The sequence below is a fragment of the Apis cerana genome, linkage group LG1 (assembly GCF_029169275.1).
Source record: "Apis cerana isolate GH-2021 linkage group LG1, AcerK_1.0, whole genome shotgun sequence".
Lineage (NCBI taxonomy): Eukaryota > Metazoa > Arthropoda > Insecta > Hymenoptera > Apidae > Apis > Apis cerana.
In genome coordinates this window covers 7,369,515-7,441,603 of record NC_083852.1, presented here as the reverse complement: position 1 = coordinate 7,441,603, position 72,089 = coordinate 7,369,515, and the positions used below count along the sequence as shown (strand labels likewise).

The 72,089-nt window shown below is 27.2% G+C and overlaps 7 protein-coding genes and 4 long non-coding RNA genes across 33 annotated transcripts in view; 5 read left to right on the top strand and 6 right to left on the bottom strand.

The window, feature by feature from the left end:
- Positions 1–1,530, bottom strand: part of LOC107995009 (polycomb protein Sfmbt) — a 7,420-nt gene extending 5,890 nt beyond the window's left edge. For 2 of the 5 annotated variants that reach the window (XR_009831842.1, XM_017052228.3), the window contains exons 1-4: positions 1,378–1,500; positions 579–871; positions 177–411; positions 1–91 (exon numbers count right to left, since the gene is read on the bottom strand). The exon at positions 1–91 is cut by the window's left edge and continues 109 nt beyond it. Coding sequence is in view for 4 of the 5 variants with exons in the window: in XM_017052228.3 (XP_016907717.1) it covers positions 1–91; positions 177–411; positions 579–871; positions 1,378–1,399 (641 nt within the window). In the remaining variant the exon portion in view is untranslated. Of the gene's footprint in view, positions 92–176; positions 412–578; positions 872–1,228 lie in introns of all 5 variants that reach the window. The other 3 variants (XM_017052230.3, XM_017052231.3, XM_017052229.3) reach the window with 3 other exon arrangements.
- A 1,353-nt stretch (positions 1,531–2,883) lies between these two features.
- Positions 2,884–4,803, top strand: LOC107994717 (serine hydrolase-like protein 2). 6 transcript variants are annotated; one of them, XM_062081503.1, is made up of 2 exons: positions 2,884–3,030; positions 3,675–4,803. In XM_062081503.1, the coding sequence occupies exon 2, from the start codon at positions 3,715–3,717 to the stop codon at positions 4,603–4,605; it is 891 nt and encodes a 296-aa protein (XP_061937487.1). In that variant the 5' UTR covers positions 2,884–3,030; positions 3,675–3,714; the 3' UTR covers positions 4,606–4,803. The 6 variants fall into 6 exon arrangements, with proteins under 6 accessions (XP_061937487.1, XP_061937491.1, XP_061937504.1 ...); XM_062081507.1 differs by lacking the exon at positions 2,884–3,030 and adding an exon at positions 3,219–3,366; XM_062081520.1 differs by lacking the exon at positions 2,884–3,030 and adding an exon at positions 3,417–3,537.
- LOC107994702 (protein arginine N-methyltransferase 9) lies at positions 4,680–8,526 on the bottom strand. Of its 4 annotated transcripts, XM_017051716.3 has the most exons (8): positions 8,378–8,526; positions 7,818–8,043; positions 7,628–7,754; positions 7,106–7,507; positions 6,001–7,002; positions 5,723–5,879; positions 5,236–5,301; positions 4,680–5,162 (listed from the first exon to the last, which is right to left on the bottom strand). In XM_017051716.3, exons 2-8 carry the CDS (start codon positions 7,978–7,980, stop codon positions 4,821–4,823), a joined length of 2,259 nt encoding a protein of 752 aa, XP_016907205.1. In that variant the 5' UTR covers positions 7,981–8,043; positions 8,378–8,526; the 3' UTR covers positions 4,680–4,820. The 4 variants fall into 4 exon arrangements, with proteins under 4 accessions (XP_016907205.1, XP_061937450.1, XP_061937446.1 ...); XM_062081466.1 differs by lacking the exon at positions 7,818–8,043 and having other exon boundaries at positions 8,378–8,524; XM_062081462.1 differs by lacking the exon at positions 8,378–8,526 and having other exon boundaries at positions 7,818–8,315.
- Positions 8,527–20,365: 11,839 nt separating this feature from the next.
- On the bottom strand, positions 20,366–24,398 carry LOC114577121 (uncharacterized). The gene is made up of 3 exons (XR_003696923.2): positions 23,867–24,398; positions 21,840–22,333; positions 20,366–21,565 (listed from the first exon to the last, which is right to left on the bottom strand). It is a non-coding gene; the product is annotated as an uncharacterized LOC114577121 (long non-coding RNA).
- On the top strand, positions 21,565–31,861 carry LOC107995016 (homeotic protein caudal-like). 2 transcript variants are annotated; one of them, XM_017052239.3, is made up of 4 exons: positions 21,565–22,489; positions 24,994–25,062; positions 30,776–30,921; positions 31,482–31,861. In XM_017052239.3, exons 1-4 carry the CDS (start codon positions 21,844–21,846, stop codon positions 31,752–31,754), a joined length of 1,134 nt encoding a protein of 377 aa, XP_016907728.1. In that variant the 5' UTR covers positions 21,565–21,843; the 3' UTR covers positions 31,755–31,861. The 2 variants fall into 2 exon arrangements, with proteins under 2 accessions (XP_016907728.1, XP_016907729.1); XM_017052240.2 differs by lacking the exon at positions 24,994–25,062.
- A 5,205-nt stretch (positions 31,862–37,066) lies between these two features.
- Positions 37,067–48,810, bottom strand: LOC107994957 (phosphatidylinositol 4-phosphate 3-kinase C2 domain-containing subunit beta). 9 transcript variants are annotated; one of them, XM_062081365.1, is made up of 27 exons: positions 48,456–48,471; positions 48,162–48,371; positions 47,373–47,626; positions 47,043–47,252; positions 46,719–46,953; positions 46,573–46,617; positions 46,011–46,272; positions 45,691–45,911; positions 45,500–45,605; positions 45,259–45,417; positions 44,925–45,154; positions 44,751–44,850; positions 44,228–44,647; positions 43,951–44,152; positions 43,691–43,864; positions 43,370–43,630; positions 43,103–43,291; positions 42,805–43,030; positions 42,565–42,711; positions 42,249–42,497; positions 41,708–42,144; positions 41,469–41,625; positions 40,635–40,870; positions 40,353–40,553; positions 39,358–39,554; positions 39,023–39,270; positions 37,067–38,919 (listed from the first exon to the last, which is right to left on the bottom strand). In XM_062081365.1, the coding sequence occupies exons 3-27, from the start codon at positions 47,624–47,626 to the stop codon at positions 38,746–38,748; spliced, it is 5,340 nt and encodes a 1,779-aa protein (XP_061937349.1). In that variant the 5' UTR covers positions 48,162–48,371; positions 48,456–48,471; the 3' UTR covers positions 37,067–38,745. The 9 variants fall into 9 exon arrangements, with proteins under 9 accessions (XP_061937349.1, XP_061937351.1, XP_061937348.1 ...); XM_062081367.1 differs by lacking the exon at positions 48,162–48,371 and having other exon boundaries at positions 48,456–48,810; XM_062081364.1 differs by lacking the exon at positions 48,456–48,471 and having other exon boundaries at positions 48,162–48,416.
- On the top strand, positions 39,718–41,023 carry LOC107994958 (uncharacterized). Its single transcript, XR_001765435.3, has 3 exons — positions 39,718–39,870; positions 39,960–40,172; positions 40,492–41,023. It is a non-coding gene; the product is annotated as an uncharacterized LOC107994958 (long non-coding RNA).
- Positions 48,811–49,344: 534 nt separating the features above from the next.
- LOC107994953 (probable cytochrome P450 6a13) lies at positions 49,345–54,459 on the bottom strand. The gene is made up of 5 exons (XM_017052139.3): positions 54,117–54,459; positions 53,285–53,855; positions 51,839–52,060; positions 50,694–50,945; positions 49,345–50,105 (listed from the first exon to the last, which is right to left on the bottom strand). Exons 1-5 carry the CDS (start codon positions 54,456–54,458, stop codon positions 49,948–49,950), a joined length of 1,545 nt encoding a protein of 514 aa, XP_016907628.1. The 5' UTR covers position 54,459; the 3' UTR covers positions 49,345–49,947.
- A 1,581-nt stretch (positions 54,460–56,040) lies between these two features.
- On the top strand, positions 56,041–56,994 carry LOC133666926 (uncharacterized). Its single transcript, XR_009831825.1, has 2 exons — positions 56,041–56,181; positions 56,398–56,994. It is a non-coding gene; the product is annotated as an uncharacterized LOC133666926 (long non-coding RNA).
- A 1,953-nt stretch (positions 56,995–58,947) lies between these two features.
- LOC133666928 (uncharacterized) lies at positions 58,948–60,348 on the bottom strand. Its single transcript, XR_009831831.1, has 2 exons — positions 60,068–60,348; positions 58,948–59,680 (listed from the first exon to the last, which is right to left on the bottom strand). It is a non-coding gene; the product is annotated as an uncharacterized LOC133666928 (long non-coding RNA).
- A 180-nt stretch (positions 60,349–60,528) lies between these two features.
- On the top strand, positions 60,529–68,619 carry LOC107994943 (uncharacterized). Of its 2 annotated transcripts, none has more exons than XM_017052125.3 (13): positions 60,529–62,344; positions 62,531–62,719; positions 62,845–63,080; positions 63,174–63,385; positions 63,553–63,629; positions 63,772–63,968; positions 64,046–64,163; positions 64,584–64,729; positions 64,854–65,047; positions 65,123–65,252; positions 65,400–65,589; positions 65,736–65,878; positions 65,947–68,619. In XM_017052125.3, the coding sequence occupies exons 1-13, from the start codon at positions 61,078–61,080 to the stop codon at positions 68,071–68,073; spliced, it is 5,226 nt and encodes a 1,741-aa protein (XP_016907614.2). In that variant the 5' UTR covers positions 60,529–61,077; the 3' UTR covers positions 68,074–68,619. The 2 variants fall into 2 exon arrangements, with proteins under 2 accessions (XP_016907614.2, XP_016907613.2); XM_017052124.3 differs by having other exon boundaries at positions 64,046–64,206; positions 64,561–64,729.
- Positions 68,620–72,089: the final 3,470 nt, after the last annotated feature.

Below are 72,089 nucleotides of genomic sequence, written 5' to 3'. Positions count from 1 at the left end.
GAAGATCTTGCACATGCTCTACTGCAAAATCGACGTTCTTTGGTGTAAAATGCATGTTTTACACCAATAGCACCACATTTTTCACAAACAGCTACAAAAAAATAATTTATGATATATAATTTCTATTTATATTTAAAATGTATATTAAAATATACTATATTGAATCTATATTTTACCTATACCATCCTTACGAATGGGAATAAAATTTAAATCTGTATGTGGTTGATATGCAATTGGTGTTTTTAAAACCAATCCAGGATGTTTTATAGGTTTTATTTTTCTATTACGATTGTCCTGAGTAGTTTGTGTTGCTGCATTGTTTACAACTTGTTCCCGTTCTTCATCACCCATATAATCTTCTAATGTCAAATATTCTGTCATTTCTTGCCTTTCAGATTGTGAATCATATTCCTAGAAAATAATAATAAATGTGGCATAAAATATTATATACATATTATACGTTCAATATATATATATATATATATATGTATATATATATATGTATATAATATAATATAATCTAATATATCTATATATATATATATATATATCATTTTTAAAAAATTTTTTAAATTTACCTGTTGTATTTCTTGGGCATCAACAGCTTCCATAGCTTCATCAGGTTCTGAACATTCATTAGGAAACTGAGGTGGTAGGTACCGTACCATAGTTGTAGGTGCAATTTGATGATTCCTAATGTCTTCATATGGATTTGAACCATGAGAAAAGAATGGACTTTCAGCTTGACGTGGATCCAACATAAGTTCATGTGTTGGTTCTCCATGTACCATCATATCTCCCATCCATACCATCCCTAATTCCGGTAATCCAGGGATGGAAGCATACACTGAATTCATACAAATATCCATTCCTATATTCACATAATGATTAAAATATTACTTTTAGACAGATTATGTACATTAATATTTTTTAGTGTCAAATAACGAATTATTATAATTGAAATAATAACATTTCAACATGAAACAAATTATTTTATACAAATATAATAAATTTAATGAAATTAAAATACTTAATAGGTAAGATGATTCTTAGTATATACAAAATTTAACGACAATGCATTATACAATATATAATACAAAAACAGTTTTCTAAATTGATAATATTGTAATTAAAATCTATTCTATATAATATAAAATGTAAAAAAAAACTCAATATGATTTATTTCTCAAAGCGACGCCGAAGCTTTGAAAATCAACATTTATTCAACCTTTTCCACTGGGAAACATGTCTCAAAAGAAGAAGATTCTCTTTGAAGATACACCATATCCTGTGTAAAGTATTCAATCCCAAGATCATAAATTACGATGTAATTTAACGCGCGAACATATCACATAGCGTAGGAAAACAAGTACGAACCATTAGAAGCTTGCATGTCCATGACAAAGCAGAGCCAGAAAACTCCTGTATATTCAAGTGATGTACAAATTACAACGCCATCTGATATGAATCATTGTTATTACATAAACTGGGCGGTATAAACGAAATTTTAGTTCTTCATTTCTTATTATTTTATATCAAAAATCTAATATGAAGAATCTAAGGAAAAGATATGATCAAAATATATCACACAAATATATAACAATTATTTAATTTAAAATTTATAGATTTAAAAAAAATTATAAATTTAAGTATAATTATTAATTATTTACATCAATATTAAATCACATAATCTAAATTAAAATCTAATAATTTAATAATAGTATATTAAAGTGTAAATTAGAAAAAAATATTAAAATAATTTTATTACTATAATTAATAATATTAATATTAATATTAAATTGTAATTTCATTATTATTTATATGATCATATAACATTTAATAGAAGATAAATTTTGTTTTAAAATTGTCTGAAATTAAATATTTAATAATTTAATATTTAATTATTTATCATTTTATAATATCATTTATAAAAATAACAAATTTAAATAAATATGATTTAAAGATATAATAATAAAATTAGTTTATAATAAATCTAATGAACTTTATTCATAATTATCTTAAATGTATATAATTTATAATTTATAAATAGTTTTAAGAAATAATATTATTATAATAATTTTTATCATACCAAAGCAGATTAAAAATTTTTGTTTTCATTTTCTCTTCCATCTATCTAGTTTATGCAATCAAATGATATTATCTTTCTTTAAAAATAATTGTTATTATAATAAAAATTAATAAACTATTCATTATTATAATAGATTTATTTTTGAAAAAGTTAGTCACATTAAATACTACATATATAAATATTATTTCTTTCTGAAAATATATTATTATATCTAAGTTTTTTTTGATGTAAAAATTTTATCTATATTTGTAAAAAATTTTTACAATTTATACAATCTCATATTGGAATTTTTCTAATGTATGATTAAACAATAGAAGTCAGCACATATAAAATTCAAATTCATTTAAATAAAGAATTCAAAATATATTATCACCAATTTAAATTAAATTATGTTCTAATATTACCATTTTACAATGATTGAGAATTAAATTTTAATTTAATTTATATTAAATTAACAATAAATTTGCATATTATTTGTGATTTATGATAATATATTTTTTATTAATTAAATAATTATATATTATAATACTAATTGCATCATATGGAATTTTTTCATTGTGTACTGAGATTTTTATTGAATCATGGATTAAATTGAATAAAAAGATTTAATATATCATGTAATTCACAAAAATGCGAAATTTTATACGTAAATAATTAATAATCATTAAATTCAGACAATAAATGCTCTAATTTTCGGATTCTATATGTAAAAATCTATAAAAATATTAAAAAAAAAAGTTATATGAGTTTATAATGTTGAAAAGAAACATTACAATGTTTGATTTCTAAATTTTAAAATCAAATTAATATATTAAAAATATATAATGATTGTTTTTTTTTATAGAAATTGATTGATATATGTATATTGCTACATAAATTTATATAAAAATATAATTATATTTTTTTATTATATACATTATTTAAACAATAAATTATCGAATGTAAGTAAAATTATATAATCAAAATTTTAAAAAATTACGATAACTTTTAAAATTCTGAGAATGAAAATGGAAAATTACATTTTCACAAATTTCGTAGAATTATTTGTTTTTTAATATAAATATAAATTGACACAAACACAAGTCATTTTCATAAAAGTTAAATATATAGTAAAATTTATATCGATAAAAATTGATACATTTTATAAATATTTTGTATTTTAATATTGATATTATGTTATTCAATAATTAAAATGGCAATATCTATTTGGTTAAGCTCTGAAGATTCGATTTGATTATTAATTGATATATAGATAATATATATATAAAATTAGATTAGTAATAATAATTTATGTATTAATATATACACATACACACACACACACACATACACATACATATAGTTTATTATCATTTTATTTTCATTTTAAAGAATGACTTGCAAAATTTTTATTTTTTTTCTTCAATTCTTTGATTCTTAATATATGTATTTATATTTTAAATGTATATGTATGTGTATTTATTTCAAATATAATTATAACGTTTGTAATAATAATTATTAATTTTTGTAATTAAAAAACAAATTATTATTTTATTAATATTAATATATTTTCATTTTTTTCAATAAAGAATTTTTATTTTTACAGAAAAATAAAATAACAAACGAAGATTATTTCAAATTACAACATGAATCAAATACAAAAAACATCAATAGAAATAAAGCTTCCAGTACCATGGGGTCATATTGCAGCCAAAGTTTATGGTCCCTCGAAAGAAAAGAAAATTTTGATGGTACATGGTATTTTAGATAATGCAGGATCATTTGATAGGTTAGTTGAACTTCTTCCACAAGAATATCAATATGTAAACATAGATTTACCAGGACACGGATTGTCATCTCCATTATCATATGGAACACCATTACATTTTTTTGATTATGTATATTCAATATTACTTGTTTTAAATGCATTGAAATGGAAAACCTGCATATATATAGGACATAGTTTTGGAGCTCATATTGGGACATATTTCAGTATTTTATATCCTGGAAGATTTGAAAAAATAATAGCAATTGATGGTTTTATATCTATTCCTATTGAGAATGTTGTTTCTCATATTCAAGATAAATATAATCTAGATGCTTATGCTAAAGACTCTGAAACACTTTACACTAAAGATGAAATAATATATGCTTTAAAATTTAAAAGACAAGAAACATTAAAATTAGATGCTGCAGAAGCTATATTTAAACGTGCTGTTACTAAAGTTAACAATTTGTACAAATATAATCGTGATACAAGATTAAGATTTATGGTAAAACCATCTTTTACAAAAGAACAACAAGAGAAATTTTTTATTAAATATGCAACTAAAACATTAGTAATTGTAGCAGATAATTCCAGTCAAGTAAATTCTTTATTAGAATTATTAAATACAATTCTTAATATTTGTGAGAAAAATAAAATTTCTGTAATTACTGTAAATGGAAATCATGATATACATAATAATTATCCTGAAAGAATAGCATTTCATATATGTAAATTTCTAAATACTAATGATTTGCAAAGTAAATTATAGTTTTATTTTTAGAAAAGAAGAATTGATGGTATTATATCATTATGGAAATATATAGGATAAATTGATATAAATAATTTTATTTTTATATATATATATAAATTTTATTGTATGTACATTGTATTCTTATTTTATATTGTACTTCAATTTTTGAAGTATGTAAGCAAATGTACATTTTAAATATATTATAATTATATAAAATTGTATTGTATTTTAAATTATTTAACTTTTATTCGAATTATTCCTTCAGCTTGCTGAACTTTTATACATACCTCATTACCTTGTAAAATAGAATTTTTTAATTCATCTTCTAATAATATTGCTGTATGATTCATAAATGATCCATTTCTTTTTGTATCATAATTGTGATTTAATGTTAATCTAACTTTATACCAACATACTAAGGCATTTGGCAATAATTTATTATTAGTGGCACTGATTTTTCCAAAATTTATCACACGTTCAGCAACTTCATTTTCTCTCATTTCTATCAATACATTTACATCAGATAAAGGTTCATATAAATATAAACTTGAATTCAAATCGAAAATTTGATTTATCTGTAATATCATAGATACAGTAGATATTATTTATAAGTTAATTATTTTTTTTTTATAACATTTTGTACTTTACCTTAAATTCATTAATATATTGTGCAATACCATAAGAAGTTGTACTATTAAAAGTATTATGAATTTCCTGTAAAAAAAAAAAATAATTGTAAAATAATTATATACTATTTTTTATAATATTTTTATAATTTATGAATATATTTTAATTTAGCAAATATTTTCATAACAATTTTTTATATTATAATAATATATATAATTTTATAATCAATATATTAAATAATATAACTTTTTATCTCTATAATTTTTTAATCAAATAAATTTTAAAATTCTTGCGTTATTAAAAAAAAATATTTTTGATATATTAAAATATAAAATAAATAATTCATAAAATAATAAAAAATAATTTTAAAAACAACTTATAATAGTATAAAAATAATATATCATATATAATGAAATTATATAGTATACTAATATAGAAAAATATTATAATATGCTAAATTAGATATCATATGATATATTTAATAGAAGTAAATATATTATAAATATACTTTTTCAAAATTTGATGTATTAAATGTAATCGTCGACATATTTTGTAAATTTTTGTCTTCTACATAAACCATATTTGGCAAATCATCCGAAAATACAAGTTGGCCTACAAAAAATATTTGTTCAGGTAATAAAATGCCATTTGGTTTAAGTAAACATCTGTAAAAATATCATATGTTTTTAATTAAATTATGATCTTTTTTTTAAATTAAATTAAAATGTAATCATATGTTTAATTATATTATATTTTTTATTTAATTAATATATTTTTTAAATTCACCTGAAAAATTCATGATTGTGTTCTTCATTATAATCTTTTAATTCTCCCTTAATATCAAAATCATGAATAAATATTGTATCTAAAGAATGTTTAATATGATTATATTTTGATACAATACATAGTTTATTCTTGAAACCATTTTGTTCTGCTATTTGTTTAATAAATTGTTGAAACATTATATTTTCATTTTTATAATATAAAACGTCACTGTATTTATTTTCTTTTAATAATATTAATCCATAAATAGGAAATGGAGAAGTATCTAAAATACTGTGTATTTCTTTGCTAACAAATGATTTACTAACTTCAGTAAGTAATTTTATATATTCAGTATCATTTAAAAATGTTACAACTTCTTTTGGTAAACGATATAAAAATTTATAATCATAGTTATCATATTGACAATTATTCAATGTATATGAACATTTAAGTTTTCCTTTTAACATTTCTCCTTTAATTATAATTATATCATCCTTTTTCAATAATTTTGGTATTGTAGGAAAAATAGCAACTTGCCAACATGATTTCTTTTCTGAGGTATCTATTGTTATTTCTTCATCAAGATGTAATTTAAACCATGTTATTAAACCATCTATAGTACCATTGCATTTACATGTTACATTTATTATATTTTTTATGCCATCAATATTAAATTGTTGTAAATCTGATAAATCATTAAAATTAATAGTAAAAAAAGCAGTAGGTTCTACTATATAAGTAACATCCACATTTTTTAAATTTTCTGTATCATAATATTCTTCATCTAATAATACAGATATATTATCAAAGTTTAAAGGACAAAAATGTTTTATTTTATCAAAAATCACAGCTGATTTGTTTCTTATATATTCACATTCAACAGCAGCTACATAAAGTGTAGCTCCCATTGGTATCACTATACCACTTTTATCCAAAACATTCAAATGTACACTTATCATAGATGGTATCACGTGTTCTCCAAATAAACCAGCATCAAAAGTTTCTGTAACTACTAACTTTACTCTAAAAAAAAAGGAAAATATTTTAAATAAAAATAAAATTTTTTATACATAAAATAAATTTGATTTTGTTTATTATATTATTTATTTATTATTATAAAACTAACCTTTCTCTAATATCTGTAGGAATTACAAGATCTGAAGAAAGTTTAGGTAATAATATTATGTTCTTAGCATCATTAGTTTCAAATACTTTCTTTGCAATTTTTAACATTACTGGTGAACATTCACAAGCATAAATTTCTTTGGCACCTGCATTTTGTGCATATAGACTTAATAACCCTGTACCAGTTCCCACATCTAATACAGTATCATATCCTTGAGCAATTCTTTTACGAATTACACATTCAAATGCAGCATTTCTATGTTTATCATTCAACATTGGAAAATGCCATCTATCTACAGCCATGCTAAATGCATTTTGCAAGTTCCTTTCAGCAGGTAAAAAATTAGGATTGGCTTGCAGAGCTCTCTTTAAGAATTTTATTGCCTCTATTGGATCATTATTCCTTTAACAATATATTTTTTCCTCATTATAAGGAATTTTAGCGGTCATGATATCTGTCATATCAAAAAATCAATTTTAAATTGACTGATAATAAATTTACATAAGCAATGAGTTTAATTACCTTAAAAGATGAGCTGCAAAATTATTTAACATACGAGAATTATTTGGATAAATATCTAATGAACGCTTGTAACATAAAAAAACATCTGCAAATCTATTCTCTCCTGCTAATTGAATACCCCACTGACCTAAAAAATAATATTTTTAAATTTTTCTTAAAAAAAACAATTATAGATATAATAACAACATACAAAGAACATCAACAAATGCTTCTTCAATTTCTGATCTTTTCCTAGGACATAATTCTGCTACAACAGTATAATATGCATATGCCTTTCCTACATTTCCAGTTCTATCATGATCATAAGCTTTTTGTAATGATTTTTCAACTATATTATTTAACTCTTTCTGCATTTTTGATGATATTTAATATTTTTCTTGATTTATATTTATCATGAAGAAACATACCCTTTTTTACTATTCGAAATAAAATAAAAATATTTATTAATTACAATTATACATAATCTAATTAATTTAATTATTTTATAAATAGTTTAGAAAATTGTATAATTTCGATATCGATGTACTACTAATTTCGATATCTACTAGTAATAGATAGAATTAATTTTCAATGGATAAATTTTAATTTTTCAATTTTAATAATAAATTTAATAATTTTAATAATAATAAAATATTTTTTAACTTTTGTAAATTAATATGAAAATATAGATTCGATAGAATAACGTGACACAAATTTCATGCAATATCTTATATTACTAAAAATTAAATTTGTATTATGTTTTAGAATTACTTGTAGCATAGACGAAATGTAGAATAGACCTATCATTCCATATTTTTATTTTGCATTCTAATGGCACAGACAAGACACAAGATAGACCTAGGACTTAATGAAATTTTCCTAAATATTCTGACCGCACAAAAAATCAAAATATATTATCATAATCATAAATGAGAAATATATAGAATATATATGATATATATTGCTTGTCATAGAAATATAAAAATCATCTGACTGCTTTATTTTCGTAATTCTCATATATATATATATATATATATATATTTGTAGAATACTTTCGAAGGATTCTAGAGAAGATTTTAAAAAAGAGCCGAATAAATACAAAAATTAATATACAAAAATATTGATTTATTTATTAACTGATAAACAATTTAAGTTCATATTAAATGAAGTACGAACCGGGAGTAGAATGTGACGACCATAGATAAGCAAAATAATTAAAATTAAGATTAAAGTTACTTCAATATATTATACATTATTTAAAACATCAAATTTTATCATTTTACAAATCATTTTCATGATCAAAACATCGAATAACTACAAATAACTGCAAATAATTGTAGTGCCAAATCATTGAGGTTATATATCAACTAGAATCAATTATAATAGTTACGAATAAGTAATATTCAAATATTTTAATAAGTAATTTTATTTGAAATTTTTAGAATAGATACAATAGAATATGATACAAAGTTTCATAAAATATCATATCTATATTATTCTTCATGTTATTTTATAATTAGATAGAAAATTTTGCAAAACAAGCATAGATTAAAAAAGTAAATAATAAAAGGAAAACAGAGATAGAGTACAAATTAAGAAATCAGTGCCATTTTTAAAATGCCATAAATGAATTCCAATAAATAAAAAGAGCAAATAAAAATTGGATAAGAATTAATTGTTAGTAATATTTCTTTATCAAAGATATCTCTTTAAAAACAGGAATAGAATAAGAATTGAGAATTTTTCTATTTTTTTTTTATTTGCTTTTCTTGTCTATAAGTTAAGTTTTATTTAAATCAAAAAATAAATATTTATAATATTTATAAATAAATATATAATATGTATAATATGTATAGTAATAAATAAATATAAATTAAAAAATAAAATTAATAAATAATATACAATATAATTATAACATTATTAAATACATTATTAAATATTAATTTAGAATAAATATTATAAAAATAGATAATAGATAAATTATTCTTTGTATTATAAAAATTTAAAGAAAGTATTATAATTCTGATCTATTCGCGAAGCGAGCTCATTAGCAAATGACGACTTTCTCGTAACTTGCCTCGTATTTATATAAAATCATAATAATCGTTATGAAAAGCGAATGTATTCGTTTATATTAAAATCAATTCTTCGAACGTATAGATATTATATAAATATAATAATTCATCAATTTTTATATTTTTATTAATAATAATAATTTTAAAGACTTATTGCAATTAAAAATTGATATATTAAAGTATAAAAATATATTTACATTTATGTAATATTATTTTTCTATTTTTTGTATTTTTTTATAAATTTATTTATTATTTATTTTAATTTATTAAAATTTATTTTTTATTTATTATTATTTACTATTGTTTCATATTTCATTTATTTATTATTTTATTTATTTATTTATTGATTTATATATTCATTTATTTGTTTATTTATCTAATAATTAATTAATTTATTTTAATTAATTAATTAATTAATTTATTTATTTATTTATAAAATTGTTTATTAATTCGTTTATTAAATATCTCATTATTAAAAGATAGAGATGAAGAAGAAGATAAGAATTGACTATTTGCACCATCTTTTAATGCTACAGATAAAAAAAATATAAACAAGGAAAAAGAACAATTAAAGAAAGACAGAGTTATATTAAAAATATTGAAATCAGCGCCATCTTCAGAGTGCCGCAAATGAAACTCGTAAAGAAAGGACAGAAGATAGTGGAAGAAGGATAGATATAATAAGAATTAACAGCCAGCGCCATCTCTTATATTTTAAGTGTACTTCCTTGAAATTATTTTTCCAGAAATTCTTAAAAGATGGCGTTTACTGCCAATTCTTACTTATTTTCTACTTTATCTTACTTTTGACGAGATGTTTTTAGGAATTATCTAAAGATGGCGCTAATAGTCAATTCTTATACTAACTCTATCCTTCTCTTATTATCGCTCTTTGTCTATCCTTGAGTTTCATTTGCGGCACTCTGAAGATGGCGCTGATTTCAATATTTTTATTCTATCTCTGTCCTTTTCTTATTATTTCTTCTCTTTGTTCATACTTGCTCTGGGCGCGATTATGGACAAGATATAAAATATTAATTAAATATTCATTATTTCTCTTTTAGAATTATAATATGTCCCAACTTTTATTATAAAAAGTATAAATTTTTGATTTTATATTTTACTTTTACATATTTTTGTACAAAAATAAATATATTTTTATACAAATAATTTTTATAATTGAAAATTAAGAGTATGTCTACAAGACACATTATCCTGTGATGACATATAACTAAATACTTATATCTTATCATATTTTATATTTTATTATTTAATTTTTTAATTTGTATATAAATGATTTTTAAATATTCGAAAAATTATATATTGTAAATATTATTTTGCAATATAAAAACATTAAATTCAAAAATTTAAAAAAATTTTATTTTTAGAAATATAATCTAAAATGTTAATTTTAATTTTAATTTTTATTACGGGACGAATTATTCTACGAATTAATATTTAATTGATAATATTTATATCTATTGACATTGCATTAAAATTAATGAAATTCGCATCAGTTCTAAAATAAATTATAAGTAAAAATATTATTGGATTCGAAATCGGACGAAAATTGTTCTTGTCATAAATGAAAATTTAATTTCTGTTTAACAATATTTAATTTGTAGATAAATTTTTTAAAAGATTATCTATCAAAATTCCTATCAATGAGTCAAGATCGGACTACCATTTTTGGATCTGTCGTTTCTAATTTTTCATATACATACTACTCGAAAGACGAGTCCCGGTTTCATTTCAGAGTGGTCGAACCGGTTGCTCCAGGGTATGTCTTCAGCTTAGGACTGCCCATCATGGAAATTCCTATGATGTTGCATTCAGACGAATGTTCAAAAGGATCAAAAGCTTTAATATATGTGTCTTTATAGGCGGAGCCAAATGGTGAAATCGTAACTCGCGTATGTGGATTCAAAATATATAATCAAATTTAAAATATATCGATATAAATCAATAAGAACAATCTTGTTCCGGGCTTTAGATCGATTCATAGACGTACTAGAAAGATATTAATTCACATATATATTATTATCTACATTAGATCTTTCTTTTTCTTTTGATTGATTTGATTTGAATATATTTTTTTTAAACATCTTTAAAAAATACTAGTTTAATAAAATAAGCATAGAATCAATTCTTAAAGGGTGGAATTTTCATTCGAGCAGCCATCATGGCTACATTTCTAAAATCATTACAACATCTTAAAAAAATTCTCTTATCTTTAAAATGGATTTAGTATTTTTAAATTTAGAATTTATTATACACATAGAATATTTTAACACATTCAATGCGGGTAAACGTACGCATCATATAAATTTCTTATGCTATAGCGGTTGATACGTGTAATCGCAGCATTTACTAAGAAATGTAAAAAATGGAAAAAAATATTAAAACGCATATCCGATTTTCTTTCTGTATATGCGATTTAATATCATTTTAATATATTTAACATCAGAAATTATCATCAATTTGCACTCATCAAAAATTCATATTCGCTATTGAACTTCGATTTTTTCGCATTGAATATGTTTAATATTATTAAATATTCTTCAAACATTTAATAGACAATTTAACAGGAAACGTTACTTTGTAAATATCTATTTGTGTATTTTTTTTTTTTCATCTTCCTTTTTTCCCCCTCGATACTTATTCATCGGTAGCGGTACAAATTCCGTTTGGAATGTACAATTGTAGTTAGAAGGCTAAAAAACAAGGGAAATCAAAGGGATGTTGGATGTATTCACGCAAAGGATTATCGGCAACTCGTTCGTCGCTTTGTCTCGGAAATAAAGTGCATTTAGCTGCTTCGTTTTCAGCTTAATACCTTTCAAGGTACACGAGTAAGGTAAGGTAAGATGGTTGAATGATGTCGGTCCCGGGTTATGGAATATGGCGCAGGTTTTCCCCGACATAAAACATTTTTTCTTTGAACAGAGTTTAGACAAACCCGGTCGTAAAATTTTCGAATTTACCTGCACAAGGCAGAATGAGAAAATGTCGAGGGACTGAAAGTACGGATACAGGCAACGGTTGCAAATCACCATGCAATAAAATTAATATTATTTAAATGCAGCTGAAACTATCCCTGTTCTTACATCCATGGACATTCTTCGACAAATGCACGAAACATGGCTTGCTAAGCCTGAAATAAGCTATTTTAATCTTTTACCTTAGCTACGTAGCTTTTACTAATTTTCATTGTCAAATATTTTTTTTTTTTCTCTTTGTTTTTTTTTCCTTTTTTATTTTTTCCTACCTTGCTTTGTGGTGTTCCGCTTAGAAGAAATATTCATCGTTGAAATTTCTCTAAATATGAAAACAGATTTGTAAAATGATTTATTACAAAATTTTTTCTACTTTCTTTTTATATATATATATATATATATATATATTATATATTTTATCCGTCTCGATTTCTTGTTTTGATCATAAATGACAATATGATTCACATTCTTTTATATCATATTATTCAATCAGGTTCATAAATTTTCTTAATATCTTAACTTTTATTTGCATACGACAAATTATAAAATTTTATGATTTATATTACAGACAATCTAGCAGAAATTTAAACTTTTATGGTTAAATTATTTCATTTTCTAAGTGATTATTTTATTTCTAAGTAATATAATCTAATTTTATTTTATTTTCTAATTCATGTTTATAGTATATCATAATTATTGTTTATAATCTAAAATAGATTGAACGTCAAAAATTAATATTGATTCAGACATTAACTTGAACAGTATTATTTTTAAATAAAAATTTAACTTCTAAACTTTTGTAACTGTATTAAATGTATCCTGTCAATTCATTGACGCAATTGAATTCTATAAAACATATTTCTATAATTTAGTATTATATCAATTTATGAAAATATTAACACTTAAAGATACGTTAAGAGATTCATGTTCAAATAATTTCTAAAAACAAAAGTTTCTACTTTTAAATTTCGTTTCTATTGTAAAAAGTGAGAATTAAAGATTTTTTTATATAGAATATATGATTGTTTAAAAATTCAATACCGAGTTTAATTCATTTTTATAAAAACATGATACTTTTTGTACAAAATCACAAATTTATATATAACGTTTCTTAAATTGTTCATATCGTGATAATATTTTCTCAATAAATGATGAATCAGTTCAGAATAAATTCAAAATCCACGAAAAAAATAGATCTAACGAGTAAATAAGTAAATAAAAATTTAAGATTTATTTCGATTACTAAAATTATTAAAACATACATTAAAACAAATTTATATTTTTCGCGACTGTTTAATATAAATTTGAACATTTTCATTGAATCGTTGTTTACGTTGTTTATACGTTATTAGCTTAGCTTCGATTAGAAATAAAAATAATTTTTCGTAAAGATACATGTATAATAACTAGCCTCGACACATTTGTTTCATGGGCTCCATAAAGACGAAGGGCTTTTAGATACTAATTTTATGTAAAGTTACGAGACGTTGCAGTGCCCTGATGTGCTATCATGCTTCCCGCAGGTGCCATAATCAAGGGTTTGCGACCCATAGCTACTGTGCTCTGCAGTATAACTAAATGTTCTGCAAGGAATTTCGGGTAACTAACACATTCGAACATGCCAACAAATTTTTTTATCTCGATATCGAAGAAAGACTCTGTCAACTTTATCTATCATCCAACTTTAGTTTTTTTTTTTTTTATTCTATTATTTCATTGCGATATAAAACTTAAGATTATTCATCATTTTAGATAATATAAATGTTTTTATACTAATGAAAATGTAAATTAAAATCTTTATTTATTTTATTTTATTGTCAATGTTAAGACACCTATTATTAAATATCGTTTATCAAGTTAAACGGAGTCTTTCATTCAGATATATTATATTAATTTATAATCTCTATAAATATATGTAAACTTCTCTAATTTATTTGATTTGTTATTCGATCGCGATATCATTTGATTTATCGCATTATTCGATCGCGACAATCTCCTCTTTTGATCTCTCCTCTTCTGACGAAAGACAATGAACAGTACCATTAAGCAATAATGTAATCGTTACAAACTCGTTATAAATCTTTTGTGATTTTTTTTTTTAAACAGATTTATCGTTTATTGAATGAAGTATTTTACAATGCCGCTTGATTTTCAACTATATCGAGGGATAATACAACGAGCTTCGTATATAAACAAAGTGCATCGCGCAGGGAGTATTCGTGAGGATTCGCGAGCGCGTACGCGTGCATACCTCTTCATCAGTTACGTGTTTATGGCGTCGTAAAAAAATAAAAATAGAAAACACTTTTACGGTGCCGATCATTAAAGTCGACTGGGCGAAGAAACGAAGATGTTCGTCAATTAATGTTCGCGAGTTCATGTAACTCTATGATCGTCGTATGCGCCGGCGGAGTGATGCACGCAAGGAATGAAAGATGAATAAAACAAAGAAAAATAAAACGTAAAGGCTGATTTCTTCATCGTTCGACGTGAATGAATTATTTCTATAAAAGAATATTAAAAGAACGTCAATAAAACAAGTGGGGAAAAGCATTCTCTATCATACTTTGATAAAATTATAAAAGTATGAAATTAATATAATAGTTACAATACAATTGCATAGAAGTATTTACGTTATTTAGAAATTCTTGCATTATTGTTGCGAAGTAAGAGATATTACATAAAGTTACGATCTCTCTTATATAAAACAACTTTTTTTCTACTTTTAACATTATAATTTTAGCCTTTAATGAAATTGTCGAGTCATTGCAGTGCACACTTTTCGACATGCAAATATTCGCTGTATTCTCAATGATTACATTTAATCTGCGTAAAGAAATGGTTGACGCAAATGTCACCGTTTTGAAAACTCTCCTAAGCATGCGTAATACCGTGTAGAGATACGACTATGTGACGTATCAGTTTATCTTTTATCTCCTTCACCTCGTACGCGTGTTTACGTGTGTGCTTCAAGTGTTCTCTTTCTCCTCGATTTTTCCATTAAATGGATATCTTTGGATTTTCAAAAAAAGAATTTCAAAGTTCCTAAAAACGAGAACTTCATTGTACAACTTATATACATATAAATCAATTTTTATTGTTTGCGAACCTCGGGACGCCATTTTTATAGACGATGATAAATTTTTAATTTCTGGCAGTTTTAATCCTTTTCAGTTAGTTTCCGAAACATGCTGTTTAACCTCATAAAAGATATGGACAGTTAGGTAAAAATATTTCTCTTGCACGTTACCGGTCATTTATGAGGGTGTTTATTGCTTGTTTGCAGTGCAAACATTTTGACTTTGAAATTACTCCTCATTAAATTCACCAAGAGTGGGTCAGTAAGTTTCTTTATTTCTAGGCATAGATAATAGTTAAAATTTGTTACGACGTTTAGTTAGATATATCTACTAACTGTATATTTACATACCTATTGTTGTATAGTATATTATTGTTTTAAATTTTTATAAAAATAACACGTATCTTTTTGTAAATTATAACGAATTGTTAATATTTATGTAATTTTCAGTGTGTATTAAAGAAAAGTATAAAAAAATATTTTATAAATATTTTCTAGAATATAGATTTAATGATAATTGCATAAATTATACTGTGATAAAATTATAAAATATTAATATTAATATTACATATTAATGATTAATATTATATATAATATATAACATTATACAGTAATATTTATTATGATAAAATTATAATAATAAATATGAAATTCTTAGTTTAAAATATATCTTCAAAAATTTTATTCTTTAAATTTTTATTTTTAAAAAAATCAAGATTATGAATAAATATATACAGACAAAAAATTGTATAATCAACGATTTTTAAAATTTTTATTTTTTAAATAAAATAAAATTTTATATTTTGTTAATTTTTCAGTTGTAAAATAATCTTTTATCGATAATTCATTCGTATTCAATTGAAAATTAGTTAATTATATTTAATCGAAAAATTTTCAAATTGGATTTTCTCGAAAATGAAGTATTTCGAAAAAATTTTATTTTATTTTTTTGTAAAGAATTATTCTATGTCTGTTTGAATTATTCTATTCGTTCGTCGAAATTAATACAAATTTATAGAAATTGATATAAATAATAAAAATTTATAAAAGAAATACGTAAATAATAATTTTATGAATATTTACCTGCACCTAATAAAATATATAACACTAATAGAAATTTTACTTATTGTTAGAAACGAACCAAGCCCATGGTATTGTTTAAAGAAGGTCAGTTTCTTGCAGATCTTTGTGACAGTTTATGTTAAGGACAATTTCATTTAAGTTAGGTTTAAAAATTTTAAATATGAAAAGTTAAAATATGAATTTATCATTGAACTTTAAGATGGATGATGAATAATGGAGACAAAAGATAAAGACAAATTGCCTCCGAAATACCATTTTGTATTTTGACTTTGTATTGTATTGTATTTTGTATTTTGTATTGTTAATTGAAATGCTAACGTTTCAAAAATATTCAGACCCTTGTCTGTACCAATATTTTCTTGAAATATTGACATATTTTTGAAAAATTTTCTACTTTCTAAAATATACTTATTCAAATAGCTACAAAAGGTGCATACAATTTATTAACAATAATACTTTTAAAGACAAAAGAAAATGTGCATCTTTTGAATTTTCTAGAAACTTTTCTGAAAGCTGAAACTTTCTCAAACTTTCTTTTTTAAACATCAATGAAGGATTTAAACATCAATGAAGGAATTTTCAATGAAGGAAAATCAAAAGAAAAAGGTAATAAAATTAGTAAAAGTTTTTATTCTATTTTTTGAAATTAAATTTGAAAATATAATTCGTATTCGTTTCATTATTTCTTTTTTTTTTTATTTGGTAACATCTTTTCATTTGTCACAAATTTTTAGATACTAGATAAAAAGTGATAAAAATCACTGGAAAGATAAGATTTTTTAGTGTATTTACTTGTCGGTAAACGTTTTCGCATCTTCAAAATAATAAACTAACCGAATAATTACGGAATTTATTACAGTTACTATGAACTTGTGTACCGAACAGCAGGATTTAAGAAAAGGATCCTTATAAGAAGTATTGCGATGACATTTTAACAAAGTATTCTAGTCACACGAATCATTGACAACGATGATAAACATCTTTTGTCACGTTACGATCATTGTAGGAAAAAAAATTGTTACGTAAATAGAAAAAAACCGCAAAAGCAAAAAATTAATCACTTACAGCACACAGTTCATCATTTCATATTCTTCGAATTATTGAAGTAATAAAATAAAATAAATCTAAATTTAAAAAATAATTAAAATAAAATAATCTAAAATCTTATTAAATAAATAAATAAATATCTATTTAAATAATTATACTTTATTATCCATAAAAATCAAAAGAAACATATGAAAAATAAAAAATAAAATTTCAATAATTATACATAAACAAATATTTATCTAAGTAATTGTATTTCATCATAAAATTTCATCATTCATAAAAAATAAATATAAAAAATAAAAAATTTTCAATAATCATATCTGAAATTATAAAAAAAAAAAACTATAAAAATTGATCAGAAAATTGTTTCTTTGTCTCGATTTTAATTTATTTCAAAAGAAATAATATTACATCTAACTTTTTAGCAATTAGTTAAAATTCAATTTTTCATAATTTTTTTATTAAATTATAGTTTATAAAAATTATAGTTTAAAAAAAAATTTATAAAACAAAATTATAAGGTATTGATAATCATTGCAATATTTATTTTCGCGTACTTGTACAACGAAGAAACGAGGACAAGAACGAAGTGGAGGTCGAAAATGCCGTTCGGTAAACGGGAAAGATCACAAAGGCCAAAAAGAGGGAGAGAGACAAAAAGGAAAAGTACAGGAAAAAGGATAAGAGAGAATGAAAGAGAGGGAACGGGTATCCGTAGGCGGAGCATTTCCAACTGGTGGACGAAAGGAGCTTAGGGACCGTAAGCGCTAGCAGCAATGCGAGTCAATATTGTGACACACGTCGCAGTCGGTGGGCCTATGCTAGCTGCCATTATACAAAAAGATTATCTTTGCCTTCTAAACAGCTAATATAATCCACCTTACGTCTCATCGTCAACGAAGATGTGATTTCATACGATATTCATATAAATTTTTATTGATATTCGCGAAACACATCATTTTTCATATATATATCTCGAATATAGTCGCGAAAATCTATGAATAATTTATTATTTTGATTCTGATCTTGATTGTAAAATAGATTATAGGATTGATCTTGAATTGATCTTGGATAGAATTTTTTTTAAAACTTTTTATAACTAAATTTTAGGAAATAAACAAAAGGATGAACAATGTGACGTAAATAAATAAGTATACGTATTATTTTAAATCAGAAACTGAAAGTCAAGTCGAAAAATATACGATAAGAATAAAAACATATTTATTATAAATTAATAATTGTTTTATTTGAAAATTAAAATTTGTCATAAAAAATGAAAATTCTTATTTAAGAAAACTATGACCGTGATACAAAGATTATGACCATGAATATCAAGACAAGGTCAATATCAAATACGCTTCTAAAACATGAAATATTTCTTTAAAATATTTTTTTCCATAAAATTTAATCGAATAAATTAAAGAATGATATTTAAATAATTCCATAATTTTACAAATAATTAGATTTTATAAAGATAAATTATTTATACTATTAGAAACGTAAAAAAAAAAATTTTCTTAAATTATAGTCAGTTTATAAGATACTTACTTACTTATCTTTCTAAATTTTAAAAAAGTTTAAAATCGATATTTTAATCATAAATGTATGTAAATAAGTAAGTACTTAGATATTTTTATTGAAACTGACTTATCTTATTTCTGGAAATATACTCGATATATATAAAAAAAAATCACTTTTTAATCTATTATCAAATCAAATTTAAGTGAATTTAGATTGAAAAAAAATATTTACATATATTTATATATTTTGACAGAAAGTAGATAATTTGAATTTAATTATAAATCATAAAATGATATAAAGTCATGTAATACATATTTTTATTCTATTATTATTATTATTGTTGTTGTTATTATTATTATTATTATTATTATTAATTTAGAAGTAAAAGATAATTTTTAAATATTTGCAAAAGCTTGCAAGAAAATTTTACTTTTCAAATTTTTATCAATCATTTTTTATAATTCCTAAAACTTTTAATAAAAGTAATATAATATGATAAGTTTAAATTAATTTCCAAAATATATTTAAATTATATGTATCTACGCTTATAAATTTTAATAAGTTAATTGTATAGGTTAAATTAATTTAATGAAAAATATGTATTTATGTACATGTATTCACGAATGAAACGTAAAGAACACGAGTTTCAAGTCACTGGAAACAAATATAGAATATACTGATAAGCAAGGGATATCTATATTATTGTTGAAAATAGTTTGAATATAGATTGTCCGTGCAATCGTTATGCGCAAATGTTTAATTCTCATTTAACGGTTATGTAAACGTAATAAACGATGATGATCGATCTTAATCATACTCATGGCAAATTCAAGTTTTTAGCTTTAAATCATTTTCACAGCGAGATGATTTATGAACCGAGCTGTTGCAATTTATAATTGTTATACATTCTTAATTATGTATGATTTTGTTACGACCACGCAATAAAATATCATACTAATTTGTTGGCTTGGTGCAACGAACGCGATTCCCATCCATACATCAATATATATAACTCTATAAAAATATACATCAATTGTCTAAATATACTTATTTACATGTAATATTAAATAAAATAGTATAACAATACAATATTATCGTTCATAATTATAATATTTACTGTAATAAAATAATTATTTATCATTTAAATTTTAAAATATTTAAATTCATAAAAGTCAAATAAAATTAAAATTTAGAATGCTATAAATTTAGTTTTTTCTATTATTTTTTGCATGGAATTGATTTTGTATTTGATTGTATTTTTCATTTTCAATAAAAATGAATAAAAATATTGTTAATTATGATTATGATTATGATAATTATGATTCTTTAAAAATAGTTATAACCATGATATTATTTAATTTATATGATGTTTAAGTAAAACTAATTGTAATATAACTACATAATAACAAACTTTCATGGTAATAATTTTGTTGTATATATTTATATGTACAATTAAAAAAACTAACTCAAAAATTAAAAACATTAAATTATTTATGTTAAAAATTAAAAATATTAAAAAATTTCTAAGAAAACATTATTGGGGAAAGCAAAGTGTAAAAAAATGATTAAAAATATTAAATTATACTATATTAATTATACTATCAAAATAATATCATGAAAGTCAAATCTAACAATTTTAACTTTTTTGCATGCATCCAATTAAAAGAATTCTCCCACTAGAAGTAGAGGTCATGTAAACACACAAAGACGAAAGATATATTTTCATAACGTGGACAAGTGCTGGTAAAGTGCGATAAGCGGGAAAAATATTGTCTATTTCGCATCTTTTACATGGGAATCGCGTTTTCGGAGGCGTAAGGACCGCCTTCCGCGCGTATTTTATCGAATAGCGGCATGTTTGGGCGTTGGGACGATGGTCGAACGGCCATTACGGTTGGAGAGTGGAGAACTGAATGACGATTGGCGGAAAAGTGACCGCGCGGTGGGGATAAAAGCACGCTGTAGGCGGACTTTGTTACTTAAGTAAAGACGTTGGATCCTTCGATGGACACAAATCAGAAAGCAGTCGTAACCAACATCTCAATAAGATCGCGGGTGCTCAACGGTCATCTAGTTGATGGCCGTTTCCTTTCGTTCTGTGCAGTGTACCCCGAAGATCCGTGAGTGCATCAGTCCACTTCGGAGAACAGTCCTTTCGCTAAATAGATACTCAAGTGTTAATATTTCTCAATCCTTCTCAGTGCTTCATGGAAACAAAGTTAAAAAATTTTAACATTTTTAAAACACAAAATTAAATTATGAAAGACTTGACTAATTAATAATATTTTTATATTGACGACAGCTTCAGTAATAAGCTGGAATATTTATTAATACAGCTTGATAAGCTGGTTATTTATTAATACAGCCTAGTGATAGGCGTAAATATATATATATATATATTTATATAGTACAAGTGCATAATATCATCTTACCTCAATGGCGGACATCAGCGGGCTCGGTATGATGTCTTACTACACTCCATTCGCGATGTACCGGCAGCAACAACAGATTGTTGGCCAACAACCATTAGCACAACAGATGCAACAAACTCAAGTGCAACAGACGCAACAGCACGCGAGTAGTTCATCTGTTGCCGACGGTGGCCAACAATACTGGTACGGGTACCATGGACATCCGCACGGAGTACACCACCAGGCTGCTGGACAGCAGTACTTAGATCCTGCGGAAGTTCTACCGAGCTGGTCACATCATGCTCACGCGTACACACACCTCCAATACCAACATCATCAGCCGGTATACCAACAGTCGCAAATAAGCGGAGTGACAGATTGGACCGGCGATGAACCAAACACAGGAGTTGGAGCTGGAGAAACAAGCCCGCCAAACACCATTAGCGGAAGCGAAATGAGCAATTCCAGCAATCCAACTTCTCCACCGACTAATAATAGCAACAATAGTATTTCACCTAACAACAGAAACAATAGTAATAATTTAGGCCATAATAGTAATGTAAACACTAACACCAATGTACACAACAACAGCACAACACCGAGACCAGCTCAGGTTAGAAGTCCATACGAATGGATGAAGAAGACATCATATCAAAGTCAACCGAACCCAGGTAAATGAAAAAAAAATTTATTATATATTATATTAAGTAAGAAAAATTATCGTAATAATTGTTATGATATTATTATCGTGTAATTGTTATGATAGTTTTTTGAATTAACTTTTTTGATTAAATTTTCGTTAAAAATTCAAAACCATGAATTGCAATAAATAAATTGATATTGATATGATGTAGTATCTAATAAATAGCGCGATAAGAAAATAAAATTTAAAAAGCAAATATCTTCATATTTACAAGATATACTAATTAATATTCTATAAGATCATTTTATTTGTTCAAGATTTGGAAATTGAAGTTAGTTTAGTTTTCCTTTCTTTTCTTTTCTTTTACGTTTAAATAATTAATAACTAATAATAATAATAATTAATAACTAATAATTGATAATATTGATAATATTGATCTGTAAGATATATTATATTAAAATATTCACCAAATTGCATCAAATAACGCTATTACACAAATTCGAATAGTAAATTAAATAGAGAAACGAAAAATATATATGGTTACTCTCACAATTTTTAATTTACTTATAGAATATAGTTAAATCATTCGATTCATTCATATTCTATTCTATTTAAATTTTAAGTTATTTTAAATTCTAAGTACAATTAAAAAATCCGAAATAATATTCTATGAAATCATTACCGGTTAAATTTTAATCCATATATAATGAAATAATGAAAATGGAAATGAATACAGATACGAAATTATTTTTTTTCTTTTTTCTATTTTTTTTTTTTTTCGAGTAAAATTCCTGTAAAGATCCGAATTGCTGCATTCATCAGACTGTTTGATATAAGTACGTAATGAAAAGAAAACGATAGAAGAAAATAAAATTTTAATTATTCGTTAAAATTTTAATGCCCTTTCCAATGTATCAAATTCGATATCAATTGTATTTATACAACATTTATACAACTCATTAACGGTACAAGAAAATAATTATTTGATTTGAAAAATATATAAATAAATAAATTGATAATCACATAATTTTAGCGTAATTTATTTTGTTCACGATTTGTTTATGTAAAATAAAATTTGTTCTTTAAACGAAATTGTAATTGTCACATTAAAACAATCTAAAATTTCTTAATACCGATAAAATGTCCGCGTTAATGGAGTCGCGATCGTACCACAAAATCTTTTCATTTACGTATATAATTCTATTTTTTTAATCATATTATCATTGTAAAATTGAGGAATAGATCTACGAAGAAACTTGAAATATTATTGATAAATTCTATTATGTTGTATTTTATTAAAATATTTGCTTGGTTTAAAATATATTTGAACGTTAATTTTCTATGTCAATAAATATGATGTTTTTTGTTTACAACAAAAAATTCAAAATAATATGTATCTACTTACTGTTTGTTGTACATCCTGTAGAATTTTTCGTTAATGTTTTGAAGATGTTTTGAATTTCTTCTTGAGCCGAATTTTTCTTGTTAAGAAATTTTATAATATAAAAAATATAAATTCAATATAATGATTAATAATTTAATTATTGATGACATAATTAATTAATTAATTATTAATTAAATTTTATAATATATTATAAATTGATCAATTATACGAATATACGAATAAATGAAAGAAAATTTAAATGAAATATCCATGGAGAACTTGGTGTACATCGTGCACGGTTACAAACACGTCTGCGGTCTAGATACGAAGAACAATGTAAACACGGTAACAGACGAGCAAACATCTAATTGCTCTCAAATATTTGTGAGATAATCTCCGTCCTCTCTTGCTGTCGCCCCGATTTTCAACCGGACCAACGAAAGCGGGAATGCTACTCTTTCGTGTCATAATGGTTTCAGGAATCATGTAACGACAAAAGATTTCATTAAAAACTTATTTACCATTTATTAAAATGGAAACATTTTGATAATATTATTGGATTGAATTTCGAAATTTCAAACTAGATTGTATAAAAAAAATTTAGCAAATAAGTAACGTATAAAAGTTTTATATAGATACATATATTCAATGATAAACGAAAGGTTAAGCCAACAGTTTTAGAGAAATTTAAAATTACATTTAAAATTATAAATTTTTATAATTTTTGAAATTATTTCTTGATTTATGATATTACAGATTTTAATTATTTCGGTAAATTTTTCGGTTTTTTAATTAATTTCTCGTATAGGTATAATTTATCGTTTGAGCTTCCTATTATAGTATTAAATCTATTTGCGGTAGAAAAGATTTATGACTTAGAAAATTACGAAGTAATTTCGAATTGAAGAAAATATAATGTTTATAGAAAATTAATAGATAAAGAACTAAATTATTATTAGAAATTTATAAAAGAAAATTTAGATACTACATCTTAGTAATTTTAATAGTTATATGATTTCGAAGATATCAATTTGATTCGATATAATTGATAAATCCATTTTCGATATTCTATTGATTAGGATGCCAAGGATATTTATGTCGCGATAAAAATATTTAATTATTTAGTGATATATTTTCTATTATTGCAGCATGCAACGTAACAATAAACAACAATGCAGATTCAACGGTTCATGAAGTCTGCATCATTGATACTATTGGTACGATAATATATCGTTTGCTATATTTTATATTATTTTCATTTAAATAAATGTTTATATATATATGTATGCATATAGATATGTGTCATTCTCGAATATTTTATGATTTGCATGCTACAATTATAAATTACGTTGAAGTAATTATCAGTTAATCATTTTATATTTTAAAGCTCGTTTTATATAATTTGAGCATGTTTTATGTAATTTTATTCATCATTTCATAAAAATTATTTTACCAATAATATGAATATAATTGATGATGATATATCTAGCATTAAATATACATATATTTCTCTAAATTTCAAACATTTTTCAAATTTCTTCAATTATTTTTCGTATATATATATTGTCAAATGTAATTGCATGATGTTAACGAGACAAAAATGATATTACGATTGAAATAATTTTTAATTTCTTAATTAATTTTGTATCGAATCATTAATTTGAATTTATTATTAGTATCAACAATCAGTTTCAAAAAAATTAGAAAAAAATCCTCAACAGATATTCTAGTTTATTTTCAATGTTTCGTATCCTGACTGACTTTTTCTCGTATATAAACATAAAACTATTAATTTTAAACCGTCGTATTCAAATTGTCTACGGAAATATAAACACAAAAGGTCCTTATTTTCAACTGACAACAATTCAAATACAGACAATACAGTTAGTAGTAGCATGTATACGGAGTAATCGTGAAGACGTCAGAACGACGAGCATCAAAGCTCTATCCTGTTTTCTTCTTGGTGCTCAATTTTATCCTGTTCTTTTCTTTTTTCTACCGTTTCACAACCGTGCGACCCTTCAATACCTTCTAGCGGCTATTATCTGCATTTTATGGTTATATTGCAGGCAGCCGTTGCCTCGTATAAAGACGACTCTCGCATTCAGAATACGTATTACAATTTCGTGGCGGGTATTCGCATATTCCTGTCGATGTGCGATTTTTCCTCGTAATTATTAGTCCTTCGAAACGACCGCGTTTGCTCGATTCTTCGATAGAAATAGGTATATTCGCGATTTCTCCGGACTTTATTACTGAAGGCATTTTAGTTGCATCGTGAAAAGATTGGTCAACGATCGGATAATAATATTTTTAATAGTAATAATCTTTACAGAAGGATGAAAAGAAATTTGATTTAGTTATCACTTTAAAAGATAATAAGATAATAGTTACGATGTACAAAATTATATGATCATTTTATTAGAAATATTAAATATTTAAGTAGCTCTAATTTTTTAACGTAAAATTTACAATTTTACTCTATCTACTCTTCTTCTAAAACAGATCATATAAATCTTAAAAATTTAATATCATATAATAAACGTATTTGAAAAATCATTAATCATCAAATAATCATTACTCGGTCTTACTTAATCATTATTTAATCATTTATTTAAAAATTTTATTAGATTAGTTTGAATCGCATTAAGACTAATTTTATCGCGCGAAATAAAAAATTATCAAATTTATTTAACATCAATATATAATTATATCGTAAAATATTTTCAAATGATTTGTTTTGCCAACAGTAAAGATTAATTAAGTAAGTTAGTCAGTTGAAGTCGACGGGAGATTTACCATTTGGCATTCATCTTAATCTTAAATCTTTTTAAGAGAAAAACATCTTTGTGTCCAGTAAACGATATCGAGCGATTCATTTCTTCTCTTACCTGATCCTTTATGTTATTTAACTTGGTTTTGGCCACAACTTAAGAACCGACTGTTAAACTTCTTTGCACGGTAATGTCATAATAAGATGAAGGTCAAAGTAGGGATTTTTCACTTGACACTTAAAGTGTCCAGAGGATCAATAATATTTTAATCCTCTTTATTGTTTCTGGTTCAAAAACATAAATTGTTTTCGGATTTGCTATCATTATTACTCATCTTTACACTGCAATTTGCAATTTGTATCCTGGTACTTTTAAACGTTGTAATGTTGGAATGATCATTGTATCGTATACTACGAAATATGACCGCGAACCACTCGAGATTGCAATTCAATTAAATTCATGGGATCAGTCGAATCAGATTTTTGTAAACGTTAGCGTCTATGGTATCGCTGTGACACGCGTGAGTACTGCTATCGAAGATAAATATCTCATACTTCGTTTAATTACAGATAACGATTTCTGCGATTCAGAAAATTGCGTTTTACTCTTTGATTTTGATCTTCGAAATGGGCGAAAAAGGGGAACGTGTGTATCAAGGAATTTTAAGTGTATAACTATTATTTTCATTACACCATGAAAATAACACCAATTTCACCATTTTTACTTGATCATTAAACTTATATTTAAATATAAAAATTTAATCTTTCATGTAAACGGAATAAACTGAATTCGAAAGAGAAATTTGATCCAAAGAATTTTTTTATCTAAAAATTTTTTCATCTTTATTTTTACAATTATAACTTGTCCAATCGATGGAAGAAGATATTACCTGCAAAAAAAAAATGAAATGTTAAATAATAGTAAAATATTTTGTTGAAAAATTAATTGTTGTTGATTATTGCTTAATATAATTATTTGAAATTCAAAATAGAATAGTGTGCTGACTAAATTAATAGAAAAAAAAAATCTCATATGTAACAAGTTTAATCAAGAAAGCAGTGTCCGGCTACCGATATTTGATATGCAATATACAAATGTTGCACGGTACAATAGAGGTAATGCCACTGACGAATGGTACCCGAGCGGATCCAGAAGCATCGGTTAAAGCGGAGGAGTATGGGGATCGCGGTTAAGAGGGTGACAGAGAGTAGTCGAGAATATCGGCGGAGAGTGGCAGGAAAAACGGGGCACGCGCTTTCACCATTTCGCCATGCGAAATGGAAGAGCAAATGCTATAATGGGGTGGCAACGAGCCCCAAGAGTCCTGTTTCTTTGCTCCCTCACTCCCTTCTCCTCTGTCTCACTTTTCTACCGTATCGTACGCAAAATATTCATCCCTCTTGTTCTATCAAAATATCGAAGAACGAAATTGTGGTACGGATTTGGTTAATTAAAGTTCAAGGACCGTGTTGTCTAATAATGATTTTATATTTACAGAAAAAGTCAAGTGTCTAGTAAGTTTAATCATTTAAAATTTACGTAAATATAAAAATGTAAAAGTTATGTATTCAACGTAATATAATACATTGTTTTTGACATTTTTTTTTTGAGATATTTGAAATTGTTGCACAGATAAAAAAAGTCGACATCTTTTGCACCAATTCAATATGTTATGAAAGATTTTCCATGTAAAAATTAGGGTTGATCTCGCGTGGATTCTTTTGGATTCTTTTACGAGTATGTTGACTTTTAACGATGGAATACATTTGATGCTTAAGGTAGGCGTTTCGAAAGAAGTTTCTTTGTAATCTCTGAACAAATATCGTACGATATGTTTCTATGTAATGCTCAAATTCTTCCATTTGTAGTACATGTACACTGCGCTGACGATTTACATTCATAGGTGTTACGTTGTTTTTTTCTTATCGAACAAATTAAAAGAGTTCTTATTAATATAAGAACAAGTTACATAATTTTCGTGAATTAATAACTATTCGAGAAATGATTAAATAATTAAATAATTGATGAATATCATTTGGAATTTAAAATTTAAAGAAAATATTTTTTTCTTTTATATATATATTATCTTGACTGACCTGGTGTAACAATTACGCTATTCAGAATACTAGTAGATCGAGTGTTGACAAGGAACCAGAGTCGGATAATCGTAGGTGCGAGTTTCGATATCAGAAAGATGAAAAAGACCGACGGTAATCCTTGCCGACTCACACAACTACGCGTTTCTTATATCGAAAAACCGACTATTCTCCCCTTCAAACAACATTCTCCGTTGGGATTCCGATAGACTTTTTCGGATATATAAAAGTTCAAGTGGTATAACTTGAACAGTTAAAAATCGGAGTGCCACGAAAGAAATCGGTTTATGATTCGACACAGATTAATTCCTACGTTCTGCAGATATTCCCATTTATTACCTTCTTTATTTTCTAATATTATCTTTTATCCACTTATTAAATTTGTGTTTTTTTTATGTTTAATTAACCAAAAACATTACGTTTTATTGAATGAAATCCTTCAGAAAATTTTATTTGCAATATGTACAAGTACTTACTTACATTAAGCGTAGGAAAATTTGTCGTAATTAAGATGTAATACTGCATAGAATTTGGAATGTTTTTTTTTCATTTTTGATGACAATCTTCCAAGATAAAACGTCTGTCGATAAGATTTAATGATGTTTTACATTTGTTTATATGCATTATATTCGGTTTTCAGCAACGATCGTGTTTAATATGGCAAATATTTGTGGTTTTGAACAATATTAAAAATGAAATGATATTCGAATATATTATGAATGAATTCTCGATACTACTTCGAAGAATATATATTTCTTATGTTTAAATTTTACGAAGTTTATCGAAAAAAGAAAATATTCATAGAACTCGTAATTATATTCGTAATTTTGCAAAATGTTTCATTAAATTTTATCTATATTCGATATAGATAGATATAATTTATTTTATATTTGCTGTAATTTATTTCGTTTAATGTTATTTCGTTTTAACATAATTATCAGCGCAAAAAATTGAAAATGTTCAAATGATTCAATGATTCTATAACTATAATCTGGACAAGATTCGAAATTCGACGTATTATAATATATTTGAACAGACACGATAAATATCTTCTGAATCTCATTCGCTTGTAATAGTCAAATATCTATTAAATACCTACTTTGGTACAGCTTAATGATAAAACAGAAATAAAAAAAGAAAAACTCGAAACACAAAGTTGTCATATTCAGAAAGAATATGACTTTTTAAATGAAATCGATTTCCCTTTGGCACCAATTTTCTGTAATCTCGATGATTTTGTGCCAGCCATGCTGAATTCAACTTATATACCATCGAAAAAGTCTAAGGTCGAAGCTTATTCGTGATGTCTCGAAGGCCTCGAGCACTGTTATCGAGGAGTGGTGGATTAACGTGCACGCCTTTGATCTTGCCGGCCTGGTCTTATCTAATCGTTTTCCTTTCTCCCGTTCCGTCCCATTCCCAACCATGGCCTCTTTCTCTTATTCTCTTTCACTGCGTTCAATCCTTTTCTCATTTTGTATTTCATACTGTTATTACATTTCGAATGCCACGTTGAATTCACACTATCGTCGACATCAACTTGTCGGCTCCTCTTTTGCTATTTTCTCCATTCGAAGTTCGTAATCCGCGAAGAAATATTTTGTGCTATTTTCTTCACCTTTCTCCGCGTGAAAACTTCTACTCGAGAGAAGTTTCTTGTTTTGTTTCTACAAACAATTTTCGATTAATATATAAGATAAGTTATTAATAATTAATATTAAAGTAATCATATATATTTCAGTTTCTTTAATTTAATAATATTTTAATAGATATTATAGACATTTATTTATATAATGATAAGTATCTATTTATTTTTTTGTCATGATTTATCGTTTGTATGGATTTACACGTTGTTGCATGTATTGAACATTTTTTAAATCTTGTTTTACTTACTTTATTAATTCCTCTTTGTTCGAGATGTGTCTACGAGTACGATCGTCAAAAGCGTTATCTCTGTTAAACATGTTATTGACAAGAGAATTAGGGAAGCAGATATTAAATGTGTAATAACGTCAGTTGTTATCTTCGTTTTCTATTTTCTTTTATTTTTTTTTTTGCAGGAAAAACCAGAACAAAAGATAAATATAGAGTAGTCTATACAGATCATCAGAGACTGGAGCTTGAGAAGGAATTTCATTATAGTCGTTATATCACAATCCGCCGTAAAGCCGAGCTTGCACTCAGTCTTTCACTCTCTGAACGACAAGTAAGTATATCGAAAACATATGTTTATTAATATTAATCTATAAAACATGTGCCTATTAATACGAAATATAAGTCGCATAATAAATAAAAACAAAGATTTTGGGCAATGAAAAAAATCACATGAAAAAAATCAAAGTAATTGATAATTCACTTTCGATATTTATAATTTAATAAATTAATCGTGAAAATTTTATTTTTATTCTTAAAATATCTAATATTCTTCTTTATTATAATATTTTTTTTCTTTATTTATAATTAGATATTTATTAACTATAATATATTAGCTACAATATCTGAAATATTCCATTATTTTTGGAATAGGAACGATATCTATCAAATTTTAATTAATAAATTATTTTATTCATCAAATTATTTGAAAATTATTTTTTCTTCCACTTAAAGCATTTAAAATTTATTAAAATTTCTAAAAAAATTCATTTGATTTGCAATTGTAATATTAGCCTGTAATAAATCTAAAATTTTATACATCATACTTTTCATATTTCATTATTTTTGATTATTTTTATTTATAAAGAGAATGTTTTGTTGATCATGTTATAGGTAAAGATCTGGTTTCAAAATCGACGAGCAAAAGAACGCAAACAGATGAAGAAACGGGAAGAGATGGAGAGAGAAAGAGAATTGAAGGCAGCAGAAAGTGTTACAAGCGCGAGCGGTGCAATGGCGAGTCTATCACTTGGAGGAATGCTGGGTGGATTGATGCACAATGGTAGCTCATCATCCTTAAGTCACAGTTCACAGATGTTTAGTTTGAATCACGCACCCCCTACGCTGCAGGCCCCACAGACCCAATCTATGCCAAACAATCTATGACCTGAACATTCAATAACTTGGTCCAATCATGACTGACCATAAGCATTTTTTTCCGTCATAATATGCAATATAGAAAGAATGATATTGATAGAATAAGAAAAAGAAAAGTAGAAATAGATATATATTGTGATATATGATCTCACGATAATTTGAGGACTCGTGAAAAACTTTCCATAATTACTCCTACTAATTATATCTTTTTCTTAGTTTATAATTAATTTATTACTTAATTATATTATCGATAGTTTAACTTTAAATAAGATTGATTCAAGCCCCTATTAAACTTGAATGTGTTATATAAAAATAAATTCGTAGCTATATGTTAAAGATATAAATATCGAAATGTACATATGTAATTATTTCTTAAATAATATAATGTATATTATAATTATTTCGAAGGATTATAAAATTATTCTTTATAAATTATAAAAATATAATTATATTTTTGTAATTTAAGATGGGTAATTTTATTGTATTATCTGGTTGCAATACTATCAATTTTTATATCTATCTATTTATAGGAAATTAAAAGAAAGTTGTGCAATTATATACTAATTTTAGCAAATTTTAATGAAAAATTAATAGAAGAAATTTATAACAAATCATAATGCTTTCTTATCGAAAAATGCAATATATTTTTTTTTAAATACAGTCACTCGTGAAATCACTTCGAGAGAAAAACGTGAAATTACTTTTATATAAATAAGTATTTATAATAAATATTCCATTTATATAAACTATTAATATATTCGTGAGATATTTTCTAAAAAAATTGATTTTAGAAGGCAAAACAAAAAAATGAGCAAAAATTGATATAGAAAATGTTGATATTTATTTATTTAAAAAATTTAAGTTCACTAATAACAGAAACAATTAGGCAATAATATAATGGAAATAAAGTTATATTTATATATTTATAGTTATATACCTTATTTCATATTATTTACTGCGAATTTAAATTGTTTCTAAAAGTTTCATTTTATATAATGATTTTTGTGTTTGTTTTTTGATTTCTAAAATCATTTTAGAAATATGCCACGAATACATTAACATTTTATATAAATATATATATGCCTCAAAAAAGGACGCGAAAGAACGTATCGAACGTATTTTATATAATTTTCTTTCTTAGACTTACTAATTTTAATCATCGACTTTTATTATGATTATATTTTATTATGATATTCAATTTTCTCATTTAAACTCATTTTTTTTTATTTCTTTTTTTAATTCCATGCTAACATATTTTATCTGTATATATATTGCTACAACTTCAATCATGGAAATTTCGAATTTTAATCGACAATAAAAGAAATGAACGATGACGCTATTGTTAATAAGACGGAAAAAAATTTTTAAAAATTGCTGATGTTTTATGCGTGCCTTGAAAGCGTAGTTATTAATTAAGTATTATATATATGCAGACTGCAATTATAATGTTATTATAGATGAAGATATAAGATATGAATAGAATGAAAGAATGAAGAATATAAATGAAAATGTTGAATGAAAATGTGCATGTGAATTTGTATGATTGGATATATTGTATATATATATATACATGTATATATATACATATATATATAAAATTTGTAAATTATTATTGTAACAAATTAATAATATAATAGTGTAAATGTTACATAATCATTAAATTTAGCATTATTCTGATATGTGATCAAAATAGATAGTATTATATTTAATAATAATCCTTTAGCTCTTTATTATCCTATATGAATCCTATAACACACTATAATTTAAAAATTTGAATTGCAATATAATTTGATTTTAAAATTATTATTAAAATATTAAAATTATTATTAAAAATTATAAATAAAAATTTAAGTATAAAGTGATAATATCCCTATTTTATGAAAACATTATTAAATATAATTTATTATCAAATTATTAAATATTATCAAATTTTATCAATTTCAATAGAATTGTGTACAATATTTTCAATAATTATTGAAAATTATCGATAATTATTAATCAAAATTTGTCAAGATTCAAGTATGAAATATTAATGATTAAATCTATAGTAAATAAATTTATAATGCCATAATTTATAATATTTTTAATTACTAAAAATCGACAAACAACTATTAAAATTCTATTAAAATTTATTGAGATACGATCATGAAATACGATTAAATCTATAGAATAATAATGCAGAATAGTAATAATAATATTTACGATCTTTCGATTTGTTTGCGATTTCTCCGAGAAAATTTTTCGCTTCATCTCGAGCAACGCGACGGCCGTTTGAATGGCTCTCGTTAAATCGTACATAAATACGAATGTAAAAACGTGTAATGCGGTTTATGTGAATGGCAAGGAAACGATACCGATGCCAACATGTATCTGCAGAATACACACAAAGAGTGGTGCAAATAAAGCAAGAGGAGGAGACGAAGCTGCGAAGGTAGCAACGAGTCCCTTGAGAGCCCTGAACTTAACTACCAGATCGATGTCCGACCCCAGTCTCTCTTTATCCCCTGAAAGTAACTTCCGCTGTTTACACGCAACCGAGTTCTCTCTACATAGTTTCCTCTGCTCTTGATCTTCTCATTTTTTTTTTCTATTTTTTCTTTCTATAAATATCTATTTGTTTTCCTTTTCTTTCTTTTTTTTGATCTTTCTTTTTATTTTTTATTTTATTTTATCAGATTTCTTTCCTATAATTTTTTTCTATTCTTCTTATAATGTCGATACTTTATTCTATTCTGATTTCATGTATCAAGATTTATAAAGAAATTTAAATAATTTTATTATTTATTTTAATATTTTAATATTTTCATATCTAATCGAATTAATTAAAATCAGATTAAGCTACTTTATAAATTTCTAATAAATTCAAAATAATTTAAAAAACCAAGTTGAAATAATCTTTTTTTACCTTTCTATAAAATTTCATTTTTATCAGATGATAGTGTTAGAATGTAACGGTGCAGAAGTTCCACTAATGCTAGGCAACATATGGGATAGGCATCTAATGCCGGATATTAACCATCTTTGATAATTGAAATGTTACAAAATCTTTACTTGTAAAACTTGTCAAATAGATAAAAATAACATTTTTCATGTTTAGATATTTTTTCATGTTTCAGCCACACATGCTTAGCTAAAAAGATTAATTATTGCGTTTATCAAGAAATTTGTATATTGTATAATTTAAATTATTATATATATTTTCAAGATCAAAAAAGTGATTTATGAGTTGCATTATTATATTTTTTGACAAATATTCTTTTTAATTACTTTTGTATTTTATACCGTTATAAATATTGTATACAAGTATTTTTCATAAAAAAAAACTTTTTTATGGATCCTTCATTCCAGACAAAACATTATCCTCTATTATCTTGTGTCTATTTCTATTATATTCAATCGTCATCATATTTTTAAAATTTCATTCATAATTTTTAAATTCATAAAAATTCATCGAAATTTTTCTATCGTTATTTTTAATATTTAATTCATTTCATTAGAAGAAATAATAGGTTAATAAAATGGACATATTTCGAATATTTTCCTAAAAAGATAGGTGAAGAAGTTAAACATATAATCATTCATAATTTTATTCTAAAAATATTATAAATATTCCTGATATCAAATGTTAGAAAAAAGCAAACAAAAATAAAAATAAGAATATTTGAAAAAAATGAAATTCTTGCTTTAAATTCGCATATATTAATAATTGAAAATAAACAAAATAAAAAAAATTAAAAAACGAAAGAAAAACTTAAGAAATAAGTTCAACAAAATTAAAAAAAAAGAGTAAAGAAAATATAAATTAATGTAAATGTGTAATTTGTTTAGAAAATAATGAAAAAAATTTAAGAATTAAAAACGTTTAAATTATCGAAAATGGTTGAACAAACCTTGTATTAATATTCCTAAGTGTTTTTACAATTATATTTACGATCGTAATGAATTATATTAAAATTATATTAAAAACTTTCAACTTATATTAAGAACTTTCACTATTCGCATTAGATGCCACTTTTTGATCAACTTCTTACAAATATATGAAAACATTTATTGTATTAGTTTCTATATTATTAAAAAAGTTTCTATATTACTATATTGAATTAAAAATTGGCACAATTATATTTTACATTTAATTTAATTAATTTCAAATTCATTAATATCTTTTTTTTAATAAAAAATTTTTTCTCTTTTCAAATATAATATGCTATAAAATATATAAATGTTACTATGATATGATGATCACGATATATAACCTGAAAATAAAAGAAACGAATATGATTAATTAAATTAGTGTAATTTTAAAATATATAATTAAGTATAATATTATTGGCTAACAGTTTGAACCAATTTTATAAAATTCAAATATAAATTTATTTAAAAAATATTCAAATTAAGATTAAAATTAAATTTCATCATATAAAATATTGTTATCAAAAATCTATCAAATTAAAAAAAAATCTATCAAAAAAATTACTATTAATGCTGTAATATTAATTATACATTAATAATAATGAAAAAGATTCTATATAAATAGGAAAAACTAGTGATTTTATCAAATTTTCAGTTGATAGTATATATATCTATAGTATATATATCTGAACAATAAAAATTTGATTTCCAACCTTTTCTCCTACTAGCTACGATTTACGACATAGAACTGACAAAATCGTCTGAAATGGTATAAACTAAAAATCTCAACGTATTCAAGGATAAAGTTCACGACGAAGTCAAAAAATGCTTTTTCATGGACACATACAAATATAACCTTAAGAACAGCGTGTATTATATTTAGGCATGTTTCACGATGAACGATAGAAATCAAGATAAAAAGGAAAAGAAAGGGATGCGCAACGTCTTTGGAATTGTGTGTGCGTACGATGCCGGTCGGCAATCCGTACGTAATTGGACCCTGAAACGTACAACGTTTCACGTATACTGAGAAATTCTGAGGGATGCACGGAAGATATCTTTTTGTTCGAATTGCTCGGTCCAGTCGGTTCAGCCGAAAACACCAAATAGATACTTTTATGGAGGGCAATAAAGTTCTGAATTGAGTATCGATGGTTCCAAAGGGGCTAATCTGCGGATGAAAACTGTAATAAAACGTTTTCTCTATGTATGTATCTGAAATCCTTTTACAGTAATGTGCGTCCTTACTTTACGTGCTACCGACTCAGGTATAGAATTCCTTTTGTTGGCATAGCAAAAATGTTTCTTTCGTCGGTAAAGCTTTATTTAATCATGCATTTCATATTAAATTGAATTTGTTCGTGCATTTTTTTTTTTAAATCGAATCAATCGTGAAATAATTAGATAAGTACTTATTTAATAATACATTATTATGTTCTTATTTATTGTCACTATTTATACATACTTTGAATTATTATTGTGTACACATTTAGAAAGAAAAATGAAACAATAGTAAAGATTTAAATTATCAATATTTATATATATTTTTTTTCAATATAGAGTTTAAAAATATTTAATATTGAAAAATATTAACAAGAAAGGAATTATTAAAATCTAATAAATCAAAATACATTTAAATTATCTTTGTCTATATTTATGTCAAATAATTGAAAAATCATAAATAAATTCAAAATATAAATAAGTTAATTAAAATTTACATGATTTTATATCACAATATAAAGAGTGTAGAAAGCACATGCAAAAGCATTTGTAATGCAAAAGCAATAAGCTTGAGCATTTATTTATTAGTGCAATTTCTTTTTTAAAATTATAATATAAAAGTTACGCAATTGTAAATAATGCAACTTGTACCATTAAATTATTTTACTAAATTGTAAATATATTTATAATAAAAATTAAAGTTAAAGTTAATTATATTAATATACTAACAACAGGAGACTAAATTAAGTATATTGTTTTATATTTTGAAATATTATTTATTTTATGAGATAATAAAATCATAATAAAAGTCTATTTCTTGCAATACATATGTCAAATATGTATTGTCAAATACAATATGTCAAATATAATTTTTAAAAATGAAAAAAAAATTGAAAAAAAGCCATTATTTATAAAGTTAGAATTTAATTTAGTAATCACCTGTTGATTAATATATCTGAATTATTATAATATTTTATATTATTTATCAAGAAAAATGCTATGAAATATTACAATATATAAAATAATTATAAAAAGCATTTATAAATTTTAAAGCATATTTACATAATTTCATTCTCCTTTTTCATGCAATAAAAAAAAATTCCTATGAAATATTGACATATGCAATTTTCTTATATAGATTTTCCTATTTTAATTTATTTCGTAATAGATAGAATCATATTTTGATTATTCTTATATATAATTTTAAATTTTCATATGAAAGTAAAAAAGTTTTCTTTTTGTTTAAGATATTATAGGCAAATAACTTATGAATAAAATTTCTATTATGCACTTATAAAGATCTATTTATATTGTTCATATAAATATTTAAGAAATCTTATATTTATTTTGCTATAATAGAATAGAATAAAATAGCAAAGTTTTAACATCTATTAATATCATACATATTAGAGATTATCTTTCGGAAGAAATAGTAGAAATATTTTTTATAAAATCCTATTAATAGATTTAGCACTGTAAACTTAAAATTTTTTACAGTTTTTATTAAAACATTTATATTAATCGAATTAATCGAATTATTGTGATTCGTTAAACACGAGATATTTATTTTTTATACTTTGGCAATTCTTGCAAAGGTAGAATAATTTTATGAAATATGCCTCTTTTGTTTATGTATACATTAGTTGAATGTAATTTTATATAGATAGATAGATTGTACAATGTTATAATTTTTTTAAGAAGCATTTTCACTAAATATTAAAAGCACGTGTCAATTATTCTATTTTTCTTATTGCACTATTATAGTTGTGCATATTTTAATTCAAAAAAATTGTATTATTGTGCGTATTATTTAGAGCAAATATTCATAAACATTAATAAATCTTTTTTTAAATTTCAATTGACAATTCATTCATCGAATACTTCCAAGTGAAAACCATTCAATTGTTTCAATTGTTAAATCAAAACGTCTAAGCGGTAAACGTATTCCTCCAAGAAATTCGTTTTCTTGTAAAGTATCGTGATTCCATATTGTAGCTTCTAGAGTTCTTTCTTTAATAACGTCTAAAGCCATTCTATATTCTAGCTGTAATAAATAAATATATGTATAAATATTATTTATAAATTATATGTTTATTTATATATTAAATTTGAAAAATTTGAATAATTCATTTATTTAAATTCATTACCATTTCCATAAACGAGGGATGACAATTTTTCTTTACAACCTTTGTTTTTCGTTTTGTCTTTTTAGTAGGATCTGGTTTAAGATAAACTTTAACATATGTATTTGGTTCCTGACAATTAGCTACTTTAGGCAAGCCTCTAGCATGATAAACCATTACATAAAATGTTCCACGTGTATAATGAAGAGACATTTTAATTTGTCCGCTTTGTACGTTATCTCTTACTCGTTTTTCAGCCCACCAATTACCAACTAATTAAAAAAGAAAAAAATTACAATTAAAAAACTTATGATAAATTTTATAGAATTTCTTTATCAATATTTTAGAAAATTTTGTACCTTTTACTTTGCTTAAATGAATATCAGCATTTTGTTGATCTCTTAACAGTGGATGAAAGAAAGTATATACTAAATCACTCTGTGAAATTTCCGGTGCCATTTTGAATAAACTTACAAGAAATTTTTCAATATCTGCTCGTCTTTTATCAGCAACTTGTTTTATGTTAGATCTTCCGACGCTAATACCACTTGGTAAACTACGTAAAATAAATTATCACTTATATCATTACTTTGTAAATAAATTAAATAAAATTTTCAATTATTTTTTAAAATATTGAAAAAAAAAATAAATTTAATTTATTATTAATCTAAGTTTAAATTTAGCTTTAAAAAAGATTGTTTTATGTATCATAAATTTTGATCTGATTAGATAGTATGAAATAAGATAATATATCACAATTCTTAATATCATAATATAAAATATCAATCAGACAAAAGTAATAATAAAATTGTTATTTCATAATTACAGTTATTACAGCATTAATTTAAAGTATTTAAATAAAAATAAAATAGGTATGTATTTTATTATCAAATTAATTAATTTATTATAAAATGATATTATATTATTATAAAATGAGATTTAATTATATCGATTTTTAAAGGAAATTTGAAATAATTAAAAAATGGGTATCAAACCATTCCGTGCTCAAATATCAGTACAAAAAAATTTATCTAAGAGATCAATTATGCTTCAGTTTTATCGAAAAATATCACAAACTGATTCTACCATGCAAAAAAATATAAATAATAATTTTAAGAAATCTGTTAATGTTGATATCAAACAAAATAAATCTTCATCTTAATATAAAAATAAGGTAAATTGTTAAATAATATTTATATTTATATTTTATTCAATAGATAAAAAAATCATTTATAATATATTTTTATAATATATATGTTATTACTATAAAAAATTATTAAAAAAAGATATAAAATTAAATTATTAAGAATAAAAAATCTTACATCATTAAAATAATAATATACTTTGTACTTACCTAGCAAGTTTTGCAAGAGGAAAATGTATACATAATTTTTGATAAAATTCACAAAATTCTTTATATGATCGAAATAAATAAGTAGGGTCTGCATGACCCTTTCGTTCTATACGCAAAATATACATATAATATTTTTCAGGATCGTATCGTTTTTGATATCCATGTACTTGAACGCTTGTTAATTGTCCTTCTTGTTGCATTCTATAATAAGCACGTATGTATAAATAATTAAAATAATTTCAAATTTTTATATGATTATAAGAAGCAAATTATTAAACTTACGTATATGTACGAGGTATAAAAGATAATAATGCTCCATCATTATGATCATTCGAAAATCTAAGTTGTGCTAAATTATGTAAAAAGAAATTAAATTGTGTAAACCAACTTTTGAGTGAACTTTCTATCATTCGAGCAAATGTTGCAGCTGCTTCAGGATTTGTTTGCTCTGGAAGAAGAGCTTTTTGTACATAACTAACTGCATCCACAGTCACACCAGAAATACCAGATGAAGTCATCTGTGAATTTGTGTAATTATTCATTTTAGATTTATTTACTAATTCTTTAATTTCAATGTCACTAAGTTTTTGTTGTATAATACGTAATTTATATAAATCAGTTATATTATATATATTTTTTTGAGATAATAAACCATCCATTTTTGTTAATATTAATTCTTAAAATTGTATTAAATTAATTCTTAAAGTTGTATTATTTATTATTAATTTATTAGTTTTCACTTGTTTGCTTTACTTTTAATTAATTCACACTGTTGCATTATTTGGTATTACAGGACGATTCATTAACGATAAATGCTAATTAACTACGCATTGTATATAGTTTAGTGTGATACGCGAACCGCTTTCTGATAAAAGGCTTAGATAAGTTCTTCCGTTATGGTTTTGTTATTCTCAAAGACAAATTAGATTTAAATTATGATATTAAGTTAAAAATAATTTTTTTTTGTTTTTTTAAATATAATTATTTTACAAAATAAAATAAATCATTTTTTATAATGAATGAATGAATTATTGTTCAATAATATTAGGATAAAAATTTTTATACTATAATAATATAAAACTTTCAATATAAATAATTTAATACAAAAATAAATACCAATCCAAAAAGATGGAGAAGTAAATTTCCATGTTTTCGTACTACATTAAATGCTTGACAACATAAATCCACAAAATGATGAAATTTAGCTGATGGTTTATCTCCACCATTTATAACATAAGCCATATCAGATGTTAATACGAATGGCGTCCTATCCCTAATTAAAAATATGAAAAATATTAAAGTATGTATTTAGTTTTACAGATATTGAATATAAGAATATAAATATATATATATACCTTTTAAAATTTCCAAACATTTGTGCATCACCCAAAAATTTTCCAAAATCAATATGAAATAAATGACCTGATGTTTTTAACATAATATTGTCATTATGTCTATCACAAATTCCTAAAATATAAGTAGCAACGCTATAACCCGCACAAGATGCTGTGAAGTTCTCAACTGCTCGTTCGTATTCCAATTCTGAAGGATTATGCTTTGCCAACCATTCAGCAATCGGACGATCTTTAAATGATCCAGTTAAACCAAATTCAACCTGTATTTTTCTTAATGTTTCTGCATTTGTAACCATTTCTATCATTCCACGTTTATGACCAGTAGGTACACATGCAAATGTTACCATTTTGAGATCAAGACCTTCTTTTAACCAGAGTTTATCCATAATACGAACCATTTGAAGAGTTAACATATCTTGCTGTAAATCATCTCCAACCTTAAATATATTAATTTGATATAAAATTAATCATTAATAATTATGAAATTCTATATAGAACAAAATTATAATAAATTATTGCAATACATATTTATTAAACTTACTTTAAAAATTGCTGAACAAATTACATCATCACAACTAATGAAATTAATTTTCAAAGGAAGAGTAAGTGATGGAAAATACGAACAACTTTGTACATTTATACCAAATACTTGTTTACTAGGAGATAATGGTAAACAAGTACCATCATCTTCCATTAATTGACAATGTATATTTTGTAAACCAACTTTAAGAGTATCCAGACGTAATGAATCTTTTGTTTGCTTAATATTTTCAGCTATTTCATGTAGGTTCTGTAATAAGTGTAATAATTTACAATTTTATAAAAAAATATAATATAAATATATTACAAAACTTTACTTTAACAAGTAATTGTTGCGTAAGAAAACTATTTCTTAATGCATCTCCTATAACGGCCAATAATGCTCGTAGCATTAATTGCAATCTTCTATGATAACGTGCTGAACTAATATTTTTATCATCTTCTGGTGTAGTTTCAGCAGAATTCTAAAAATAAATATATGTTAAAATATATTAAATATTCATTTAATTTTTTAAATTAATAAAAATTAAAAAATCATTTCAATTTGAATTATATACTTGAGGACTTTGTCCTGGTAATGCTTGGGTTAATAACCAATAAATGTGATGAGCTACACGTGGAGAGAGTAAGGCTCGTTCTAATAAAAACTTTGTAAGTGGAGATGTTTCATATGTTTCATGCTTTAATGCTTGTAATAATTGTGGTAAATAATCTACAAGTTCATCATTACTCAATTCTCGAATCCATCCAACTGCCATTTCTCTAACTTTCATATCTGGAAAACTATAGAATATCTTTGATTAATTATATAATTATTAATGATTTTCTATTCATATATTTAGAATATCAAATTACCAAGGTAATAATAATTGTAAAGCTTGAACAGGAGGCAAAGGATTCCAAATTCTAAGAGATGCATGAAGATCAGGTAAACATGCCCAATCCCAACTATGGGCAGCTAAAAGTACTTTAGGTAAAGCTTCAGGTTTATCATGTAAATAATGTCGTTTTTCCCATAAAATTTCTCTTTCTTCAATAAGTGGTCTATTTAATTAATAAAGAAGAAAAAAAAAATAAATATATATATAATCTTTGTTATCAATATTTAATTTAAAAATTTACTTTGAAAACGTAGTTTGTTGTGTGATATCTATTAATAATTCTTGTGTATTCTGATCCAATGAATTAAAATCAAGAGATTCTACATCATAATCACGTAATTCTGTCGGGAATAATACTCTTCCTCCATAATCAGGTAATTCCACACCAATAATAGCATGAGTATCTCCATGAGGATGAATTCCAGGTGCTGGAGCAGGACCTAATCTTTTATCAGCAATTGCTGGCCAAAGTGATAAAAAAAAGCTTCCTTGGCTCATAATTCTGTAATGAAAGAAAGATATAATCAAATATTTTTTTATTTTTATAAAAATAATTAATTACCCTTCATAATCAAAAAATTGAATTGCTCCCCATCCTAATTCTTCTTTCTGCATGATATTTTCTGCTGAAGAATTAGATTCATGTTCAGTAGGTTGCAATGTGCGACCATATAAAACCAGTACTAATCTAGCTTCTCTTGGTACTTGACATACGCTTATTCCGCGAAATTCTAGCCTTTTATATGAATGAAAAAAATAACTTATATATTCATAAATTTAAAAAATAATTTTAAATAAATTTAAAATATTTAAAATCATTACCATGCATTAAATAAAATTCTCGGATAAAAATTAGAACTGACTGCCATAGGTTCAGATAAAACAGGAGTTCCAACAGGCCTTGTTCCATGAAATATTTGAGCTGCAATGATATAATCATCATGCTTCCATGATCCCGGTAATCTGTGCAATGCTCCAACGCGAACTAAAATAGTATCTAATACTTCAGATGAGATTAATATATCTGAAAACACATAATATGAATTAATTCTTTTTGTAATTTATTGTTTGAATAATTTCATAAATCTAATATTCTCACTTGTTGGAATTTCTCCCTTGCTATTTAATTCAAAATCAACTTTAAATGCATGACAATAAGTTTCTACAAGATCTTGAATTGCATTGCGAATTTTTCGACAATGAGATGCAATAACATCTGGAAATTTTGTTCTTAAAGTCACCACTGAATAATCTCCATCTTCATGTAAAATTTCGGGTTTTTTGCATTCTATATTTGTTGTATGAACTTGAGGTAAAAATTGACAACATGCGTTTACGAAATTATCAACAGCTTCTGTGATTTCAAATGTTTCTATGTTTCCCATTAATGCACATACTGCTTTTATTGCTTGAACAACACCACGGGGTTGTAATTGTGGTAAAAGACTGGATCCATGATTAGTAGTTGCCAATTGTATAGCAGCAGTTTCTATACGTTCCATTTCTTTTTCTACAGTTTCTATAATTTTTTATATATAAAAATATTAATTATTATAATTATTTTAATTTTTTTTTTGCATAATTTTATAAAAATATTCTATAAAAATGTTTTGATTTCATACCTAACAAAATAAGAAGCGTATCATACGAAATAGGTTGTACTGGTTCATTTGGAAGAATATCTTCTAATTTAAGACATTGATCACGATTATCATCTTGCAGCTTTTAAGAAAACTGAATAATGTAATATCAATAGTGATTGAATTAAATATTTTTATATTCAAACTTGTACTTACTGTTCGTGCTATTGATCGTTTTATTTGTGCCTTAGTTAGAATAGCTAATTCAATATCTTTTTCTAATTTGATACATTGATGTATATATTCGTATTGCGCTAAAGTTGTACTAGGTGCAAAATATTCTGCTAAACCCCATACTCTCAAACAATATTTTTCTATATTTACTGTACCTTCATCTTCTAAGGAACAAGCGACATTAAGAATAACATGTTCAACACTACAGTTTACTGAAAAAAATATATATATTATATATTAAATTATTAAAATTTATTTAATGTTTATAAATTTATAATGATTTTATATTATGAAATTTTTGTATATAAAAGCTTACCATCGCACGTGAACGAAATGGACGGAGTATTTTCGTCAGAATCTATTAATTGTGGATGTACTACTAATTTTATACTTGTGCCTTCAGGATATAAATTTTCCATCATTGGACTGATTATATGTCCAATATTTGTACTAGGATTATTAAATGGGAATTCACCTAAACATATTTTATGTCAATATAAATATATAAATATAAATTAAATGTTATAAAAACATTAAATTTCTTATATTTTACTAACTTCGTACAGATTTTATCATTTCATAGAAAGCTCTAAGATCGCAATCACGAAGTGATGGTCTAGTTTTCCTTACTGTTACATTTTCATATAAACGTGTTTGTCGTTTCTGAAAAATTAAAATTATTAACATTTTTATTATTAATTATTCATTTAGAAAATTATTTATTGAAAAAAAATATATATATATATACTCTTCTATCTAAGGAAGTTCTTCTTCTTTCAATAGTATTCCAAGCTGATGAATTTCTGGGAGGTAGTGGAGGTGGTGCAGCTGGAGATACTGCTGGAGATTTAGCAGATTTTTCAACAGCAACATATACTGGATCTGAATTAACACTTTCATTTGTGCTATACATATAATCAAAAGGATCAAATGGGTCATATACTGATCCAGTAACTTGTGATTGCATTTCTGTTTACACATATTAATTATATTATTATGAGATTATATGTTATATTATCAAATATTTATATAATTATTTCTAATTATATATTTTTAAAAAAATATTACCATCTTTATGCCCTTGTGCATTATCATTTTGATCTTCAGTCTTAACAAGTAATGGATCAAATGCTTCTAATACACTAACTCGAACATTTGTTTTATCCTCTATTTGATCAAAAGAACTCAAATCTATAAGATTATTATTTGGTTTTTTCTCTATTACTTTTAATACATTTAATTGTTCATCATCCATACAAAATGTAGATTTTTGAACACCACATATAGATGGAGTAATACTTGATCTGTAATTTATAGGTAATGGAGGTATCTGTAAAACAAATTATGAAACTTTATTTTTGATTTTATATCTAATAAACAATAAGTTTCATAATATTAAATTTAAAATAAAATAAATAATAATACAAATAAAAATAATAAATTTTATATTTTGCTAGAAAAAAATTATAAATAAATCTAAAATTAATATTTTTTTAAATTTCAGATTATTAGGATATTATAAAGGATATTAGGAAAGAAAATATACGTACTAGGAATATTAGGATATTAGGATCATTTAAACTGAATTTAAAATTCTTGCATGTATATATATTTATATATATATATATACCTGTGTAAAAAAATAATATTTAAAATCATTAAGATTCCATGCAGGCTGCAAGAATTATTAATAAAATTACTTCTATAACAAAATAATAATACACCAATGCATTCTATATTAATCGTATTTAAAAAAAATATTATAATACTACTTACTTGTGGTGTTATGTCAGGTACATTACTGTTAATACTACTAGATCTTGACATGATAGGACTAATTTTTGGAGTTCCTGGTGTACAAGGTGCAGTAGAAGATCTAGGGCCTGGAGAAAGAGATTGATATCGAAAATCTCTGGAATGATAACCTGCAGAACTAGTGCTACGTGATATTCTTCCCTGTTTTTTCAACAATGAAGAATGAGTCTCCCATTTTGGTTCCAGAGATGTTTTTCTATTATGAAAATATAATTTATATTTATAATTTTAAGAAATATTTATATAATACTTATAATTTATTAGTGGAACTAATTTTATTCTTACGGAGGTGGAAATGGAGATGAACAATAATCATTTAAATTATCTTGTTTGACTGGACTTGTAAAATTAATCAAATCAACAGTATGTTCTTGACTTGTTGTAGCTGTTGTTGAATTTCTTCTAGATGGAACAGGTGGGGGTGCTAATATCACAGCATTTCTAGATTGATTAGTATTACAGAAACCAGGCCTTGGTCTACTTCTACACTGAAATCTATCATTTTTTTTATTATAAACAATTTAACTTCTAGAATAAATAAATAATAAAATAAATATGATTTCTATAATATAAAACAAGATAATTATAAGATAACAATATTAAAATTTTATTTACTTTTCAAATTGTATGTTATCTCTGTCTGATGAACTATTATGTACAGAATTATTTCCTCCATGTTCATGACTTTGTGCAATATGTTGTTGTTGAATATTATTAAATTCTGATCGTTGTTTTTGTAATTTAAATTTTTCTAATGCCAAACTTTCTAAACTTAATGCTTGAGCACGTTCTAAATCTTCTTGAAACTGACGTTCATAATCAATCACCGCAGATCTTTGATTATTTGTACTTCTATTGTAGTGTGACATCTATAATTAAATTAAAAGCTAATTAACACATATATATAAAGCAGCAGATATATTACAAACATATATACATGTATACATTTAAGATTTAAATATGATATGATTATAAATAGACTATTAATTAAAAAAGATTTGAGATATATATTTCAAAAATATAGGACAAGAGAGTAACAAGAGATCATTTTAACCTATATTTGAAATATAAAAATAAATAATAATACATTTATAAAAATAAATAATAGTATATTGTAAATAAAATGAATATAAAAGATAATATTAATTTATTTATATATTTATTAATTTATTAATATTATCGAAGATATTAATCTAATCTAATTAATTATATATTTTTAAGTAATAAAAATTATAATAAAAAAATAACAAGATCTGCATTAAAAAATTATTTATATTGATTGTAATCACAGCACGTGTTTTGAAAAATGAAGGAAATATTGGCATATACTTTATCATTAAAACTATACTATTTACTAAGCTGACAGACACGTTATGCATCTACGTAAACAGATTTATAGCTCACCCTGGCATTATTTTCAGCGAAGTATTTCGCTCTTATATATTGCAGAAAATTTTCAAGTAGAAGAGGGATACAGTTTGAAGAAAAAGAACTGTCACTTAATTAAGAAAATGACATTTTCAATCGTATAATTAACTGTCGTATACTGTACACTCAGCTTGAATATCTATATACAAATCGCTCTACGAAGAGTGCACTGACTTGAAGCTGCTGCTACCGATAGACAATGCATTGGTAAAAGACATAACAAATATAGCTAGCGTATATGCAATGAAATACTGTATTATATATACATACATATATGATACATCTTATAATCAATACAAAGATACGATGTAACGAAAGACTGACTATAGTGCGGATGTAATTGAAAGTGGTGACGGTATACAGTTAGGTTACATTAACTCTTTCCGGTATATCGACTATTTGGATAGTTAATTTGTTTAACCAGCAAACTTTATTTGATTAAAGCTATATCCTATATGAAACATGTGGGATTGCTTAGAGATAGAAATTCTAATTTTGTGTTAATATATATTATATGTATTATATAATATTCATGGAAAGAAGTTTATAAATTATATATAATTTTATATCTTAAAAAATTTATATCTTATAAAAGTTCTTATCATATCAAAAATTTGTTTTATTTTTTTTATTTTATAGTTAAAATTGAATATTTTATAAATCGCATTGAATATTTTTTTTTAATATTTATTATATGTTAATAGATTTTTAATAGATTTATTGATTTATATATTTTTCGTGTAAGTCTATTTATAAAAGTTTAAAATATTAATAGTAAATTATTTAATAAAAAAACATTGAAAATTTCTTTTTTTATTTTAATTTTTATTAATACGCATATAGATAAATCAAAATAATACTCAAATAATATAAAAAGACATTTTATGAAATAGACTGTATTGAAATAAATAATATTCTACAGATATTTAAAGATATTCTTTCAAAAGTTTGTTACAAAAGAACATCAAAATAGGTTATTTTATAATAAACTTTTTAAATTATACAGTATATAATATTTCACATATACTTACATATCTATCTTGTTTTATTAGTAAAATAACTGGAATGAAATTATTATAATAAATTATATTATACATATTATACATATTATAAAAATATATTTAATAAAAAATAAATACTTAAAAAGTATACTATAAGATTAATTATAAAATATATTTTATTATATATATAAATTTATAATAATATATAAAATGTTTACAAAAATATAAATGTTTTATTTTTATAATAGAATCATTTTCAAAAATATTTATATAATACAATAATATTAATTACTCTCAAGTACGATCCATTAAGATATGTAATACATTGCATTATATTAAGATAATTATATTCAATTCAAAAGAATATTAATTATATTTATAACTGTATATATATACAGTTATAAAAATAATTAATATATAATATATATATATATTTAGAACTATAAGTATATATACATTTATTGATGATGATAACCTAAAATATATCATTGAAATTTTTTAATTATTGTGAAAAATGATATTAATTATTTTAAATAAATAATATAATGTATTTATAATATATTTAATTATTTCAATAATGTATAAAAGTAAAAAAAAAAATAAAATATAAATATCAAAATTAAAATTTTTTACTGGCCTCACTAATATTAAGAATACTAACGGAAAAATTATTAATATTGATTATTTTTTGAGGTATTTTAAGTACATAATAAATATTATATTTATATAATTTTTTTTCAAATTTTTTAAATTTAAAAATATTATTTAATTCTAAGCCAAAATCCTTTCTCACTAGTTGTTACGAGACTTCGTCTACTAAATTTTATCGGCGTAATTGTTTTCTGACATGTTTCCACTCTATGGTTTCTAAGAAACGAGATTATTCCCACTTTGATTTGTAATAATGCAAATCGCATTCCTGGAACAAAAACGTGTTATTAAATATAGTTAATAACAATTTAATCTTTAGAATGTCATTTGATGTTAGCTAATGATTATAAAAATTGTAAAAAGTTATGATTTATTGAATTAATAATAAATGTTATGATTAAAAAATTTACAAATATATTTACATTTTAAAATCTTATTATAATATATAATTAATATCATATTGACATAAAAAGTTAACATGCAAAAGCATGACAATAAAAAGTTATTTATGTTAAAAATTGAGAATAATGTACACACACATATATATATATATATATATATATATATATATATATATATATATATATATATACGATTTCAATTGCAATTAAATGCATAATTATCAATGATTTATATAATAATTTAAAAGCAGAAATAAAATTTAGAAATTATATTTAGTTATTTAATATTAAAAATATTAGTAGCTTTTTAATATTAAATTAAGATATTTTTATAAGTAATTCTATATTATTATTTATTATTTTAAGATTATTATATTATTATTTTAAGAATCTACAAAATAAAATTTATTATTATTTTTTACAATGAATTGAATTAAAATATACTTGATAATTACCTATGCAATTTCGTGGTCCTTCACCAAATGGAAGATATGCATATGGATGTCTGGTTCGTTTATTTTCTTCTGTGAATCTTTCAGGATTAAATATTGCAGGATTTGGATAATAATTTGGATCATGATGAAGTCCATAAATCGGTATAATTACCCGTATGCCTGCTGGTAATTCGACTTTACTATTTGGTATTTGGTATTGATATTCACATCTCCGAGATAACATTGAAGCTGGAGGATATTTTCGAAGCGTTTCTAAAAAGAATTTGAAAAAAAAAAATTAAATTATTTTTAGATAATAGTATTTTAATATACTATTATAATATTATTTATACAGTAAAATAATGAAAAAAGATAAAGATTTAAATAATTTAATTTTAATTTTAGATGATGAAATTTTTAGCAATCTAAATCTAATATGGTTTAATATTTGTATAATTTATAATTAAGATGAAATAAAAATGGTACATAATTTATGTAATTAGATTTAAAGAAAATATTTAATTGAAAATGATTAAATTATAGTTAATATTACAATAAATTATCATTTTATAAAATTCTATTATATTATATTTATAATTTTAATTTTTTTTAATTAACAGAAATTCTTAAAAAAAATTTGTTATTTTATTTTATATATCATATAAAATAATTATCATTTTCTATCTGGAGGTATTAAGCAGATATCAAGAATATTTTTGTTTTTTTAAATGAAATATATTTTTATTTACATCTCATTTAATAAGAGCTTAATGAAATATGAAATATATATATGTAGATATCAATGATATAAGATATTTTTTTATATATTCTATATTTTATTTTTATTTTAAATAATTTTTATTAATATAATTTTTTATTAAAAATTGTTAACTATTTCAATATTCAAAAGATTATCTCTTTTAATCTTAGTGATATTTTTAAACTTAGTTATGAATATAAATCATGTACTATATCTATTACGAAGTTTGTAAAGCAACAAAAAATTCAAAGAAATCATAACTGTATAATGAAAAATGTATCTAATATATATAATAAATATAAAAAAATAGCTAATAAGAATATTTCATGATAAATATTTCATGATAAATATAAAAAATATATATATAATTTATAGTAAATGAAGATTGATGAAAATGGATTTTTACCTGCAATGACCATATCAAGATACTTCATATCTTGTACAGCATCATAAGTCAGTTTGCCATTTCTGCTGTCGATGGCATCTTGTATGTCCCGTCTCGTTTTTTCTTGAATTTCAGTATTCAACGCTAACTCATGAAGACAGAATGCAATAGTGTTTGACGATGTTTCATAGCCGGCGGCAAAAAACACAAACGCTTGCGCTGCAATGCTGTTCTCGTCCAATTCTATAAATAACAGCGCCTTATATGATAAAGTTCATGAACAAAAAATTTCTTTATAGAATATATTCATTTAGTGATTAAACGTAATAAATTCTCAATATATACTTATGTTTCTAAGAAAATAGAGTGATTTTTAATTTTTTAATTTTTTATTATTAGTTATGAATCAGATTATTATAAAGAATCATATAAGTATATTTTATCGAAATATGGTATTGATTATTTAAATTAAATAAATATGATATATTTAATAAACTATCCCATTTTTCTTGTATAAAAAATTGAAATCTCGCAATTAAGTAATATTAAATGAAGGTTTCAATTATGAATTGATAATGTTTGTCTTTTATAAATGAAACATTCATTAACTTAACAATTTTATTGCTATTATGTGAATCTTGTGACAAGTATACATATAAATAAAGCACTTACTGTCAATTTTATCTTGATTAATTTGTTAGGGAATTGCATCGTTTGTAGTTAATCATTACAACTGTTTGAAGCGTGCAATGAAGAGCTTATATTGAGTGAAGAGACTTATCAATTATTATGTAACTTTCTTCTTTCATTGATACAATTAAATTATTAGGAAATAGTGCGAATCAGTATAAAAATTAAACCAGTATATCTTCAATAATAATTTTCACATGTTCTAAATTTTGCAATTATTGTTTATTCTATTTTAATATTATATGTATGTATATGTAATATTTCAAAAAAGTGATATAATATGAGGACTAAATTTATAAACTTTTATATTTTAAATATTTATTTACATTTCTATTTTTTTTAATAATTTTGTTCTTATATTGAATTTAAAACTATTTTTACATTGATTTCTCTTTTTTTTTTAATTCGTTATTATATTTAATATTTGAAAATAAAAAAATCTCAATCTATTCGATATATTTTAATTAATATTTTTCTAATGGCAAATTTATTTATACAAGAAATTAGAATTTATTTGGCATTGTTTTCTCGAAAAAAAATTTGTACGATGAAACAGCACGATACTATCAAAGCATAAGATCTCATGTTAAAACGAACGATATTTCTCTTGTAAAACGTATAATTTATCTTCGTATAAAGTAATCTATATAAATGATACAGACATAGCGATACACTGAATTTATCCAGTTTCAACGCTTTCGCAAGTATTTTTGTATTTTTCCTCTTCAATTTGAACTATTATCATTTATTTGAATACATGCTTAAAAATTAACATACCTATTTCATCTGCTGTTTCTGCGTCTTCATCATTGCAAACCAATCCACTTCCAAATTCATCTAAAGTACCTTTATTTTTTAATTCAATTAATAAATCCATAAAATCATGCCTTTTAATACCATATTCCTCACGTTGTTTAATCATTTGCGATACAACGTCTTTAAAAAACTTTGTCACTCCAGGATCTATCACCTGAACTCCTAAAAATTTGTATAATCTTGGCATGGCGGTTCTGAGCATCCTCCAAAGAGTAGCTTTGTAACTCGGTTTCGAAAGTTTTTTAGCAGCTCTATGAAATTCAGATTCCTCATCAGTAAGTGCATTTATTTGTATGCCAAAGGCACAAGTACCAATAACGTCTATTGTAAATTTTGCGGCCAATTCGCGAATCTCATATGGTCGATCGGTTTCGGAAGATATATCGATTAATTTTTGAAATTCTTCGCCGCATTCTGCTAGCAGATAGAACATCCTTTTCAATTTTCCGGATGAAAAGGCTGGAGTCAATTTCGATCTTAAACTTTTCCATTTTTTTCCTTCTAAGTTAAACAGATGGGCAGATAATGGATCCTAATAAAAAAAAAAACATATTATTTAATTAGCTTTACTTTAATATTATGCATTATATATTTTTTAATGAATTTTTAGAGAAATTTTTTTTCTAAACAATAAAATTTTTAGTTAAAAAAATTTAGTATCAAAAGTAATTTATAAAAGTAAAATAAAATAAAATAAAAAATTATGGTTTAAATATTTAATATGTAAAATCAATGATGTTTGAAATCAATTCTTAACGAAATTCATTTATGAAGTAAAATATTTTTCTTTTACCTGGGAATTCACTGGTATACCACGATTCGAGAAACAAGTAAAATTTTTTACACAAATGTTCTTCACAAGATCTGGGTCCCGTAGGATCAGTACAGGCGATCTAACACGGAACGCTCCAAAGTATCTTTCATCTTTGAACCATTCATACATATCTTTTATACCTTCTGGTAAGGATTTCCGGAACAATAACATGGGAGCAAAATTTCCGAATAATATAGTGGGTTTTCGAAAGGGTACACCGCGATTCTTCCAAAAATCAAATGTAGAAGTAAGAAAACAATATAAAATACCTAAGAATCCCGGTAAAAGAAATTGTTCCAATAATTCTCTTATGTTCCACATTTTGAATTCAATAGATTTTTTAGAATTTTTTATTATATTGTATTTATACGATTATCTTCTTGAATATGATCATCAATTATAATCACAGCACGATTGTTATTTTTTTTATTTTTAATATCAATAGTAATATTTATTATGTATCATATTATGTAGCAGAGATTATGTGTATAATGTAATACTTTGATAAATACTACCACAAAATTTTTTTCTTTTTAATAGTCTACTATACATATAAATAATTTATTACATATCATTTCACAATCAAATTTCTCTTCTCTTTTTCATTTTAAAATAAAATCATATACAGGACATTATTATTTTACCGGAACGTCAGAGTGCACCGGATATCGGTTCAACGTTATCGATGCGAGGTCAACGGTAATAATAAAACAAAGGATTACTTGATGTTTGTCGCGGCTCGAATTACGCAGTTCGATATTCCAATCGAATCCCTGGAGCTGTTTATAAAAGTGGAAGTATACTTGTCGGTGAGACTGACTCACGAGCGCGCGTATTTGCACTCTCTTGTTTCTCCTGGTGAAATGTCAGTGATAGATGTTCGCTCGAATTTTCTTGGTACGATCCGTACGCAGATGTTTCGTTTAAGCACGTGATTACCAAGCATCAATTTCAATATTCGAATGTTAATAATACGTTAATGATTGTGTTTAACACTATTTATTTGAATTCTAATCGCTTTACTAATCATTTTATCAAGTGCGCATTTCGCGCATATTTTTCCAACGTCTAATTAAGATGATGAGCATGTCACGCTTTCGTTTACGATCGTTGGAATGTAAAAACTATAAGACAATGCTTTTTAAATAATTAACCAGTTATTATTGTATGAAGAATTACATTAAGAAAGTTTCATATGCTTTCGCATGCACTCTTTATAATGTTCTATTAGTTAAAATTTAACAGAGCGTAAAATTCTTCTGAATTTTGTTTTAAGATGTTTTTTTCGATCGAATATTTAAAATTTACAAAGAATATTCGAAAGAATTTATTTTAAAACAATAATTATTATTTTATAAATTTTTAACACTTGATCTTTTATTAATTTTGTGATATAGATGTTTATGATTATCACTTTGCATTAATTTAAAAATTTTTTTCATTTTATATAATGTTCCGTTTCAATATTTTTATTTCTATATGTTTTTATTAACATTATCACACAATACTTTTCTTGAATAAACGCATATGTGAATACACACGAGCATAAAGGACGTAATGTTATTAAAGTACACTGCACAAGTTTAAGAACAAAAAAAAAAGATAGAGAAAGAAAAATGAGCGAAAGAAAGAGAATAAATAGAGGGATAGAGAACGTCACATATACGCAACGAATATCGTTCTTGCCGAAAGGCTGACCTCCCACCGACTGGAAATCATGAACGCACGCACGCACGCATTTATAGAGACCTTGTGTTCCTGCTTCGGCCAGTTCGTATCCAAACTCGTGTTCCGGTCGAGTGTCGTGTGTTTATGTTTAACTTCTCGTTCCTTCTCTCTTTCTCCTTTTAGATAATTAGCTAATTTGATTTTATTCGCAAATTTTCGTTTTCAAAATAATTCGTAACTTTCTATTCAGATGTATCTTTTTATTCATTGTGCTGCATGATTAATCGGATGAATTATGAATAATATCAATTTGGAAAAAGATATCAACTATTAGATTAATAACAAGTATTAAAAATAAAGTGGAACGGTTGTATTTGTAAGTGAAATTTCTTATACAAACCTAAAAGAAAAAGATTAAATTTGTAGTTCCACATTATATCAAATTTTTAGAATGTAGTTTTATGTTATATATTATAGATAATATGGTTTACGTCACGATTTGGACGCATATCTGTCAGCAATCTACTACAAATGAATATAGATCTTACTTTTACTTTACTGTGAATTTGAACTCTTCTTCTTATGCTTTTAGATGAAAACAGATGGTAGAGCATGAAGGAGCTCGTTCGACTTCTTCCTGCGTGCCTTTCTCTACCTTCTATCTCCTTATGATATAGAGAGACTAGGTTACCAGAAAAATAGAAGCAATGCAAATGAAAATTCGTTGGCAGTAGTACACCTGTCTTTTTATTCGTGACTTGTTTCTTTCATTATTATTATTATTATTATAATATTTATGCATCTAGATTTTATAAGGAAATAATTTTAGGTTAGAATTTATGAAAAATTTTCGTATATATATTACAAAAGTAAAAAAAAAAAAAAAAAAAAAAATCAAAATTTTGAAAAGTGATGTCAATTACTGTGTTTTATCAAACAAAGAGATAATTGTATGTATAGAACCTGTAAAAATTTTTAATCTAGCATTCTATTTTCCTATTTTTGTTATTCCCATGAAATATAAAATATTCGATAGAAATATATATTATAAAAATTATATATTAACACAAAAATTTATTTGTATAAAATATATATATCTAGAATATATAAAAATTAAATGTAATAGATTTTTATTGATATTTTCAATTAATAAATTGGATATTGACGCAATAAACTTCATAAAAAATCACTACGATCTTTTTAATCCATGAATTAATAAGAACAAGGAAAGTAAATAATAAGAAAAGGATGGAGATAGTTAAAAATTGTGAAATCAACGCCATCTCTAGAGTGCCGTAGATGAAACATACAAGACAAGGAAAATATATAATATAAGAAGGACAGAGATAGTTAAGAATTAATCATCAATGCCATCTTTTGAATGTTAAATGTAATAATCTTTCAAGAAATATGGTAAAATAGAAAAAGAGTTAGAGCTATTCGCTGAATATTTCTGATGAAAATGTTTTTGACGTTCAAAAGATGGCAATAGTTTTTAATTTTTATCTTAAAACTTTATAAATAAATAAATAAATAAATGAAAAAGAAAATTATTAATAAATTGATAAAAAAAATAAATGATATTATAAAAGAATGAATAAATTTATAAATAAGAAAACAAATAATTTTCTTTAAATAAATATTTAAAAGAATAAAAAAATTATTAAATAAAAACTAGAATAAATGAATAAAAAAAACTCTAAATAAATAAAGAAGAAAATTAATAAATAAATTGTTAAAAATTATTGAAAAATTATAAATAAATAAAATAATAAAAATGAATAACTAATAAATAAATATAAATTAAAAATAAAATTAATAAATAATACACAATATAATTAAAACAGTATTAAATATTAATTTAAAATAAACATTATAAAAATAAATAATAGAAAATTATCCTTTGTATTATAAAAATTTAATTAAAATATTATAATTCCGATCTATTCGCGAAGCGAGCTCGTTAGTAAATGACGACTTTCTCGCAATATGCCTCGTATTTATATAAAATCATAATAATCGTTACGAAAAGGGAATGTATTCGTTTATATTAAAACTAATTTTTCGAATATATGGATATTATATATATATAATAATTTATTAATTTTTATATTTTTATTTTTAATAATGATTATAATCACTTATTGCAATTAAAAATTGATATATTAAATTATATAAATATATTTACATTTATGTTATATTTTTCTATTTTTTTATGATTTTATTTATTATTTTATCAATTTATTTATTGATTTATATATTATTTTTTTATTTATCTATCTAATTATTAATTAATTTATTTATTTATAAATTTGTTTATTAAATATTTCATTGTTAAGAGTGAGAACAAGATAAGAATTGACCGCTTGCGCCATCTTTTAATGGTGCAGATAAAACAAATATAAACAAGGAAAGAGAACAATTGAAGAAAGATAGAGATATATTAAAAATATTGAAATCAGCGCCATCTTCAGAGTGCCGCAAATGAAACTCGTAAAGAAAGGACAGAAGATAGTTGAAGAAAGATAGATATAATAAGAATTAACAGCCAGCGCCATCTCTTATATTTTAAGTGTACTTCTTTGAAATTATTTTTCCCGAAATTTTTAAAAGATGGCGTTTGCTGTCAATTCTTATTAATTTTCTACTTTATCTTACATTTGACGAGATGTTTTTAGGAATTATCTAAAGATGGCGGTGATAGTCAATTCTTATACTAACTCTATCCTTCTCTTATCATCGCTCTTTGTCTATCCTTGAGTTTCATTTGCGGCACTCTGAAGATGGCGCTGATTTCAATATTTTTATTCTATCTCTGTCCTTTTCTTATTATTTCTTCTCTTTATCTATCTTACTTCAGAAAATTCACATCTATGTTATCGAATAGACCTGCCAGAGGGCCTCGGTTTAACATTTTATTATCATTTCCAATTTTACCGATCATCTTATGCAATTTTTTTTTTTAATTAATTTTTTTATTATCATTTAAGTAAAATATAATTAAAATTTTATAATTGTTCTTCTCATGAAAAAAAAGGAAAAAAAATTAATTTGTGGAGTTTATTTTTTATATAGAAAATCACATGAAATCGTTGCGATTCTTATATATTATATCTTGTATGCAAAGTTGAAAATTGAGAAATTTTAAGAACAATTGAAAAAATTTTATTTACTAGATGGAAATACATAAGATAATTTTCCACGATTAAGAAATTTAATAATCAAGTGAAAAAATGAAACGAAGAAATAAATTTTATATCCAAATTGATGTTATCCAAATATATCTGTTAATATACATTACAAATTTAATTTTATATTCCGCTACATTCGGTGATATCATGAATTCATAGCCATCGAATATATTTCTTAAAAACAATTGTAGATTTTCTCGAATTTTGCGTGAGCAACAGTTTCGATCAAAAAAATATGCAAAGCAAAAAACAGTTCTCGAAAAACTCGTTGAAATATAAATCCCCTGATTCTTTCTTCCCAGAAAAATGACTAATAAATCAAACATCGATCTCGATCGAAATACCAGACTCTCTCAGTATCTGGATGATTCCCAAGAGTTGCATACCAGACGGCGCAGCGTCGAGTTAATCAACGAGACTCGATGCCAGAAGAAAATCGCGACAACCTTCGCGGAGGCAAGTTGTGTCGTGGGCGAGCAAGCGGGCATTATTTTCGAACTGTATCCGAAAAGCTCGGCGATCGGTCGAGGAATAGATTGAACCAGGGATGCTTAATTGGTTGCTCCGAGCCACATTCGGCTCGTTTCTCCACTTGGTTTATTTTGTTAAAGCCTTCCGTCCATGATGCATCGTATCAAAGACGCATTTACGTATGAGCTACGTAAACGACATAAATGTAGTCTCCTATTCGAAGGAATTATAACAAGTTTTGCATCAGTTATTAAAACTGTGAGTGGCAATGAGAGACAATTCCGATGCTTTATAATTATTTTCGAAATGAAAGATGAAAAAAAAAAGGAAATTATCATGCAGATAACGTAAAATGTTCAGAGCAATTTTTCCGGCTGATTCGATTTGTTTCATCGAATAATTGATATATTTCATTTTCATATATAACTCTCAAATACGTATTAATTAATCCACAGTGATGTTTACAAGTTAATTCATTAAAGATTTATACTATCAATTGCTTGATCAATTGTTTCACGTTATATATAATTTCGTACAATAAAATCACCGATTCGATATATTTTTTTCGATTTCGTCAAGTGAATCGATTAAAAAATTTACCTAAAAAAACTATAAATTAGGTAATTACTTTCTATATCACGATATTACAAAGTTCACGAAGTGATGTGGTTCGCAATGCTGGATTACCCAACGAGTAAAACGTGTGCTTAAGGGATCGAGAGAAGGGGGCACCACTTTAGAAATTTTCTAAATTTTTTTAAACAAGAAACAAAATTTCACAATCTCTCATCTGCGATTTATTTTCAAACACATCCTGATATCAAAATTAATTAATTAATCTCCTTTCTCAATCTTTCATTAGGAAAAAAAAAAAAAACATTTTTCGATCACTTCACTCATATATCGATAATTTATAAATACTCGATTGAAAATTTCTCCACAAGAGAAAAACTTCTGCCCGGTACAAGAAACTTGTTCACAAAATCTTTGTTCAAAAATGCTCAGGGCGAGAAAAACGCTCGATCCGGCGTTGACGGCTCGCGACAAGAAAGAGAAGGAGGAGAAGGAGAAGAAAGGGGAGAAGTTGGGCAGTAAGTTGAAGCGTTGAAACGGCCGTGGTCTGCGGAGGAAGCAGCATTGCGCAATCAGCTTTGGCGGAAACGTGGGGGACCACATGGCGCGGCGATTCCGTGGAAGGCGCCTGCGTGCTCTCGATCAAGCATCAAGCCAGCCTACCTAAAGCTTCCGAGATGTTGATGCTAAATAAAACTTCTAGCTGGTTGGGACGATGCCATGCGTTCTAATTTTCACGAAGGCCGCTGGTGGATGTCGGTAGCCCGGGGACGTGGTACATTGTTGGAGGCGGATGATACGATAGTATCCGGAGAAGCTGTCCGGGTTGCCTGTTCTTCGTGGCGGAAAAAAAAAGACTCGTCGAGGGCAAGGGAAGAGGAGGAAGAGAGAGAGAGAGAGAGAGAGGATCGACGCGTCGAAAGCGTATCGAAAGAAATATATGTATACGTTTATACATTTTCGAGACAATTTTTTTCTCGTGTGAAGATACATCATCCGGTGGTGCGATACTTTTCGATACGAAACGTTGAGGTGATATGGGTGTCGCCCTTTTGGGCAAGTGTGTCGGTTTGTTGGCTCTGGTGCTGTTCCTCTACACCTGCTATGCCTTCCGCATACGCGATCATACGACGGGGCAAATGGCCTTTACATCATCGGCGGAGCAGCCGCATCGCGCTGCTTGCGCCTCTGCCTCCGGTAGATGCCAGGAGAAGAGGATCGCGGGCACGTTGACCAAGAGGCACGACACCACGGCACAGACTCATGCCAGCATCGCTCGAATGAAACCACCTGCCGAGCTTGTGTCGTCGCTCGACGAGGGGGGAGGGTTGGAGGGGGTGCGCGTGAAACACGAAAAGACCGGATTCGCGGGGGTGAAGGATGGCGGGGCATCGCGGAGTGTTGAGGATCTTGAGGAGGAGGAGGAGGACGAAGAGGAGGCGATTGTGGAGGTGGAGACTGTGGAGGAGGTCGCATCGAGCGGTGGCGATGATGAAAGGGAGGGCGAGGATGACGGCGAGGATTACGACGGAAGCAGGGAGGAAGAGGAAAAGGAGAAAGATGCGGAGGATTCTCGGGGAAGAGCGATAACGGTGAAGGGTAGGAGGAAAATTGTGGAGGATGAAGAGGATGAAGAGGAAAGCGGGAAGATGGATTCAAAGAAAAAAGTTAGTCCGGAGAAAGGATTGAAGGAGATAATTAGATCTAAGAAGCTAGGCAAGGTAGATAAAGATGAAGATGAAAAGGAAGACGAAGATGATGATGATGATGATGAAGATGATGAAGAGGAAGAGGAAGAGGAAGACGAAGACGAGGACGAAGACGAAGACGAAGACGAAGACGAGGATGAAGACGAGGAAGAATCGAAAGAGGTAGTTGCCACTCCTCCACCGAAAAAATTAGAAAAAGTTAGATACGCGGACAAAGATAAGATTAAATCGGTGGAAATTACATATGATGAGAAGTCAAAAGTTGATAACGTGATGAAACCAAAAGTCGATGCGATTAAGCAAGCAAAATTAGAGAGGAAACCAGAGGAAATTGCAAGAAGCAAGATCGAAACGACGAAGGCGGATGAGAAAAAGTTGGTCGAGGGATCGTCGAAACCGGTTGAAGCCACGAAGAAGATCGAGCCCGTTAGAATAACGAAATCTGAATCAGAATCGTCCAAATTGAAGATGAAACCGGTGGAAAAAGCGAAAATTCCGATGAAACCGGAAGTGCCGAAGACGCGAGAACCGTCGAAAAAAGAAACGAGTCCTCAATCTGCTCGAATTAAAGACTCAAAAATTAAACGATCCGACAGTGAGTATCGTGAAAGATCGAATATCCATTTTTGGATGTTTTGATTTTCAGAATCTATTATATTATTATATTATCTAACGAGATGAGGAAAAAATTATCGATTGTTTCTTTCTTTCTTTCTCTCTTTCTCTCTTTCTCTCTTAATTTTTGTTCTATAGAATGAAAGGACTATGATATTGTTTATAGAAGATGAAACGAAAGCAAAAACGAAAACGCACGTGGACGCTGCTTTCGCTTTGGCTCGATTGAACGATGCGATATTACGCGTGCCGACCTTCGTGCCAAATTTCACAGCCATTGAAAATTTCGAGTGTCAGCAGCATATCAAAATTTTTCTACGACAGTTAAGGGGCCACAAGTTATGGGCGTTGCAAAGTAAGTAAACATTTTCATTCATATTACGAAAATTGAAAAATTTCAAAAATTATTGATTGAACGGGAGAGGATGATTTTTACACTAATTTTGTAAGTTTTGTATTTTTCTTATTTGCACGAATCAGTGTTAGACTCGAGTGCGAAAATTCCATCGGGTTTATTGCGAGGAAATGTAAATCAATTTGGAGATTTTGACGAGTGTTTGGGCGTAATGGCGCACGTGAAATTAGATGAAAATACGATAAAGGTCCAAGGGAAATATTGCTTGGCTTACATAGACTTGTCTCCGTCTCGTCCAGACATGAAGCTTCCTGTCAATATGATGCAAGCACGTGCCGCTATTAGAGCGAGCATGCACGATGTAAGTAGATTTAAATTAATTAAAATTCATTAAAATTTATTGTTAATCAAACTTTTTCCTAATCTGTGTCGTAACGAACGTTCAACTTTTCAGAGTGGTTATTTTATTCCAAGATTCCAGACCGTGAAGTGGGCGTTGTGTCTTCCGGCAGCGTGCACCGCGGAGGACGCCCAAAGCATCGTTGAACAGGCGTTGAACGACTATAATTCTACTGTAGGAATTCAATTTATAGTAGATGTCGATCCTAAAATGTGCTATGTCAAACAAAAATCACGAAGCTATTCAAAAGAGACGATCTGTGTTTTGTATGTATCCGTATCTACGACTTTCAAATATTCAAATTGAGATAATATAAAAAAGAAAAATTCGCTTTCGACTCGTTTTAATCTTTCTTAAAAAAAAAAAAAATTGTTAATCTTTCTCAAAGAATATATCGAAGAAATGAAATGATTTTTTTTTTCCTCTTTTACAGATATTTCTACGCGATGGTCGTTTGTCTCGCCATTGTAGCAACCGTGAGAGATTATTTGGTGGTTTCGGAAGGAAAAGGTAGATTCTCATATATATGTTTTCTGTAAGTTAATGCGCTTACAAAGATTTAGCTTCGCTTGTACGCATTTCAAAAAAGAAAAAGTTAATAATGTTTGAAACGAGATGTTACGATTGATTTTTTTTTTATGGTTCTCTGCAGGAAATTATTCGGAGAGAATAATAATGTCTTTTTCCTTACGGAGAACCGTCAGATCCTTATTCAAGAAGGAATCGGGCAAAGGTGGGATCCCGTGCATTCATGGGATCAGATCGCTCATCACGATTATGCTTTACATTTCCCATCAAGTTATAACAATCTCGATGTTACCATTTTCAAATCGAATCGAGTTCACCGAGGTAACTATTAATTTAATTGATTTTTATCTTTCGTTTACCTTTTTGATTTTTCGTAAATCATGTCGATGTTGAAACAGGTGACGAACAATCCTCTAACTACCATTCTAAGGGGTGGACTTCTTTACACGGACACGTTTTTATTAATTAGCGGTACCTTAACGTCTTTCAACATGGCACACGAGTTTATAACACGAGGTGAGATTCGCTGGTTTTGCCGTTTTATTGCCAGATATATCAGGTAAGTTGATTATCGATTAATCGACAGTTTTATTATTAAACGAGTTTTTAGATAGCCATTTTGTTTAATAATCTCTTGAATAAAGGATTTGAAATATAACGATACACAACGAAAAATAATAGAGAACTAAAGTGTGCGTAAATTGAATTTTCGTTCAATTAAATTATTGATGAAAAATCAATATTTTTTTCTGCTTTTTAAAAATGTAATACAAAGTATATCAATTTTGAAACTAAATTCGTAATAGTATTTTTCATTTTTATTTATAGGGAACATTTATTGTTTGTACGAGTCGTTTCTTTTTTTTTTTTGGAAAAATATTGATTTTTCTATTCGTTGTTACTTGTTGTTCAGACTCACCCCAATGTTACTCGTAGTGGTGTTTTGGTACGCATTTATAATGGAGCATACCGGATCGGGACCACAATGGAACGACATTATATTAGGAAATGCAGATCTTTGCAAAAGCAGCGCGTGGATGAATTTGTTGTACATACAAAATTTCTTACCCTTCGAAGAAGAGGTAATTCTAATTCCTTTTTAATTATTTAAAATAATTGAAAAAAGATTGTCAATAATTTATATCAATATTTTAATCCTACATTATTATACAATTAAATTAAATTTTTTTTCTTCTTCACTGATAGTGCGCAACTCACACCCATCATTTGGCTTTGGACGTGCAATTATCGTTATTAGCACCCATGTTGGTATTCTTCTTGCAATGCAAGCCCATCATTGGGATTCTCGTAATATTTTTCTTCATTTTGTTATCAGCCACACTCCGTTACATAACAACGATGAGTAACTATCTTTCTATCGTTGTTTTCCACGGAATGTCGTAAGTATATAATATAATATTTTTCAATTTTTTCACACTTCGCATTAATCTCGACTACTGATTCTTTTATTTTAGATTGAAACACATTTATAAGACTGTCAATTTAGTTTATATAGTACCTATATACAGAATCACGCCATATCTGTTCGGTGTAACGCTTGGCGTGCTATTACGTTACACTGGACCAGAAGTAAGGATACCCAAGGTATATGAAATCCTTATTTTTATAGAATATTATTCAATTTGGATACTATTCAGATAAATTTTACTTTCGAAACGTTTTTCATGAATTTTCGTTCCATAATTCCAAGATCATGACCAGAGATCAGCAGACTCGATGGACTAATTTCAGGTGTTAGTGATCTTGGGATGGTTGATCGCAATGGCATTGGCATCGTGGTCGTTAGGATCACCCTGGCAGTTGGCCAGAAGGGACTACGTTTACGATGTTGTAGAAGCAACTAATTACATCGTGATCAGTCCAGTCGTGTCAGCTTTGGCTTTGTCTTGGATCGTGTTTGCGTGCTACACGAATCACGGAGGTTTGCCCTTTTTCCCAACTTCGATTATGAAAATATATCGAGTCGCAGTACACGTATTACATCCTCATCTTTATTCTTTAATCGCACAGAAATATATTGCTTTAAAAACCTAGAATCTTCAGATTTTAATTTTTAATTCTCTACAGGTATAATAAACCGATTCCTTTCACATCACTGGTTAATAATCTTCAGCAGGATATCGTACGCCGTATACTTGACCCAATTCATAGTATTTTTCTACAACGTTGGAACCGCGAGATACTCCAACGAATTCCATTTCTACAGATTCGTATGTACTTTTAAAATTCAACCAACGATTACAACATCGACAATCTCGATTACCACATTTTCTAACAGTTAGATCCGTTGGAGGCGGGCGCAACGATATCGATATCGATCGTTCTCACTTTGCTCTTCGACCTTCCGATGCAAGAGATCAAGAACGTGCTGATGGAGAGCACGGACATCCTGAAAGTAGCCGTCCCGAGCGAGGAAGGATCGACGAGGAAGCTCGAGAAAGCCGCGAGGCGGACGGAGGAGGCGAAGACGCGGGAGAGGAAAGCGTTCGAGGAAGACGAGGTGGCGTCGACCGGTTGGGACTGGCAACGAGACATAGTCGACGGTGGGAGCAGGAGGTACAAAGATGGCGAGAACGTGGAGGACGAGGAACAGGTGCACATGCCGATTTTGAAGGCGTCGATCGGCCGAAGGAGATCGTTCATCAGCCGCGAGCCAACCGAGGCGGAGGCCTCGGAGATCTTGGCCAGGGATTGGGCAAAGGATGCGAACAAGAGGTGGTCAAGGGACAGCGACGAGTACAGGGAGCAAGGGAAGAGGGGCAGAAGCGTTCAAAGGGATTATCGAGAGCAAGGAAACGACGTAGTCTCCGGTAGTACTTTTTCCAGGATGCAACAGGAGCGGGAAGAAGCTGTTAAGCGAGGCAGGCGTTCGCTCTCGAGAAGTTTCGACGCTAAGAGATTGTCAACACGGGGCAGCGAGGAGGAGGAGGAGGAGGAAGAGGAAGAGGAAGAGGCGGAGGAAGAGGAGGAGGATCGAAGGAGGTACAGGAGATCTAGGTCCAGAGGGAGATCCGTGATTACGGAATCGGACGATTATCGTTCTTGGGAGTTGGTCGGTAAGGAACGTTCATCCTCCAGGGGCCCGGAGTCTAAAAGGCTCTCGAGAAAATCGGAGGAGCGCGAGGCTCCGCTCCAAAGACAAACAAGACCGCCACTCTCGAGATACGGGGAGGCGAGGAGAGCTCGCTCCTCTGAGAACGAGGACGAGGTATCCTCGCAACAGAGGAAAATTGAAAAAAGGCATCCGCCCGTGGAGCCGAGGATAAGCGACGAGGAGGATTGGGAGAGCGAGTTGAGGATACGGAGGAAACAATTTATGGAGAAGCACGCGATCCGGGAACGGGATCCCCGTTTCGAGGACGAGGAAGATTTAAGCTCGCCGAGAAGGAGATCCTCGGCTGAGGGTAAGATAGCCCTGCTGAAGGATCCCGGCTCGGACGATAATATGGACTCGTGGACGGTGAGCGTTGGAACGCGTGCCGCCGCCCAGCTCGGCTCGTCTCAAGAGCGGAGCGAGGAGGAGGAGGAAGAGGAGGAGGATGTCGCGTACACGTTTAGGCGAAGGGAGTATCGCGAGCGAGCGCCGCCACCGAGGGAGGAGGTGGAGGGAGAGGGGGAGGAGGCGGGGAGGAGGCCGTCTTACGCGAGCAGCAGCGAGATGACTTCTATGGAGGAAGACAGCGACGTAGCAGGTTATAACTTCGTGCTGACGAAGGACAGTAGGAAAAAGTCTTTGCAGGATCTCTCGAAGCTTGCCCGGGACGATGACTCTGATCTGACGGAATCTGGATGGAACGTTGTGAGGCAAGACAGCGGGGAAGGATTGCCCAGATCTTCGTCCACGGGCCTGTACAAACGCGAGTCGATCGTAAAGAGCCAGGCCAGCGAGGAAGATCCGGAATATCTTGTCGTGGAGAGACCGAAGCTCGTTCAGCAAGAACGGGAACATCCGTTCAAGAAGGCTTGGCAGATGCAGAAATCTCGTTCCGAGGAGGATGGTTCCGCGTATACGATCAAAGAACCGAAAGAACAATCTAAAGCGGAGACGGCGAGATCTAGGGACGAGGATCCTGCGTCGAAAGAGGTTGAAAAGGAAGGCGGTGGGGAGCAGCATTACGGGGAGGGCACAGACGCGTCTCCCGACGATGATACGGAATTGACGCACAGCAGAAGCAGCGACACGGAGGAGTACACGACGAGGAGTTCGAGATCGGAGGGAGCGGAATCTTCGTCAACGGAGAGGAGCAAGAGTTTCGAGAGCAACAAATTTGGTCTGAGATCATCGGACGTCGAGGAGGACTCCTCGAGGTCTAATTGGCCATCCGAGGACGAGCAAGTTTATAAAACAAGTCCGAGGAGTAAATTGGAGGAGACGGAATGGATCTGGGAGAGGGAAGAGACTTGATGGATTTGAAGGGACTATCGAAGCAAGAAAAAAGATAATAAACGTAACTATAACGAGGTAAATTATTCGCGAGGAAGTTATCGGTTGGATTCCTCCAGAGAAGAATGGACGAATTTTTCGACGAATGGTTGGGAGAAAGGTCGATGATGGGTTTTGAAAGGAAGAATATGAATCTTCGAAAAGTTGGTGATCGACGAATTGAATCGTTGTCCCTTTGTGAGAAGCATTATCGAGCGATTTTTAGAAGCATATCGATTTATAGAACATTTTTACAATCTGTGTATCATCTTTACGTGTATTAAAAAAAGAAACGATTCGCTCTATAGTTCTTTAGTTGTTGGAATTTTAAACGTTGAGAGACGAATGACGAGACCAAAATAAAAAAAAAAACTATTTTTCGTTGAACAAAAGTTCATTATCCATATCCTGTTATACTTAATTATGTTGTTGAAATTTGATGAGACGTGTTCATTGTAAAAATATTGATAATAAAATGATTCTGAAGAAATGGAAACTTCATGTAACGAAGTTTTCTTTATATGTATATATATTGTTTTAAAATTCTTAATTTTAATCACGATTCTATTTCTCTTTTATCAACTGTTCTTTCTTACATTCGATAAATTCCAAAGAATTTCGACTCCATAAATATTTGGATTTCGATTCTTTTTTTCTGAAATGATAAAATAAGAAAAACAAAGTACGACAAATCATAATCAATATCCAAACAATTTTCAAACTCCATTTACTGTCTATTTACTCACCTGTGTCCATGCAATTTTCATCGACTCGCGCGTCTCTTATCCTCGTTTGCCAATAACTTACGATCCACTACTAAGAGCTTGGTTCACTAAGAAAGAATATCAGGGAACGCAATGGAATCAGAGTAAAAAGAAAAGATTACCCTCCCTCGTCGTTAGTTTACGACAGGAGGCCTCGTAAAGAGCTCATACGAGCACATAATGGCCGCCGTTTGTTCGCAAGCTGATTCTCGTTGTGGACGTTATCCAAGGGCGGGTGATGTACACGCGCGTTTATAGCGCCGTAGGGATTACTTCCGTTCAGCATAGGAAGCGACCGCAGGAGATGGCCGCTTACGGTGCTTTTCATTGCATCGCAAGCTCGATCGGCGTGGCTTGGCCCGTTTACGCCTGTCATACGGGATCAGCGATGTCTTCATACCATGTACACATCCCACGAATGGATCAGATACTCGTCTACACGAGCTAAATTGATCGAAAGATCATGAATACCTCGTATTTCAATCTTTTTTTCTATTATTATCGTTCCTTTCCTTCCTGTGCACTCTTCCAATACTCTCTGCAAGAATGTGAGATTCTTGCGATTTAGAAAAATTATGTGTATCGCTTCTTGTGCTTTTAATTTCATTTTGATTTTCACGTCTCTAACGAATCTGTGGTTTTTCTTTTTTTTAAATCTCTCTATTTTATTAACGTAATTACAAAAAAGGAAAAGAAAGAGGAAAATAATCGAGACACGTAAATCAATATATTAAAGTCTTGATACATTCGATTGAAGTTATTATTTAATATCCAGGGATGGATTTTTACGATATCAAATATGACAGGCTCGAGTGTACATTTGAATAACATCTCAATAATTCGTAACGATTGACCAAATGAAAACCATCTGGTGGATCCTTCAACCCCAATTGTCCCGGCGCAGGCCGGACATGAATGTAGCCGGAATTTATACGTATAAACGGAGCTATGGATCGGGGCGATGCGATATCAAATTATCTAACAGAATCCTGGCGCGAAATATACGAATACTCGAGGACTTCGATAAGTGGTTCCAGTCCCTAGGCGTTCTCAGGTATGAAACCACAAAATGGCATAGCCATCGTGAACACGGACGTTCGAGGAATTCGAAACGGTCGAAACGCGAGCGGTACGACCTTCCACGGATCACTTGCCACCAGTTTGGACTACCATGGGTTCACAGTGCCGTGGCTGTGAGCGAAAGCTTGGAACGGGACTCTTGAGATTCTAGAATCCAGGGCCACGAGCTGCACGACCCTTCATAAGCTAGGAATGCGACCGCGGTTCTGATTCAGGTGTTTCGAATCTTTGATTGTTTACTTGCGCAAGAATACCATCCTTCTTTTCCTTCTTTGTCACGACTCAGTCGAGATGGAAATATCGACGATGATTTTTAACTGTAAAAAGTAACGTATCTCTCAATCTATCTCGAAAGTGTTCAACATCAAAAGAACGAAAAAAATCCGTTTCGTTTTATTTTTTATCAATATTCATTCGATGATTACATTTATTAACGCAAATTCTTCGATTTTTCTCGAAAGAAGCACACATGTCTCTCTTCCTACTTATTTTATCGTTGAATCTTTCCTCGAACGATTTTCCCAATCTTATTCAGACTTATTCCCTTTAACGTTTGATGGCATGTATGTTGAAATCGCGGCCGTTTCATCAAAAACACGATCCATCGGATGTGATCTCTTGTCCATCGTCTCGTTAGTAGGCTGCTTATCCGCTTTCCTCCTCGACGAGCTAGGCGAACCTCGTGTTCCCCCATCGTCGTTGATTTTCCTACCCTGCGTCCACGTGTACACGCGCCTTTGTTGATACACGTGCACATACGTACACGGATTCCAGCAGCTGTGTACATGATGTCCCGAACTATATCTCGTTCGAGATATAACGTTTAAACTGATAGCTTATGATGTTGCACACATGGCTGTAATAATTTTCTTACGCGCATTTCGGTCTATTTTTAAGGGAAAGTCTTTTTCTCCTTCTCCTAGAAGAAAAATTATATTTAAGTTTTGTCCCGAGACGATCATAAAAATTTTAAATGAATAATATTAAAATATTACTTCTATATGTTTATATACTGTATTATATATTACGCATGTATGTTAAAAGATATTCGAATTTTAAGTCGAAAATTCACGAGGGACGAAAGAGTACCACTTTGTCCTTTATCTTTCTCGCGTTAAATTTTACGACATTTAACGAGACAAAATAACTTGTAAGTTAATGCTTTTTTTGTATGGGCGGATTTACTTCATAAAGTTCACATTTTTCACTTTGGAAAGATAAAGTTAGAAAGTTCATACGTGACTTTGTAAAGATCTGATAAAGAGGACAAAGAAACGGGCGCACACGCAGAAAGAAAGATAATATCAAAAATCTTCAAGGCTATATTTATAACTTTTATCCAAAACAATTATCAACTAAAATCATTACTAGCGGGTTAATCAAAACAGTTTCCAATTACAAACACGCTCCACTCTGTATACGCTACAATTGCTATAATCGTATAACCTATATAACCCAAAGTATCATTTGAAGCGATAGTCCTCCCGAGACACCCCGTATACGTGTACATATACATATACAGTGCATCTGGTGGATCGTGCAAACACGAGACAGCCCTCTCTTCTCCCCATACCGAACGACGTGGCCAGACTGCGGAAATCGGTGATTTCCACAATGCGTTCCTTTACAGTTGCGCCTGTAGCGTTTCCAGCATGCACACAACAGGCTTTCCTTTTGGAGACCGTATTCGATGTACTTGCCAAAATAAATACCGATGCACCCGTGAACCCGGGGCACGCCTACTGTCTTATCCGCCACAGTCGTCGATCTCGACCGGTGCAAGAGGCGCCTCCTTGGCCACTCAACGTGTTTGCTTTGGTCGAACACGTTTCGCTCCCTGCCCATCACGAACAATTAAAGTGGACGAAAGATGACTGCGGCTCTCGCATCGCTACGTACGTGACTTTTATCGAAGATTCGAGGCCCTATGAATTTTATTTATTTATTTATTTCGATTATCCAAGCTTTCTTTTTTTTTTTTTCAAGTGAATCCGTAAAGTCAAATTCTTTTTTTATCGTTATAGATGTATCGGTTTTAATTTGAAGGTAGAATTTGAAAGTTATATTCTCGAGACTACTATTTTTAATGGAGAATTATTTAAAGTGGAATTTGCATTTCCTTTCCGTTTGAAAGAAGAATATTGGTGCCGTTAT

Coding starts and splice junctions, on each gene's coding strand:
- LOC107994717 (XM_062081503.1), top strand. CDS start 3,715: ATGAATCAAATACAAAAAACATCAATAGAAATAAAGCTTCCAGTACCA.
- LOC107994702 (XM_017051716.3), bottom strand. CDS start 7,980: ATGCAGAAAGAGTTAAATAATATAGTTGAAAAATCATTACAAAAAGCT. Junction 7,508..7,627: donor TTTGCAGCTCATCTTTTAAG/GTAATTAAACTC, acceptor ATATTGTTAAAG/GAATAATGATCCAATAGAGG. Junction 5,163..5,235: donor AATATATTAATGAATTTAAG/GTAAAGTACAAA, acceptor ATGATATTACAG/ATAAATCAAATTTTCGATTT.
- LOC107995016 (XM_017052239.3), top strand. CDS start 21,844: ATGGCGGACATCAGCGGGCTCGGTATGATGTCTTACTACACTCCATTC. Junction 22,490..24,993: donor TCAAAGTCAACCGAACCCAG/GTAAATGAAAAA, acceptor CTATTATTGCAG/CATGCAACGTAACAATAAAC. Junction 25,063..30,775: donor CTGCATCATTGATACTATTG/GTACGATAATAT, acceptor TTTTTTTTGCAG/GAAAAACCAGAACAAAAGAT.
- LOC107994957 (XM_062081347.1), bottom strand. CDS start 48,136: ATGCATAACGTGTCTGTCAGCTTAGTAAATAGTATAGTTTTAATGATA. Junction 46,273..46,572: donor AATATTATTTTTTTACACAG/GTATATATATAT, acceptor TTTGTTTTACAG/ATACCTCCATTACCTATAAA. Junction 45,912..46,010: donor TGCACAAGGGCATAAAGATG/GTAATATTTTTT, acceptor ATGTGTAAACAG/AAATGCAATCACAAGTTACT.
- LOC107994953 (XM_017052139.3), bottom strand. CDS start 54,458: ATGTGGAACATAAGAGAATTATTGGAACAATTTCTTTTACCGGGATTC. Junction 53,856..54,116: donor GTATACCAGTGAATTCCCAG/GTAAAAGAAAAA, acceptor TTTTTTTATTAG/GATCCATTATCTGCCCATCT. Junction 50,106..50,693: donor AGGACCACGAAATTGCATAG/GTAATTATCAAG, acceptor TTTTTGTTCCAG/GAATGCGATTTGCATTATTA.
- LOC107994943 (XM_017052124.3), top strand. CDS start 61,078: ATGGGTGTCGCCCTTTTGGGCAAGTGTGTCGGTTTGTTGGCTCTGGTG. Junction 62,720..62,844: donor CAAGTTATGGGCGTTGCAAA/GTAAGTAAACAT, acceptor TGCACGAATCAG/TGTTAGACTCGAGTGCGAAA. Junction 63,630..63,771: donor GGTGGTTTCGGAAGGAAAAG/GTAGATTCTCAT, acceptor GGTTCTCTGCAG/GAAATTATTCGGAGAGAATA.